The sequence below is a fragment of the Anabrus simplex genome, chromosome 5, assembly GCF_040414725.1.
Source record: "Anabrus simplex isolate iqAnaSimp1 chromosome 5, ASM4041472v1, whole genome shotgun sequence".
Classification (NCBI taxonomy): Eukaryota; Metazoa; Arthropoda; class Insecta; order Orthoptera; family Tettigoniidae; genus Anabrus; species Anabrus simplex.
Window position 1 is genome coordinate 396,337,682 of NC_090269.1, and position 72,089 is coordinate 396,409,770.

General features: G+C 40.9%; 1 protein-coding gene across 1 annotated transcript; it reads left to right on the forward strand.

The window, feature by feature from the left end:
* The first annotated feature begins 21,083 nt into the window (after nucleotides 1-21,083).
* On the forward strand, nucleotides 21,084-55,451 carry LOC137501014 (odorant receptor coreceptor-like). The gene is made up of 5 exons (XM_068227854.1): nucleotides 21,084-21,277; nucleotides 39,008-39,107; nucleotides 48,044-48,148; nucleotides 54,737-54,892; nucleotides 55,353-55,451. The coding sequence occupies exons 1-5, from the start codon at nucleotides 21,084-21,086 to the stop codon at nucleotides 55,449-55,451; spliced, it is 654 nt and encodes a 217-aa protein (XP_068083955.1).
* The last annotated feature ends 16,638 nt before the right edge of the window (nucleotides 55,452-72,089 follow it).

Below are 72,089 nucleotides of genomic sequence, written 5' to 3' on the forward strand. Positions count from 1 at the left end.
GAAGTGAATTCTAAAGTTGTGAGCCAGTCACAATAAAGGATATATTGTACATTGAAGAGTAATTGACGGGAACAGCTGGGAAGTACGAGATTTATGGAACATTTCCCTTGATAAATTATTCCAATCCATCATTTCTCTTCCTATTAAAAGTTATTCGCCCCTATTTGTTCTCTTGAATTCAAATTGTATTTTCATATTTGTAGATTTCGTACCGTTAGAAACTCCACTAAAGCTTATTCGTCTACTAATGCCATTCCACACTATCTCTTCGTCGACCACTCGGAACATTCCGCTTAGTCGAGCAGCTCGTCTGCTTACTCCCAAGTCTTTCCAGCCCAACGTTGGCAACATTTTCGAAAACTGCTTTTCTGTCTTATATCACCCAGAACAAATTTCTTTTGAATCCTTTCCAGTTCTCGTGTAAAGTTACATTGTAACAATGCACAAATATATATAAGCCTACTTGCGCCGTTCCCGCGTCCAGGCATGGACACAAGAGATCCTGACTAGCTCTAAATTCAATTGGTTCAACGACTAAGTTTTATGGGTATGGGTTCCGTAAGAGAAAAACGTTCAGATCGGTTAATGGTATATTCTAACTAACGTTGAAAGACGTCTCTTACCCGTTACTAGTTAGATACCATACTCTTATTAGCTCATAGAGAAGTTGTCGTCAACTGAAGATACCACTATCTTATAACTAATACTTATTCTAGGAACACATAGAAAGAATGCTGAGGTTATACTATCTCACATTTATTTAAATATTAAGTTAGACATATAAGAAAAATCATCTTAAATTCGACCGATGAAAATTTCTTGAAGTGAGTAATTCGTTGTTATTCCTACAGTCTGTATTCTTCACCAACATCTCAGAAAAATCATATCCTCCGAACTCATCGTAAATAAACGCATTCTAGGATTCTACCATTTCATTTCATGAGTCCATTGATCTCTCAAAATTATAGAATATTAGAAGAAATATTACATAACATTTGGGAATTATAAAGAAACATATGGTTTCATTCGTAGGCAATTCACTTACGAAGTTGGGCGATAATGAACTAAACTAATATGAATGAAATTAATTATATTTACATGTGCCGTACTGGCAAGAAAATAAACATTAAAATCAAGAACATTAAGAGTGTTGGATGCATCCTTTAAGAAGAAAAAGAAAAAAATTGTACCAATTACTATTTACAATATCTCTGATTAAACTTTCTTGAGAAATAAAGAACGCTTATGGAATCATCGAGTTGGTGTTCAGATAAGAATTGGAGTTCAAATTGTCTGAATATCAGTTATTCTTCGGATAAATATGAAATTCAGTTCGTTACTACCTATTCCTTACTCACAGGACTGACACATATTTCACTTTACACTAACTGTCTGTCTCGATGCAGGTGTAAAATTCTCAATAAAACTATCTCAAAACTTCTCCTGATTTTGAATTGACAGTTACACTCACGTATGTTTCACAGTTTAAATATTCACATCCGCATGCTCAATTGCCTCTTAATTACTCATATTTCCCTGTGTCACTCACCATAAGCTAAGCTATGTCCAGTGTAAGTCGTAATCACCCTCCAAGTAACGTTATCATAAGATTTAACTTATAAACTTAAGGTAATGTGACCTTAATTTAAGTGATAAGTATTAGTCTACGTGCGTATTTGGTTGTAAGAAACGTCATCATACATACCCTATGAAATTATCATCACACCTACTACTAACGGAAAATCTACTTGGTCAGAAGACACTATCTTCGACTAAAAATAATCCTTTTTGAATAGCTATGTCACCAGTGATTAGTCTAGTAGGTTGAATATTGTTCAGAATAATGTTATTCACAGTGAGAGTTTCAAAATCATCCGAAATAATTCAGTGAAGGCTTAAGTATTATCATGACTACATGTATGACTCTCTAGACAATCCTCTATTGCTTTATCAATCTCGAGATCGTATCCTAAGCTATGTAAAAATGCATAGGATTACGAATTATCATATGGAATAGGCAAGAATTCACTGACGCTCTCAGAAACATCACTTGAAAATCACATCGTCTCAACTTAGAACAACTATGACTATCTCTCTCGAAGAAATAATAAATATGACCTTCATAAATCACTATCATCCTTATACCATATCTATAACGCGTCAATTATTACTCACATTTCACGTATAATAAATCTCTCTCTTCATCATATGCAAATCACTTCATTAAACTGCACGTCAACGTGCCGTGACATTCTTAAAATGCCCTCTTTACTTCCTATCGTCATAGTGTCAAATTTAACATCATAACTTTGAGTAATAGACTGCCCTATTCCTCCATAAACACTTCCTATATACGATCTCGCACCGAGTGACTTTGATTAAAATAGTATACACTGGTGTTAATGTCAACTTCACACTTTACTCTTCACTGATAATAATAATAATAACACTAACTATTTACTCTCACATATCACTGGAAATATTACGATCGGAATATCACTTGGTGACCACGCCTACTAATGAAATTGACATTTCATATAGATGAATACCTACTTCCAATCATCTCATCTAGACGTTTATCTACGCACTGTCTTCGCACAAATACACATATCAACATATAATTATAAAACGTAATATTCTCTTACTTACGAAAACGACTCAGATAATGGACTTAGCTTTGCTCAAGGTGGTCCAGATGTCTTCTCATCTCCGGTCATCTGAGATCAGGATCTCGTCATCTGGTTCCTCCACGAGTGATCGGGTTCATCGTAGCTCTCCACCATTGATTACTGCTCATCTGGGATGATCAATATCGTACCGCCTCATCAGGATCCAAATAGCGTTGCCTTGCTTCTTTACAGGCTAGTAGTATAATATAAGGATTCGGGCGCCACCGCCACCGCAGACTCGCAGAGGCCACCTCCACCGCCACCACAGCCAGAGGCCTTCCAGATGCCTCCTCCACCACCACCACAGCCAGAGGCCTCCCAGAGGCCTCCTCCACCACCACCACAGCCAGAGGCCTCCCAGAGGTCTCCTCCACCACCCGCGGGAAATTTGAATTTGTAAACAAAGCCACGTGCTATTTGACAGCTATCATCGACAACAACGCATCGCTAACCTCAGTACTGCCATCTTGACGGGCCTAAACCTCAGTAGTACCAACTTAACCTAACTAGCGCGAGGTAAACAAATCCACGTGTTTTTGACAGCCACGTGCTTTTTGACAGACAACAACGCATCGCTAACATCAGTACTGCCATCTAGACAGGCCTAAACCTCAGTAGTACCAACTTAACCTAACTAGCGCGTGGTAAACAAAGCCACGTGTTTTTGACAGCTGTCATCCGCCATCTTTAAACTACAGAGCACCGTGCTGCCCTCTTTATCGCAGTAGCTGCAAATTCGTCACCTGTCATCCGCAGTGCTGCCATCTTGGCGGGCCTAAACCTTAGTGCTACCAACTTAACCTCACTAGCGTGAGATAAACAAATCCACGTGCAGCTGTCATCCGCCATCTTTAATCCATAGAGCACAGTGCTGCCCTCTTTAGCTACTTACCTTTGAAATGTGGTACGTCACAGCTGTCATCCGCCATCTTGCATCCGAAACCTCAGTGCTGCACTCTTTAGCTAGATACCTTTGAAATGTAGTGGTAGCGATTTGAAAAATTCTTTATGCTCTTGTTTGGAAACAAAGCCACGTGCTTTTTTGACAGCTGTCATCCGCCATCTTCAATCCAGAGAGCACAGTGCTGCCCTCTTTAGCTACTTACCTTTGAAATGTGGTACGTCACAGCTGTCATCCGCCATCTTGCATCCGAAACCTCAGTGCTGCACTCTTTAGCTAGATACCTTTGAAATGTAGTGGCGGTAATTTGAGAAATTCTTTATGCTCTTGTTTGGAAACAAAGCCACGTGCTTTTTTGACAGCTGTCATCCGCCATCTTTAATCCAGAGAGCACCGTGCTGCCCTCTTTAGCTACTTACCTTTGAAATGTGGTACGTCACAGCTGTCATCCGCCATCTTGCATCGCAAACTTCAGTGCTGCACTCTTTAGCTAGATACCTTTGAAATGTAGTGGCGGCAATTTGAAAAATTCTTTATGCTCCTGTTTGGAAACAAAAATATGCGCTTTTTTGTCAGCTATCATCCGCCATCATTAATCCAGAGAGCACCGTGCTGCCCTCTATGTGGTGGTGGTAAATTGTACACGCTCTTGTTTGGAAACAAACCCATGTGCTTTTCTGACAGCTGTCAACCGCCAGAGAGCACCGTGCTGCCCTCTTTATGCCGGTGGCAAATTCCACGTGCTTTACAAACTCACGTGCTTTTTGACAGCTGTCATCCGCCATCTTGCATCACAAACCTCAGTGCTGCACTCTTTAGCTAGATACCTTTGAAATGTGGTGGCGGCAAATTCCACGTGCTCTTGTTTGGAAACAAAGCCACGTGCTTTTTTGACATCTGTCATCCGCCATCTTTAATCAATAGAGCACTGTGCTGCTATCATGCGGGTAATTTCGTCAGGTGTCATCCGCCATCTTTAATCCACAGAGCGCCGTGCTGCTCTCTGTAGTAGCGGGCAATTTGAAAAGTTCTGTTATTTGTCATCCGTCATCTTTAATCAACAAAGCATCGTACTGCTATCTTTAGTTACATACATTTAACATGTGGTGGCGGATAATTTGAAAAAAAAACTTCCGTTAGCCATCATCCGCCATCTTTATTCAACAGAGCATCGTGCTGCTATCTCTAGCTACATACATTTAACATGTGGTGACGGCAATTTGAAATTCTATCTAGATGCATCTTTAATCAACAGAGCACCGTGCTGCTATCCCTTTGAATTGTGGTGACGGATAATTTGAAATTCCGTTAGCTATCATCATTAAACATTAGTGCATTCGCTAACCTAACCTCTCATCTACTATCTTGAAGGAGACTATACGACACCTCCTCTACCTCCTGCTCTTCCTCCTCCTCCTCCTCCTCCTCCTCCTCCTCTGTCAAGGCATAACTTTATCGAACACGCATCGCGAAGGCAAGAGTGTGCAGCGATATGCATGTTTAGACTTGCGGATTACGAAAGAAACATAACAAGACTTGAATCGAACACTGCACTCGATGTCGTTAACTTCAACATGTGATTAAAACATTGATCGATGTGTTCAGATCACTAAACAAGTAGAACCGAACACTGTACAACATGTCAGGGGATACCTTTGTTCTAAGAAAATTAGATTGAAACATAACAAGACTAGAATCGAACACTACACTCGATGTCGTTAACCTTAGCATGTGATCAGAACATTGATCGATGTGTTCAGATCACTAAACAAGTAGAACCGAACACTGTACAACATGTCAGGGGATACCTTTGTTCTAAGAAAATTAGATTGAAACATAACAAGACTAGAATCGAACACTACACTCGATGTCGTTAACCTTAACATGTGATCAGAACATTGATCGATGTGTTCAGATCACTAAACAAGTAGAACCGAACACTGTACAACATGTCAGGGGATACCTTTGTTCTAAGAAAATTAGATTGAAACATAACAAGACTAGAATTGAACACTGCACTCGATGTCGTTGACCTTAACATGTGATCAGAACATTGATTGATGTGTTCAGATCACTAAACAATTAGAACCGAACACTGTACAACATGTTAGGGGATACCTTTGTTCTAAGAAAATTAGATTGAAACATAACAAGACTAGAATCGAACACTGCACTCGATGTCGTTAACCTTAACATGTGATCCGATACAACATGTTAGGGGATACCTTTGTTCTAAGAAAATTAAATTGAAACATAGCAAGACTAGAATCGAACACTGTACTCGATACAGCATGTGATTAGAACATTGTTTGATGTGTTCAGAGCAAATGTACAACTTCAATGATTTAGGCCTACCTAGTGTAAAAATAAAAAACACACACTGTGCACATATCGCATAGTTATCTCGCCTATCACTTGCCTCGTATGAAAATCAAAAACACACTGTGCACATATCGCATAGCTAACTCGGCAACACTTCAAATGATTTGCTTAGTACGAAAATAAAAAATCTATACCGCGTAGCTAACTCGTTCATCGCACTGCTAAGACGCTTAGTAATTGCAAATACACTGATATATGTCATACGAAAATCAAGAAAGCACACTGCGTAGCCAACTCGCTCGCCCACTCGCTTAGTAATTGCAACACGACTAGAACACTGATACACGTTACTCTTCTTTTTTCGAAACACACACACACACATGGATAAGAATGTTGCGAGATACTACATACTTACATGTTTTTAAAAAAAATAGAGGGATGAAAGATCATAAATTATATGTACACATGTTGTCTCCTCCAAGTTGTAAGACGAAATAGACGCAGTACTGCGAGTTTCCGCTATAGCTGGCGAACGTAAGTAGCATGATATCTCAGCCAAAAAATACGCGTGAGCTTGCATACACGCAAGTCAGGCACAATGATGGATACCGCGATTCAAATCCTGGCAACTTATGCTGTCAGGAAGGGCATCCAGCTAGATCATGTAATTACACGCTATGACGATCGCGCAGGTCCCTCGCCTAGCATTTGCTATTTTTTTACGGCTTCCGACAGTAGGAGTTCGAACCCGCTATCTCCCGAAGTAGCGAGAATGATTGCGGGTACAAGAGTGTTGAGGGTGATTCATTTGTCGGAAGGAGGTGATAAACCTTGTGCAGGCTTCTTCGGTAGGAGTAGGCTATGTGCCGGTACCAGGACATCTAGTTATAAAACCCGCTACAACTGATTTATCGCGTATATTGCGATTAAAAATCCTAGTCCTTTAACGTCAGGAAGGACAACCGACCGTAAAACAATAGTGTATGATGTAAAAGGCTAGATACTAATAGTTTATGCGTCAAGAAGGGCATGTAGCTATTAAACAATAGTTTGTGGTGTGGGACACAATTTAAAATCTTGTTTCTCTCATCAAAAATAACACCAGGCTGTGAAATTAATTCTTGTGATTTAAAATCTTAGTTCTCGCGTTAGGAAGGGTATCTAGCAGTAAAACAGATTATCGTGAGTTAAAATCTTAGTCCTCGCGTCAAGGAGGGTAAATAGCCGTAAAAGTATGGTGTATGATGTAAGAGGCTAGATACTGTAATTTAAAATCTTATTTCTTGCATCTCGGAGGGTAACTAGTTATAAAAGAAATTCTTGCGATTTAAAATCTTAGTTTTGCGACAGGAAGGGCATCCGGCCGTAAAACAATAGTTCGTGATACAGCGATTTAAAATCTTAGTTCCTGCACCAAGAAGAGCATATAGCTGTAAAAACCCGATTCTCGTGTTAGAAAGGGCAACTAGTTGTAAAACAGATCCTTAATCCCAGTTCTTTGACGTCAGGAAGGGCAACCGGTCGAAAACAATAGTGTATGATGTAAGAGGCTAGATACCGCCAGTTTTGCGTCAGGAAGGGCAACCAGTCGTAAAACAGATTCTTGTGATTTAAAATCTCGCGTCAGGAAGGGCAACCGGCCGTACCGTAAAACAATAGTGTATGATGTAAGAGGCTAGATACAGCTTTTTAAAAATCTAAGAAGAGCATGTAGCTGTAAAACCCCGATTATCGTGTTAAAAAGAGCAACTAGTTATAAAACAGATTCTTATTCCCAGTTCTTTGACGTCAGGAAGGGCAACCGACCGTAAAACAATAGTGTATGATGTAGGATGCTAGATACTGCTAGTTTTGTGTCAGGAAGGGCAACCAGTCGTAAAACAGATTCTCTTGATTTAAAATCTCGCGTCAGGAAGGGCAGCCGGCCGTAAGACAACAGTGTATGATGTAAGAGGCTAGATACCGCTTTTTAAAATCCTAGAAGGGCATCCAGTTGTAAATCAGATACTTGTGATTTAAAATCTCGCGTCAGGAAGGGCAATCGGCTGTAAAACAGATTCTTGTGATTTAAACTCTTGCGTCAGGAGGGGGCACTCATCTGTAAAACATATTTTAATCCCAAGAGAATCTAACCCGAGACTGCCGGGTGAGAGGCAAGCACACTAAACCAAACTGTAGGCTATGGGTTACATTTTTTTTGTTCCACAGTCTTTGAAGTTGTATCGGCGCAGTCAGTCAGTCAGAGCGGAGTGCAGAATGCATGTGTCGGCTGAAATTGTACACTCATCTTCCGGCTGTAGTAACCTTGAACGAGGACACTGCGTGCTGATAAGCCACTTGTAACTCAAAGAGCGTTTTCTTAGCTGTGTAGCATTTAGCTCGTGTAAGTTCCTAACATAAAATATTATGATTGTACGGAGAGGTTAAAACCCAGTACCAGCACATAGCCCACCCACATCGAAAGAGCTTGCACGGCGCCGGCATATAGGCTACTCCTGTTGAAGGAGCCTGCACAAGGTTTAACGCCCGTATCAACAGCCCTTATTTAATGCTGGCTTTTTGCACACCCTCGAAACTGCCTAAGAATGTAATATACTACAGTAGGGAGAGGGTAAAACCCGGCGCCGGCACATAGCCCACTCCTACCGAAGAAGCCTGCACAAGGCTTAACGCCTCCATCCGACAGATGAATCACCATCAACATCTTATACTCACAATCATTTTTCGAAGTAGTCTGCGCAAGGTTTAACGCCCTCATCAACAGCCCTTACCTAATGCTGGCTTTTTGCACACCCCGCCTCTTAGATCATACACTATTGTTTTACGGTCGGTTGTCCTTCCTGACCTTAAAGGACTAGGATTTTAAATCGCAGTATACGCGATAAATCAGTTGTAGCGGGTTTTATAACTAGATGTCCTGGTACCGGCACATAGCCTACTCCTACCGAAGAAGCCTGCACAAGGCTTATCACCTCCTTCCGACAAATGAATCACCCTCAACACTCTTGTACCCGCAATCATTCTCGCTACTTCGGGAGATAGCGGGTTCGAACTTCTACTGTCGGAAGCCGTAAAAAATAGCAAATGCTAGGCGAGGGACCTGCGCGATCGTCATAGCGTGTAATTACATGATCTAGCTGGATGCCCTTCCTGACGGCATAAGTTGCCAGGATTTGAATCGCGGTATCCATCATTGTGTCTGACTTGCGTGTATGCAGGCTCACGCGTATTTTTTGGCTGAGATATCATGCTACTTACGTTCGCCAGCTATAGCGGCAACTCGCAGTACTGCGTCTATTTCGTCTTACAACTTGGAGGAGACAACATGTGTACATATAATTTATGATCTTTCATCACCCTATTTTTTTAAAACATGTAAGTATGTAGTATCTCGCAACATTCTTATCCGTGTGTGCGTGTGTGTGTTTCGAAAAAAAGGAGTAACGTGTATCAGTGTTCTAGTCGTGTTGCAATTACTAAGCGAGTGACCGAGCGAGTTGGCTACGCAGTGTGCTTTCTTGATTTTCGTATGACATATATCAGTGTATTTGCAATTACTAAGCGTCTTAGCAGTGCGATGAACGAGTTAGCTACGCGGTATAGATTTTTTATTTTCGTACTAAGCAAATCATTTGAAGTGTTGCTGAGTTAGCTATGCGATATGTGCACAGTGTGTTTTTGATTTTCATACGAGGCAAGTGATAGGCGAGATAACTATGCGATATGTGCACAGTGTGTGTTTTTTATTTTTACACTAGGTAGGCCTAAATCATTGAAGTTGTACATTTGCTCTGAACACATCAAACAATGTTCTAATCACATGCTGTATCGAGTACAGTGTTCGATTCTAGTCTTGCTATGTTTCAATTTAATTTTCTTAGAACAAAGGTATCCCCTAACATGTTGTACAGTGTTCGGTTCTGCTTGTTTAGTGATCTGAACACATCAATCATTGTTCTGATCATATGTTAAGGTTAACGACATCGAGTGCAGTGTTCAATTCTAGTCTTGCTATGTTTCAATTTAATTTTCTTAGAACAAAGGTATCCCCTAACATGTTGTACAGTGTTCGGTTCTGCTTGTTTAGTGATCTGAACACATCAATCATTGTTCTGATCATATGTTAAGGTTAACGACATCGAGTGCAGTGTTCAATTCTAGTCTTGCTATGTTTCAATCTAATTTTCTTAGAACAAAGGTATCCCCTGACATGTTGTACAGTGTTCGGTTCTACTTGTTTAGTGATCTGAACACATCGATCAATGTTCTGATCACATGTTAAGGTTAACGACATCGAGTGTAGTGTTCGATTCTAGTCTTGTTATGTTTCAATCTAATTTTCTTAGAACAAAGGTATCCCCTGACATGTTGTACAGTGTTCGGTTCTACTTGTTTAGTGATCTGAACACATCGATCAATGTTCTGATCACATGTTAAGGTTAACGACATCGAGTGTAGTGTTCGATTCTAGTCTTGTTATGTTTCAATCTAATTTTCTTAGAACAAAGGTATCCCCTGACATGTTGTACAGTGTTCGGTTCTACTTGTTTAGTGATCTGAACACATCGATCAATGTTTTAATCACATGTTGAAGTTAACGACATCGAGTGCAGTGTTCGATTCAAGTCTCGTTATGTTTCTTTCGTAATCCGCAAGTCTAAACATGCATATCGCTGCACACTCTTGCCTTCGCGATGCGTGTTCGATAAAGTTATGCCTTGACAGAGGAGGAGGAGGAGGAGGAGGAGGAGGAGGAGGAAGAGCAGGAGGTAGAGGAGGTGTCGTATAGTCTCCTTCAAGATAGTAGATGAGAGGTTAGGTTAGCGAATGCACTAATGTTTAATGATGATAGCTAACGGAATTTCAAATTATCCGTCACCACAATTCAAAGGGATAGCAGCACGGTGCTCTGTTGATTAAAGATGCATCTAGATAGAATTTCAAATTGCCGTCACCACATGTTAAATGTATGTAGCTAGAGATAGCAGCACGATGCTCTGTTGAATAAAGATGGCGGATGATAGCTAACGGAAGTTTTTTTCAAATTATCCGCCACCACATGTTAAATGTATGTAGCTAAAGATAGCAGTACGATGCTTTGTTGATTAAAGATGACGGATGACAAGTAACAGAACTTTTCAAATTGCCCGCTACTACAGACAGCAGCACGGCGCTCTGTGGATTAAAGATGGCGGATGACACCTGACGAAATTACCCGCATGATAGCAGCACAGTGCTCTATTGATTAAAGATGGCGGATGACAGATGTCAAAAAAGCACGTGGCTTTGTTTCCAAACAAGAGCACGTGGAATTTGCCGCCACCACATTTCAAAGGTATCTAGCTAAAGAGTGCAGCACTGAGGTTTGTGATGCAAGATGGCGGATGACAGCTGTCAAAAAGCACGTGAGTTTGTAAAGCACGTGGAATTTGCCACCGGCATAAAGAGGGCAGCACGGTGCTCTCTGGCGGTTGACAGCTGTCAGAAAAGCACATAGGTTTGTTTCCAAACAGGAGCATAAAGAATTTTTCAAGTTGCCGCCACTACATTTCAAAGGTATCTAGCTAAAGAGTGCAGCACTGAGGTTTGCGATGCAAGATGGCGGATGACAGCTGTGACGTACCACATTTCAAAGGTAAGTAGCTAAAGAGGGCAGCACTGTGCTCTCTGGATTGAAGATGGCGGATGACAGCTGTCAAAAAAGCACGTGGCTTTGTTTCCAAACAAGAGCATAAAGAATTTCTCAAATTACCGCCACTACATTTCAAAGGTATCTAGCTAAAGAGTGCAGCACTGAGGTTTCGGATGCAAGATGGCGGATGACAGCTGTGACGTACCACATTTCAAAGGTAAGTAGCTAAAGAGGGCAGCACTGTGCTCTATGGATTAAAGATGGCGGATGACAGCTGCACGTGGATTTGTTTATCTCACGCTAGTGAGGTTAAGTTGGTAGCACTAAGGTTTAGGCCCGCCAAGATAGCAGCACTGCGGATGACAGGTGACGAATTTGCAGCTACTGCGAGAAAGAGGGCAGCACGGTGCTCTGTAGTTTAAAGATGGCGGATGACAGCTGTCAAAAAACACGTGGCTTTGTTTACCACGCGCTAGTTAGGTTAAGTTGGTACTACTGAGGTTTAAACCTGTCTAGATGGCAGTACTGAGGTTAGCGATGCGTTGTTGTCTGTCAAAGAGCACGTGGCTGTCAAAAACACGTGGATTTGTTTACCTCGCGCTAGTTAGGTTAAGTTGGTACTACTGAGGTTTAGGCACGTCAAGATGGCAGTACTGAGGTTAGCGATGCGTTGTTGTCGATGATAGCTGTCAAAAAGCACGTGGCTTTGTTTACAAATTCAAATTTCCCGCGGGTGGTGGAGGAGACCTCTGGGAGGCCTCTGGCTGTGGTGGTGGTGGAGGAGGCCTCTGGGAGGCCTCTGGCTGTGGTGGTGGTGGAGGAGGCATCTGGGAGGCCTCTGGCTGTGGTGGCGGTGGAGGTGGCCTCTGGGAGCCTGCGGTGGCGGTGGCGCCCGAATCCTTGTATTATACTACTCAGGCTCATAGTGGAATCTCGTACGTATGTAACAGAATAATAACAAAATATGTGATTCATTGCTGTCATTCTTCAACTAATATATCTCTTGTGAAGCTCAAATTTTATGGATTTTGCTATGGTACATTAGTCCAATATGCTAGCTCCAAATCGACTAGGATAATTATTAAGTATTTATTCCAATTTGAAAGTGAACTTCATTCTTCTATATTTTTATTAGTGCGAACGCACTCAACAGCTGATCAATACGTATTTTTTTTACTATTAAAGTGTATCGGGCAAATTTATTTAAGCTCTGCGCCACTTCGTGACGTAGCTCTATTGTAATCTGGTTTATCTCCTTTTATAGTATTTTATCTTTCGCGCAGCGATTAAATCTTGATAACAAGTGTTGGGCGTGTAGCCGCGAATTATATTTCCTTCCAAATTACGGTATTTACTCCAGATGAATAATCTCTTTCAGTCTAGTCCTACGTCTTCTTACTGCTTCAAGGTCTGATTATATAGTGAGTGAAGAGCAATTTTTTTTCTTAAAAAATAGGTTTAAATAATGTCCATTTGTCATTCTTTTCCTGCGCCTTCTATACCTGGTTCTTTCCATAACTGACTGATGAAAATAATTACATTTCGGCCCGTATTGACGTTAAATGCATTTATTTTAACATTTTGATCGCAGAGACTCCATGTTTGTTCCTACCAGCTCGTATAAAGAACTGTGAAACGGCACATACTGTATTTTCAAAATATACTGTACACGTTGCTTTACGCCACAACGACACAGATAGTTCTTATGTGCGACGATGGGATAGGAAAGGGCTAGAAGTGGGAAGGAAGCGGCCGTGACCTTTACTAATGTACAGTCCCAACATTTTGCTGGTGTTATAATGGGAAACTACGAAAAACATCTTCAGGGTCGCTGTGAGTGGGGTTCAAAACCACTATCTCCCGAGTGCAATCTCACAGCTGAGCGCCCCTAACCGCACGCCCAACTCGCTCGGTGCTCTAATAATTGGGGTGTTATCAGAGACGTATACGCCCTCTCACTTTCATTTACATCCTTACTGCAGCCCATAAATATCTCATAATCATATGAAGAGATCCGTAACCTTTATACTACTACTACTATTACTGCACAAGTTTCGTCAGATCCCTGAAGGGGTAGGCGTGCCTCCTAAGAGATAACGCCGTCTCCCAGGCACGGGAGATGTGATACGGTGAAGGCGATGTTCGAAGAACGTGAGGCGGTTGGCATTCACCTTAGAACAGGAGAACAGGAATAAACGGAAAACGTTCTCAGAACAGCCACGATGGGGATCAACCCCTCTCCGTCTCCCGAACGCAGAGCTGTAGGGCCACCAGTACAGCTCAAACTGACTGTGCATCCGTGGATGGTAACCTTTATTTACAAGCTCATTAATGTTAATACGCCAATTAAAAGTTGATTAAGTCTAATTTCTAGATTCCGTAATGCCAGAGTGTTATTATTACATTTCTCCCGTAGAACTTTGTCATTTTTTATGTGTGTCCTTCGCGATCTCAGCTCTGCGCCTGATGGCTCCGCAACACGGCGCAGCCCGGATGTTTCCTGACTCTACGAGGTGACTGCAGTGCGCTTGCTTGTGACGTCAGCCAGCGCTATAAAAGGAGCAGCATTCCGCTACTTCCCAGGACTCCCCAGTGTCCAACGCCAGATTACACTGAAAGTCGAACACCGAGGCTATCCCTCTTAAACATGTGTATCGAACAGGTGGACTGAATTCTGGTTGTGAGGTTTCACCTCTGGCACTGCCTCACCTCCCGCTTCCTGTAGCCACGTCGAGCCCCGATGCCAGTATTCTACTCATCCCTCAGTCCTCACTTATGATCCGACATCAACATTAGTATTCTACTAATTGTGAATATTTATGTCAGTTCCTGACAAGCCTACGGCAATTACTAGCATTCTGTTAGTGCGAACTTTCATTGCAAGTTACACTAATAATTCTACAAGGCAGATAGTTTTCGAATACCTTGAACTATCCTTTATTTGACAGACTATCTCCTCAAGATAGATTCGTGTGTTTATAGAACTCTCATGTGTATAAGTGTATATTTCAACAGACCCTCAGTCTACGGTTAATATCATCATTAATTGCGTGTAAGTTCATCCAGCTTCCAGAGAAGTTTAGTTTTATTTATGTACATATTGTGTAAAAAACTTATTGAAGCAATAAATTTATGTTGTGTTTCTGTATACCGATTCCTTGTATACAACAATTTTAGTTCACTGTACACCGTAGCTCCGATAACATCGTGACCAGGTCACTGTTGAAAAGTTGGATTTTTTAAAAGTCTAAATACAAGCTCGGATGAAAGTGTACCGGCACTAGTTTGGTAAGGCTTTGTGCCCGCATACTTTGCTGTGTTAACAACGGTAGATATTATAGTGGTGCTTTTATGTAATTAGTCATTTAGCTAGTGCTAAAACTCATTATTTTGGAATTCGCTGGTTTTGCAATCATATATCATTGTGCTTGTTACAAATGTTACTAGCTTTGTTTTTCTTAAATGAATCAACATATGACGTGCAGATATTATTACAACGAAGTACAAATAATATCAAGCATTTCAATTCAGGAAATACATTTAAAAATCATAATTTTATTCCCCTTTAATTTACCAAGTCACTATATTCTTCCACCCTAATGCAACCTGCATGTTAGTCCTCCTCATCTACTATCACTACCCATCAATAATGATTTAGCTGCCTCTGTGGATCCGTGGTAGAGTGTCGGCCTCCGAATCCCAAGATAGCGGGTTCAAACCCGGCAGAGGTAGTCGGATTTTTGAAGGGCGGAAAAAAGTCCATTCGACACTCCATGTCGTACAATGTCGGCATGTAAAAGATCTCTGGTGGTACATTTGGTATTTACCCGACAAAATTAATTAAATCTCAGCCATAGACGCCCAAGAGAGATCCGGTTTACTCTGTCTGCCATCTAGCGGACCTAGAGTAAAACGGAACGTCGAAATTGACGAGCAGACAGCCAGATGGCGTCAAATCGAAATGTCTGCACACGGTAGCTGAGGCCATACGATTATTATTATTATTATTATTATTATTATTATTATTATTATTATTATTATTGGTCCGCCTCTGTGGTGTAGTGGTTAGCGTGATTAGCTGCCACCCCCAGAGGTCCGGGTTCGATTCCCGGCTCTGCCACGAAATTTGAAAAGTGGTACGAGGGCTGGAACGGGGTCCACTCAGCCTCGGGAGGTCAACTGACTAGAGGTGGGTTCGATTCCCACCTCAGCCATCCTCGAAGTGGTTTTCCGTGGTTTCCCACTTCTCCTCCAGGCGAATGCCGGGATGGTACCTAACTTAAGGCCACGGCCGCTTCCTTCCCGCTTCCTTGCCTGTCCCATCCGATCTTTCCATCCCTCCACAAGGCCCCTGTTCAGCATAGCAGGTGAGGCCGCCTGGGCGAGGTACTGGTCATTCTCCCCAGTTGTATGCCCCGACCAAGAGTCTGAAGCTCCAGGACTCTGTCCTTGAGGCGGTAGAGGTGGGATACCTCGCTGAGTCCGAGGGAAAAACCGAACCTGGAGGGTAAACAGATAATGATGATGATGATGATTATTATTATTATTATTAATAATGTCCGACTCGTTGGCTGAACGGTCAGCGTACTGGCCTTCGGTTCAGAGGGTCCCGGGTTCGATTTCCGGTCGGGTCGGGGATTTTAACCTTCATGGGTTAATTCCAATGGCTCGGGGGCTGGGTGTTTGTGCTGTCCCCAACATCCCTGCAACTCACACACCACACATAACACTATCCTCCACCACAATAACACGCAGTTACCCACACATGGCAGATGCCGCCCACCCTCATCGGAGGGTCTGCCTTACAAGGGCTGCACCCGGCTAGAAATAGCCACACGAAATTAATTATTAATAATGATTTTACAATACAGCAAAATTTGAAGTTTAACTCGCAAGCAATGATGAGACATCTCCTACTTTCAATAGAGGAAGAATTACGCCAGGTTCAACTCGGTCCGGAGGCAGCATGGTTCCCAAAGATCTTCCTTTCTTGCATACGCTCATCTATTTTCCAAGATTTCGTTTTCTAAAGCATATCTCCCTTAATCTCCTTCTTCTACCGGTTTTCTTACACCTGTGGGTTCTCGGGTATGAACTGTGGAACACATGTGGGTTTGGCCCTGTTTTACGGCCGGATGCCCTTCCTGACGCCAACCCTCTGTGGAAGGACGTAATCACTACTGTGTGTTTCTGAGGTGGTTGATAGTGTGGTGTGTTGTCTGAATATGAAGAGTGTTGGAATTAACACAAACACCCAGTCCCCGAGACAGGAGAAATAATCAGATGCGATTAAAATCACCAATCCTACCGGGAATCGAATCCGGAACCCCCTGAACTGAAGGCCTAAACGATGACCATTAGGTCATGTAGACGGGCCATTTCTTCCTTAATGAGAGCATAAAATGTTTTAGAATTGCATTTAGAGAAAAATATTTTGCAAGTACTGAACTGGAAATGCCGCTGTGCTGTTCGGGAGGTCACAATACCTTTTTAACGGTATCCTTCCAGACAAAACCAGTTCGTCCCAGAGATGCAATATTTCGAAATAAGAAAAAAGTGTGTATTCTTCTGGACATAATATAGCTTTATCATTTCTAATTACAGTTTCAATCATTGTGAATACGCGGTTTGATGCGTGAAAATAATGACCGAGCACAGGGGAGATGTATTCAATGCCTTTTACAGACTGGGGGCTTTGTAAACGAATCAAAAACTAATCATGCCTATTCTGGTGGTATTTTTGTTTTGTCCCTTGCATCCCTCAGATATAAGTCAAAGTATTCTGATGGCATTACGGACGTAGATGTTCATAGACTGCCAAACTAACTCCATTGGATTTATGATATGTTCACTTTCATTCGAGTCATAAATAAAAGAATTATTTTCTGTTTGAGGACTTCGTGAATCACCAACCACTACTATTGCATTATACTCGTATTTGTATAACACGCGAAAATAATACGCACTCTGATCCGATAGTTGAGGAAGAACCTGCTTCTCTTGACAGATGTACTACAGTGAAACCTGTACCCAACGGAATCTCAGGTCACAGGTAAACGTGACGTAAGTATTATCCGCACACTTTATCTTGGTGCATTTACACCCTAGTGCTGAATCGGTCGACCTCGGCGATCTTCGAGATTCGTACCGGCAACCTTTGAAACACAAACTATGAATCGCTTAAGCATCGTTGTGCGACATCTGGCGTACACTTTACGTACTAGCACTGTTGTTGTTTACACAACAAAGCCAAAGTATAGAATTCATGCTAGGTACAAGATTCGCATCGAGAAATGTTTTATAATGTTATATAATGTGTATGTGACATAGTTGTTGGCTTAAGATGATAACGGTTTAGAAATTTCATATCGATCGATCATATTCTCGATTCAATTCAGATTTCATTTTCATTCAGTTGGCAGCACCAGGCAGCACTGTCGATACCGGGACAGCTCCCTCCTTACTCCTCACCCCCGTTCACAAATGCACCAAGATAAAGTGTGAGGATAATACATTGCACTCACGTATTGTGTACTGGTAGCTTGAGGTGTTTTCTAATTACTTTACTGCATTGTAGACCTCTAACGGTAAAGGACAGCCTACTGTATGCTGTAATACCATCTATTTTACACAAAAGAGAAACTACAATAAATTTCGTTTTCACAATATTTCCTTTTCTCAAGGAAGTTAAATTTCTTGTAGCAATTACAACTTGTTAATTATACAACTGATTTCTGGATCCTATAGGATTATCAACATTATTTGTTTCCTTAAAGATTCAAAGACAATTTTCAAATTGACGGGCTGAGTAGCTCAGATGGCAGAGCGCTGGCCTTCTAACTCCAAGTTGGCAGGATCGATCCTGCTGGTATTTGAAGGTGCTCAAATACATCAGCCCCGTGTCTGTGGATATACAGGAACGTAAAAGAACTAAAGAGGGACAACTTTTCGGCACCTCGGCGTGTCCATAAACCTTAAAAACATATGGTTAGTGCGACATATAACCAATAACATTATGAATTCAAGAACGTAAACAATGAATGAAAAATGACAGTGAAAATTATTTATTTTACGCTCTGAACTAAGAAACTGTTTCCGTTTCCGCGTTGGGCAGGTTGTGCTAAGAACAGATACGTTTGTACGTATTATAGCGTTAATCGCATGGGCCCATGGAATATTTCCGCTATGTACAGGTTCCGTTGTAAACTTTTTTTTTTTTTTTTTTTTTTTTTTTTTGCTAGGGGCTTTACGTCGCACCGACACAGATAGGTCTTATGGCGACGATGGGATGGGAAAGGCCTAGGAGTTGGAAGGAAGCGGCCGTGGCCTTAATTAAGGTACAGCCCCAGCATTTGCCTGGTGTGAAAATGGGAAACCACGGAAAACCATCTTCAGGGCTGCCGATAGTGGGATTCGAACCTACTATCTCCCGGATGCAAGCTCACAGCCCCGCGCCTCTACGCGCACGGCTAACTCGCCCGGTCCGTTGTAAACAGATTTCACTGCAATAACGCCTCTCGTTCTTCCCTTAATCTATATAAATAAAATCGTAACGACCATGTAACTGTACATTGACTATTTAGGGAAAAAAATCATTCAATTGTCCGTTTCAGGTATAATAATGACCATCTGCACTTTTTTTTAGATTTGTTGTACGTTTGTCTGTTGGCCTGAGTTATTTTAACTTAAAAACTTCATGTTTGGAATACATCTGTCTTTGGGTAGATTTTAGGGCCAATTTGTTTCGAAATCCCTGAACTGACTGGGGGTATACACGTAACCGAAACCGCGATTTTGCACTCTCACAAAATATACTCAGCCTAACTTAACGGATATCTACCTGCCTTAATGGAAATAATTTTAGAAACCTTTTTCTCATGTGAACCATTTCGATACGAGGATTAACAACGGAGATATCATTAACGAACCGTTTCTCAATCTAAGTTCGAGCGGACGTTTCTTAGCTCTTTTGTCGATTTGTCTGTTCGTCCGTTTGTTGTGTTCTTATAACTGGGAAACTACTCTATATATTTCTACCAAACTTTGTACTTCTTGAGTAGGTATTAGGACTAATATTATTTCTAAAACACGCATTGGTCTGGGAAGTCGAAACAGTGATTTTACCCTCCCACAAAATTTACATGACCAACCTTAATGGTAAACATTTTCTAAAATTGTTTTTTCATGCGCCCTTTTTCGATAGGAGGATAACAAGGGACATATAATTAAAGGACTGTTTTGCATGCTCTCACGTCATTTGAAATTGGGTTAAGTGGTACGAGAACTGGAACGGGGTACAATCAGCATAGGGAGGTCACTGTGTAGAGTTGGGTTCGATTCCCACCTCAGCCATCCTCGAAGTGGTTTTCCATGGCTTCCCACTTCTCCTCCTAGCAAATGCAGGGATGGTACCTAACTCAAGGCCACGGCCGCCTCCTTCCCTCTTCTATGTATATCCTTTCCAATCTCCACACCCCCCTCAAGGCCTCTGTTCAGCATAGCAGGTGTGGACGTTTCGGAGATGTACTGCTCCTCCTCTACAGTTGTATCCCTGACCCATAGTCTTACGCTCCAGGACACTGCCCTTGAGGCAGTAGACGAGGGATCCCTCGCTGAGTCCGAGGGAAGAACCAACCCTGGACGGTAAACGGATTATGAGTGTGTCATCAATGCAATATTCTGGTTCGTACGTTGAATAAATTACAACCTGGTCGTCAGTGCAGTTTTAATAGAACAATTAGCAATTAGGAGTGGAATAGGGAAGCTCCTCATCAATTTTTCATGTCAAGCGATGAGAAAATGCACTTGTCACTGGGCAGTTGTATCATAGTGAGGTTTGAGGTTGAACAGATAACTGGATGCTTAATCTACCACGTATACAAGACATCGCTGAAGACTTGCACAGTGAAACCTTTGTCAGCAAATTAGTTTACTTTATTTTCTGATCTAATATCTTATTTGAGCTAACATGGCTCACAACATTTCTTCAAAGAAGGCATATTCGGATTTCCTTCTGTTGCAAAGTCGGTCATCCATTAGTGAAACTACATATCACAATTATTTCAGCACCATTCTTAAAATTCTCCATTTATTTGGAGTAGAATACTATACCCAATTCAAACGTAAAAATCTAGGTTGCAAGGCATACTTGTATTTCTTCTTATTAATAATAATAGTGATTAATATGTACTACATCGTATTTGCGATGTTGATCGATTTATATGTAAATTATAAGGATGTATTATTGACTGCATACAAAGTCCCACTCGTTCTGGTCCATCTCGAAGTTGCCTCCAAGCAAATATACCTTGTCCTCTACTGGAAGGATTATTCCGAGCTTATAGACAGGATTCATAATTTCCATTGGTTTGACGAAAATTCTAAATACAAAATGTGGGCTTCTCGGTTTGATAAAATATTTCTTACCTACTTAACTATGGTCCAGTTTTACATCTTTATTTGTCTAATTGGATTCCTCGGTCTGCTGGAACACCGTGTGTTAATTTATAGTTCCTGGTACCCTTTTGATCAGTTTTGTGATTCCTACTATTACTATACCATGGCCTCACAGATGTTATGCGTATTTTTTGTGTCCTTCATATTTTTGGGTTACGATGCTCTGTATGTAAAACTGATCGTAATGATGTGCTGGCAGATAGAAATACTGAAATCTGAGTTCAAGGCCATCAAAGGACATGATTCTCGAAATGTAAGATTGATATCAGCAATCCGACACCATCAGACCATCCTCAAGTAAGTACACATTTGTTTTATGTATTCTACTGCACGCAGTAATTGATACTAAAGTCTGTATATTTAAGTTAAATCCGATACAGATGGCACTCCGGTGTAGATGCCGCATACACTGTAGGCAGAATTTCCCATCGTTAGAGCTAGATGGCACAGTGTGTATGATTTTTCAGTTTCTAAGGAAGAACTACTGTCTGCAGGTGTGATGAAAGTTGCTCACATATTACGCCATTTATAGGTAATATCTTGAGGAGAGTACATTTTTCCCGCTGACAAAGATTTTCTTTGCGTTCATTTATTGTATATTAATTTGGTTTCAAATGCTTAAATCAGCTGGTTTTTTTTTTTTTACAGCAGAAGTCAAAAGCATGAGAGTAAGCTGTTTTTTTTTTTTTTTTTTGTCATGTTGGCCTCGAGGTACGATAACAGGAGGGTGCGGCGTCTCTAGCTGATAGTTGGGAGAATTGCCGCACAACAATCTGGTAGAGATGCCTCATTGCTATGAGATTCTAAAAGCGATCTGGAAACATTCAATACTATTCAGAGGGTACCGGTATTTTATACAAAAATTTTATTACATCACAGGCTAACAACCAAACTGGCTCCGTGATAAAGGGAGAGGATTCCAAATCTGTTCTTGTAACTAAAGTCAGGAGAGAAAGGCGAAAATGTAACTGTTCTGGCTTTTTGTTCGGGCCAAACTATGCCTCATGTCTTAATACACTGACTGACAGAGCAAATGCAACGCCAAGAAGGAGTGGTCAGAACTTTATGCCAATTGCAGGGTAGACTGACGTCACTGAGGTATGCTCATGATGTGAAATGCGCCGCTGTGCTACGCACGTAGCGAACGATAAATGGGACACGGCGTTGGCGAATGGCCCACTTCGTACCGTGATTTCTCAGCTGACAGTCATTGTAGAACGTGTTGTCGTGTGCCACGGGACACGTGTATAGCTAAGAATGCCAGGCCGCCGTCAACGGAGGCATTTCCAGCAGACAGACGACTTTACGAGGGGTATGGTGATCGGGCTGAGAAGGGCAGGTTGGTCGCTTCGTCAAATCGCAGCCGATACCCATAGGGATGTGTCCACGGTGCAGCGCCTGTGGCGAAGATGGTTGGCGCAGGGACATGTGGCACGTGCGAGAGGTCCAGGCGCAGCCCGAGTGACGTCAGCAAGCGAGGATCGGCGCATCCGCCGCCAAGCGGTACAGATGCTTCCGTGGCCAGCGTACTCTCCGGATCTCTCACCAATCGAACACGTGTGGGATCTCATTGGACGCCGTTTGCAAACTCTGCCCCAGCCTCGTACGGACGACCAACTGTGGCAAATGGTTGACAGAGAATGCAGAACCATCCCTCAGGACACCATCCGCACTCTTATTGACTCTGTACCTCGACGTGTTTCTGCGTGCATCGCCGCTCGCGGTGGTCCTACATCCTACTGAGTCGATACCGTGCGCATTGTGTAACCTGCATATCGGTTTGAAATAAACATCAATTATTCGTCCGTGCCGTCTCTGTTTTTTCCCCAACTTTCATCCCTTTCGAACCACTCCTTCTTGGTGTTGCATTTGCTCTGTCAGTCAGTGTATTTAAGGGTGTTCTAATGTTCAGTTATATTAAAGTTGAAGAAATTAACTTAGATTTGATTTTGCTCTTGATTATTTTACTCCCCCAAACAATTTCGGCATCTATACCGGGTTTCAGGGAGAGACACCGCAGATGCAACAATTCTTACCTTTCTCCCATTTGTTTTCAATTACCAATGTTCTGCTCATCTCTGGTCTAGTGTAAATATTTTCAAATTATGCTCTATCACTTTGCAACAATTTTTCAAATTAATTCACGGGTACATAACACAAGATTTGAATATCCTGCCCATTGTACATAATGATACGTGCCAACCCTGTGGTAGCCCCTTTCGGTATTTCCTGGAAGCGGGTAGTGAGGCAGACGACCCGAGATTTCCCATTGACCATTTGACCTCTAAGTAAATGGGGGTCAGAACCATGACTGGATCTGCTGAAAGGGAGAACAGCCCTTACTATTATTATTATTATTATTATTATTATTATTATTATTATTATTATTATTATTATTATTATTAGAGGACTCGTGCTGCTCCTCAGGATTCGTTATAAATAGGTCACATAACTCGATTTGGTATGCCTGTCGAAGTCATATTCATTTGCCTGCCCTTTTGAATGGTCTTGTTGACATTTAATAAGAAGCGCGTTATGGTATGCCGCAGTCCGTGGTCAGGAATCATCCATTCTGATGTCATCATACCGTCTGTTCGGTAAAACGCTATCAATATTTTCGCTTTTTTTTTATCCTCCAGTTTTTGATGTAAAGCTTGGTATTGTGTCGTAGAAGGCAATACCATTTTAATCGCAGTTCTGCTGTATAGAACGGTTGTCTTCTGAGCTCATAGGTTAATCTCGAAGGAGCTTCTTTTGCCAGGCAGAGAACTTTTTTAAGATACATGGCCTTCAGTATTTCTAGTGGGCTAGATTATCCGTCAATAGGTGTTCCCAGGTAATATCTAAGGCATATGTCATGATGGGGTCTGTTTGTATGTAGACATTTCTATCTCAGCATCATGTAAGTTATTTGGAAGCTAGGAAAGGTTAAATAATCAAAGAGTATGTAGCAGAGAATAGTATTCTTCCGTGATCAGAGTAAGTGTATACTATATGGCTTGGCAGGTAGTAATCAAACATGGCTGCTTGCAAATAACAATACTAAGGATGAAAATCACAGATATCAGAATATTAATGAAAGAGTTAGTCGTTTAGCAACCTGCTAAGTAGAGACTGTATTGCGGGATAGCGCAAGGCTTCATCTGCAATTATTGGAGTGATCATTTAATGATTTGATTTTAAGATTCCTCACAGTTGGATGAGCTTCTTGACCAGGGGTGACCACTAACCTTACTTCTGGGAGCCGCAAATTTAGGAGACAAAAAATTGGGAGCATGTTTAGAAAATGGTTTATAAAATGAAGACACGTTTTCATTTTATAACAAATGAAGGAATATTTATTTTCTACACTACACAGAACATTATTTTTCAGGTACACATCAAGGAATGAGATTTTACTTTTGAGAAGTGCTTTTTTGAGTGTTCATTTTTGCTGTTAGTTTTTTGAAATCTGGCTGATAATTGGTAAGCGCAGTTCGCAAAATTTCATTTAAATATTCATCACTTAGTTCAGATCGATACTTAAATTTAAATTTAATCGTTGAGTACAGTGATTCATACACATAATTAGTCCCAAAGATTGACATTAGGCTTTTCGTACACTGTTTTGTGAGAGTGTATTTTTCTTCTGGAACATTCTTCCAAAATTCTATGGTAGAAATGCCACTTCGTTGGAGTCCTTTTAGTCCTTCGTCCTATTGCAGTTCTTGTAGCTCCAACTCTACAGCTACTGTATCCTGCCATCGCCCACAATATCAACAGAATAGGATTTTCCAGGAATGAAAATAAAGGTTTAAGTGATCTCAAATTATTAAATCTGCCATTGATTTCTTCAGCAAGGCCAGACACTTTACTCATGTAATCTTCAGTTTCCAACTGAACGTTAGGAAGGCTTTCAGTAATTTTCTTCAAACATTTGAAGTGAGAAAATATTTCAGTCTGAAGGTCTTTCCCAAAACGCTTCAGCTTGCTATGAAAGCTAAATACAGCCTGGGCCAATTAAGAAATATCCTTACAAGGAAGATATTGCTTTGAACGGGAGTGTGTGTCAGTGAGCCAGTGTCGTGAGGTGAAGCCAGTCGCGTTCACGTATAGGCAGTAGCGCGTGTCGATACTACCTAAACATGAACGCGACTGACTTCATCTCACTACACCGGCTCACTGACACACTCTCCCGCTCAAAGCACTGTCTTCTTTGTAAAGATATGTTTAGCGTTTTTAAATGCTGGACCACATCTCTAAAAAAGCCAAACCTAATAACCAGTTTAGGGAATGATTTTCCTTCCATAAACTGTTTGACTGGATCAAGTAATTCAAAAAATCTGTTAAGAAAATTGCTTACTGATAGCCATCTTACTAAGCAGTACCAAGATACATCATCAGGAAGCTCATCATTGTTCATATCTTCTATAAAAATTTGAACTGTCGGTGTGTTTTGGAACATGAGTGAATACAGTTCACAATTTTTAGAACTACCTGCATAATATTTTGCTGCTAAATGTTTTCTCTGAATAATACAATGTACAGGTAGGAAATCAGGAAATGATGTGTCAGCATTTAACAGCCCAGTAAGCCCTTGTTTAGTGCCAGTCATAGATGGTGCACCATCTGTAGCAATGCTGACAATATTATCGACAGGCACTGCGTTTTTCAGCAAAACACCACCCAGGGCTTCTTTAATGTCACAACCATGAGTAGTATCCTTCAAAGTAACCAGGTCTAAAAGTTCTCCCACCACCTGCAAGTCCTTTGACACATACCCCACAAATATAGCTAGTTGTGGTTTATCTTTGATATTAGTAGAGTCTTCCGGAGCCAGACTTACTGCTGAGCACTCGCTTAGATATTTTGTAAATTATTTAAAATATCCGCACTAGTAACAGAAACTCGCCTCTCTATTGTGTGTCTAGCAGCGGGCATTTCGTTGATCAGTTTCTGCAGTTTCTTATCTTCGGGTTCTAAAACAGAAATAACTTGTGCCATGTTCTTCTTAATAAACTCCCCCTCCATGTAAGGCTTTTTTGCTTTTGCAATATGAAAACCAAGATGAAGCCAGCTTCGGTTGTCAAATCTGCTTCCTTGGTAAAGATTGACATAACCCTACTCTGACCATGAAGTTTTTCCTTTAGTGATTTCAGTTTGGTTTCCCTTAACTGAGAGCCAACAGGAAAATCTTTGTTGAAACCGCTGTGGTTAGTGTCATGATGGCGTTTTACATTGCTGGCCTTGAACTGTGACAAAGTTATTTGACACAAAAGACACATTGGCTTACCGTTTCTTTCTACAAAAACGAATTATTCCTCCCAGTTGGTATTAAAAGCTCGATTCTCCTCTTCGTATTTGCGCTTCTTAGACAGCATCGCAACTGTTCGAACACCAAGCCACAACTGTACTGAAACAGCACACAAATAAATATCGACACTCGCTACTGCCTATACGTGAACGCGACTGGCTTCACCTCACGACACTGGCTCACTGACACACTCTCCCGCTCAAAGCACTATCAAATAGAAGGCGCCGGAACTATCTTCACCTCCCATGTCTTACCACTGACCTACAGCGCTAATAACGTTAAGCCGCACATCACTGCTACTAACTACCGCCAGCAGCGAGATGTCGTTAGATTCCATTAATTATATAATTTAATTTTACTCTAAGGTTGGTGTCAAGAGCCGCATGCGGCTCGCGAGCCTCGTTGTGGACAGCCCTGTTCTAGACCTGCCAATTTCTCATGATTCACGGACAGGTATTTCCAGAGAAAATAAAACATAAATGAATCAAATCGGTCCAGTAGAACGGACGGACGGATCTGGGAGAGTGGATAGATAACAACCTGTCGGAGAAAGAGGCACTGATATCGAGAATCAACAAAATGAACTTGCCATACAAACTAAGTATGAACACTTATAACAAGAAGAACATCTCAATCAGTTCAAAACTCAGACATTACCAGACAGTGACCCGTCCAGAAGCCTTATATGCAGCTGAATGTTTGAACCTAATAAAGGTAGGATTGGTCAAGAAGTTAGAGCTGGTGGAGCGAAAAATTCTAAGGAAGATACTGGGAGCCCAAAGAACAGAGGATGGATCATACAGAAAGAAAGCAAAGCAAGAACTGTACTGCAAGTTAGAAAAGATCTCAGACACCATCCGGAAGAGGAGAGCCATGTTCTTTGGACACACCTACAGAATGTACCCGGGGAGACTGACCAACCAGATAGTAAGTTTTCTTGAGACAAGGAAAACTGTGGTACGCTGGCATCAAGAAGTGAAGAAAGACCTGACACGAATGGGAATACAAGGATCGGAAATAAGTAACAGGGAAACTTACAAATTGAAAATAAAGAACACAAAGAGTTTCAAAGAAAAAATTAGTCTGCGGACCCAAACACCATGGACGAAAGAGAGAAGAAGGTTGCAGAGTGAAAGAATGAAGGATTACTAGGCGCAGATCAAAGTCCAGAAGCAGCTGAAATTGAATTAACGTGGTCCACAGTTGGCCAAAACGAAGGAAAGAAAGAAAGAAAGAAAGAAAGAAAGAAAGAAAGAAAGAAAGAAAGAAAGAAAGAAAGAAAGAATATAGATTATTATTACTGTACCAGGGACACAACTTCCCCGGCTAGTAAACTCCGCTTCTTTTATAAGGCTATCTATGTAAACAAAATTGAACTTGTGAACTACCAAAAACTTTGGTCTTCTACTGTTAGATGTCTCTACCATCGATGTATTTGCTCCCTCCCGCGGGCTAAACTTTAATTATTTCATAAAGTATTGTTTATTTTTGCAGTTGGCAAACCTTTGTTTCTGTGGATTGGTTCGTTTATGTACCGAAGTTGTCAACACTTCAGATGGCTCCTCCTCGATTGTAATCAACCTATCAAGAGCTTGGAAATATTTTCTCTAACCAATTAAAGTCGGGTGTGTGTATAGGAATCCAGCCTATCAGTAAAGAGTTCTTGAATCTTCCCCTTAGGGTACTATAAAAGCAGGGCACTTTAGGACCGTATTGTCTGAATTGCTCCAGTATGAGGAGGGTGACTTATGGTGAACCAGGGGGCAGAGGCGAGGCCTACGTGAGGAAGGCCCAGCGACACAAGGTAATGGCAGAGTTTTCACAGACATGTAACAGCTCCTGCGGATAGTTTGAGGGAAAGGTTTGAACGTCTTTTAATTAATGTAAAAGTCTAAATCTGGTGGTTTAAAGGTAGAATTTTCGGAAAGTTCTATTCCCAACGGGCCGATGACCTCGATGTTAGGCCCCTTTAAACAACAAGCATCATCATCTATTCCCAGCTGGAAAATAGACAATATAAGGGAACAAAGAATGATGATCCTCGGTCCGTTTCCATTCAACCTTGCATGGGGTGACCAAAGTTTACAAAACATCTAAATTTCGTAAATCTTGTTTGGCATTAATGTTTCTCATTTGGTCACACCGGTGTAGTATAGGATAATCCTCTGCATCTTTGGGCCATAAGCCCACTTAGGGTTTTAACAATTTCTAGGAGTGCTGGTGTATCACCTCCTTGCATTTTGTTTATGGCCGGTTATGTGCAACCTTTTCTTTTGTCATTAAGACCCTTTAGCATGGGCAATTATGCCCCTGTATATTTACTTTTCAGAGTATACATTTCTCCTTATGTTAGTTCCGTTTGGGAACAGTAACTATGATGTAATGGAAAAGCCCACTTTGGGGCAACGGTGCATGAAAACATTAATATGAGGTTTTAATGCGCCATAAGAAACTGATGCATCCGCGAGGCTAAACTATTGTATTGTGGAGCTCAGACTCTTGAGTAGTGTAACTTCTGGGAGAAAATCCTGCTCTTATAAAATGTTGCACCTGTCAAGAGAAATGAGGCTCTTCTCTATGTAAAGTAACTACCTGCTAAATATAACAAGTTTTGTCTCTGATGATCGGACTTCTAAGTCCCTGTTATTGTTAGAGCTGACGAGCTCATTAATAATCTGTTCTATTGCCTTCCCATTCTTTCAGATTCTTTCTCTATCATTTTTTAGAGAAAAGAAAATATAACATTTTGAAATTAATTATCTTAAAAATTGTTCTAAATAGTTCCTCGACCAGCCATTCAACCCACGCGCTTCCTAACCCTTTGTGAGCATGGAAATCCCGTATCAATCATTATTATTACCGAGCTCGATAGCTCCAGGCGCTTAAGTGCGGCCAGTATCCAGTATTTGGGAGATAGTTGGTTCGAACCCCACTGTCGGCAGCCCTGAAAATGGTTTTCTGTGGTTTCCCATTTTCATAAAAGGCAAATGCTCGGGCTGTACCTTAATTAACGCCATGGCCGCTTCCTTCCCACTCCTAGCCCATTTCTGTCCCATCGTCACCATAAGACCTATCTGTGTCTGTGTCGGTGCGACGTAAAGCCAATAGCAATTATTATTATTATTATTATTATTATTATTATTATTATTATTATTATTATTATTATTATCATATTTACATCCTCGAAGGGCTCTCAGCATGTGAGGGAAGAGCGATTATCACAGGACTCCTAGAGAAGTCTGATATTGTTTCCACTTATAATACTTTCTCTAGCTCCTTTTCTTAATCTAAGCTATCAGACCTCCCTTCGACATCTGTTATTCTCTTCCGATCCCGCTGATATCAAGTTTGTGAGACTTAGCGAGTTTCACTTCGTACGGCTTTCATAACACTTCTCTTTATTTCGCTAATACCTTCCTTCTGCAAATGTACGGACTTCATCCATTTTCTTCTACTGTAGTTTTCAGAGGTGAAGTATGTCTTGTTGTATTTCTCCTGTTGCGCCAAGGGGTTTTGATTTTTTTAATATAGAAAACCAATAATGAATTATTGTTTTGGTGAATATTGAACCCTTACAAAATTCGGCACTTTGGGGCAGGAGCCAACGGATCCATTTATAAATCGGGCACTAGATCATTGCATCCATATGCAGAGGTTGACAAATTTTTTTTTCACACAGATAGATCTTATGGCGACGATGGGGTAGGAAAGGGCTAGGAGTGGGAAGGAAGCGGCCGTGGCATTAATTAAGGTACAGCCCCAGCATTTGCCTGGTGTGAAAATGGGAAACCACGGAAAACCATCTTCATGGATTCCGACAGTGAAGGGTGGTTTGTTATTTTTTTTTTTTTGCTTTACATCGCGCCGACACAGATGGGTCTTATGGCGATGATGGGATAGGGAAGGCCTAGGAATGGGAAGGAAGCGGCCGTATCCTTAATTAAGGTACAGTCCCAGCATTTGCCTGGTGTGAAAATGGGAAACAACAGAAAACCATCTTCAGGGCTGCCGACAGTGGGGCTCGAACCCACTATCTCCCGATTACTGGATACTGGCCGCACTTAAGCAACTGCAGCTATCGAGCTCGGTACAGTGGAGTTTGAACCCACTATCTCCCGGATGCAAACTCACAGCTGAGTGCTGCTAACCGCACGGCCAACTCGCCCGGTCTTTTCACTTTCTAAGTTTTATATTTTTCTCAGTTAATAACTTACTGTAACCCCATTTTTTGCGCCTAAAAGCAGCCATATTGTTAATTGAAATATGTTTACAGAAACAAAACTTCACCCAGTACTCCTTACATTGGCGTTTAGCCTGGACAGCATCTCGAATGACCTACGGTATGTATCTCATTCCCTGATGCCACAAACTGTTCAGCCTATCTAACCTAACCCCATGGCACTACAGCCCGTGAAGGGCCTTGGCATACCAAGCGACCGCTGCTCAGCCCGTAGGCCTGCAGATTACGAGGTGTCGCGTGGTCAGCACGACGAATCCTCTCGGCCGTTATTCTTGGCTTTCTAGACCGGGGCCGCTATCTCACCGTCAGATAGCTCCTCAATTCTAATCACGTAGGCTGAGTGAACCTCGAACCAGCCCTCAGGTCCAGGTAAAAATCCCTGACCTGGCCGGGAATCGAACCCGGGGCCTCCGGTAAGAGGCAGGCACGCTACCCCTACACCACGGGGCCGGCCGTTCAGCCTATCTATTAGCTGAAATTTGGTTCTTAACCTGGCTTCATAATTCTGTATATCAGAAGCTTCTATATAGAAAAGTTGAGGTGAGTGGTTTCCACTCCGGCCTAACACTTTCACTTCATATTTCCGCTGACCTTTCATTATACACTTTGCTGTGTAGCATAGGAAGCCAACCCCATAGTAATAATAATTTCATGTGGCTATTTCTAGCCGAGTGCAGCCCTTGTAAGGCAGAACCTCCGACGAGGGTGGGCGGCATCTGCCATGTGTAGGTAACTGGGTGTTATTGTGGTGGAGGATAGTGTTGTGTGTGGTGTGTGAGTTGCAGGGATATTGGGGACAGCACAAACACCCAGCCTCCGAGCCATTGGAATTAACCAATGAAGGTTAAATTCCCCGACCCGGCTGGGAATCGAACCCGGGACCTTCAGAACCGAAGACCAGTATGCTGACCATTCAGCCAACGAGTCGGACACCCCCATAGTCAGGGTATAAGACCCGTATCAAGTACTTAGAAATACAGTTTCTTCCTCACTGATATTTCAACAATGAAGCCGTTCCATTTCTCTTCCTTAAATCATATCCAGTGCCAATATACTTGCATAATTGTTTAGAGTTTCCTTCAGTCATTATTTCAGCAGCTGTTCCATAAACCTACATCAAACAATCCAACATTTACATTTATCAAGGGTGACTAGTTCACCCAACTAGGGGCCGGTTCTACCATCTGCTGGTAAAGTGGCTGGCAGCTGCCCGGGAGGTAAACTACCTGGAGGTGTAAATCGGCTGGTACTTTGGCTTGCGTCCAACCATCTCCGCGCAAGCGCTAGGTAGCTACCCGGAGCTAGACACCGATATACGAGGTTGGCTACACTGATTTTCAGCGATTTCTCGCTTTCGAGTGTGGTGCTATCTATCGTCAGATGCATGAAACCCATTTCGATTGTCTTATTTCCCTGTGCTTGCGTCTGCTGATTATCACCAAAAAGCCTAATAAGGGGAGTCTTAAGAGTTATGGACAACGATTCATGTCAAGCTTTCGTGATTTTAATCTATGATCTTCAATATCAATACCTAATTGGGATTAAAATCTCGAAATTACATTTTCTTACGCCAGTTATAACCTGTCATGCAAGGCAGCGTTTTTGAAAGGTATTCTCGTAGTAGACTGGTCAAGTCGCTCGCTCCGTAATAGAAGGTACGCAGGTTTTCATCGTATTTCTAATTTACATTTTAAAGTGTATTTTCGTTCCCTGCCGTTGTTCTTAACTCTCTTTTACGCACTTCCATATACGTACATACACACATCTTCTTTACGGACTTATTGCCTTTGAGCATTCTATCTGCAGGCTTCTGTGAATTAAGTATCTCCGCGATGCTCCATTTGCAACTAGTTCTGTGACCTCGTTTAGTTCCACATGCTTTCATTTATTGATAAAGCATTTCATTCTAATGTTTAACTTTATGAAGATAAAGTTGGAAGGTACTGTACCGTAAATGTAAAGAACTAATCGGGATGAATATCCATTCATAGGAAGAGGAATTCGGGAATGGAATAGTTTCCAATTCCTTCGAAATAATTTACAAGAAGACTATGTAAACAACTAATAGGGAATCTCAGTCTTGCCTAAGCCACGGACGAGTGAGGTCGCATTGAGTGGAGGGTCCCGAGAGTGGGAGGTGTGGGTGAAAGTGCCGAGAGCAGGAAGGTTGTGGAGAAGTGTGCCGACAATGATTAGTGTAGAGCAGTACAGGGCGACGGTAGGAAGATGGCAGGGAAGAATGAAGAAAGAAGAAATGAAATTAGGAGGATGTAAAATGGATTTGGAGAAGAAAGGTGAATTATTGCTATCAGCGGCGGTGATTATAATTTTGCTATGCATAGGAGGGGTCGAACTGAACCCAGGCCCGACCTCTAGTAGAAATGAAGAAAGGGAAAATATGGACGCATTCAAAAGAGCCGTAAAAGAGGTGGTGGAAGAAGCTGGCCCTTTTGAGCAAATTAAAAATATGATTAAAGAACAAACCAGGGAGTTAGGAAAAATGGAGGTATGGTTAAGAGAAAAAACGGAAGATATAACAACACAAGTGAGATATAACACCGAAGAAGTTGTAACATTAAGGGAAAAAATAGGACGATTAGAAGAGGAGAACTTGAAGCTGAAAGTGGAAGTGGAAGCCAATGTTTTATATAGAAGAAAGAAGTGCTTATTTATATATGGTGTGCCTGAAGAGTTGAGAGAAGACAAAGTACTGACAACTTACAAAGTTGTGGACATATTACAGGGGAAATTGAAACTTAATTTTAGTGAAGTAGATATAGATGATGTGCAGAGGGTGGTGAAAATTAGGGGCAACAGGCCTATCAAACTAGAACTGTTTTCTACGTTGATGGCTGATGCTGTGATAAGAAATGCGAGTAATGTGCAGAGAGAGAAAATATGGATCAAGAGAGACGTGGGATGGGAGACGATTAGGAATGAGAAAATGCTCAGAAAACATAAGATTCGTGCAATAAATCAAGGGTTGAGAGCGACTATTAAAAGGCAAGAACTAGTGGTAACAGGCAGAAATTGGAAGAAAATCAGGACTGTAAATAGACTGATTGACTTAGACAGGAGGATAAAAGAAGAAGAAAACGAGGGTAGCGCAACGAAAGGTGGGGAAGTGAGGAGAGATATCAGTAACAGTGTGCAGTGTGAAGAGGGTCAGGGAGGAGTGCCAAGTGAAAATGTGATCATAAACAGTGAAGGAGCCCAAGTTCAGGAAGAGATGACAAGTGAGAAGGTGACCATAAGAAGTGAAGAAGAAAGGCAGGGGAGTGAAAGCAGTGAAGTAAGGTCAGGGCAGGGTAAAAAGGTGACGACGGAGGCAACCATGGGGTGTCTCAATCTGAGTAGGGAAAGTGGCAGGAGCAGAAATTTTGCGGAGATGATGAGAGCTTGCGTTAATGGCAAAGGCACACAACAGAGTGAAGATAGTGATGAGTGGGCGGCTAAGAGAGATGGTAGAGAAGCAAGAAGGTATAGAAATCTGGCTGACATGTGGAATACAGGGAGAAATGAGAGGGGAGTAGTCACTAGAGGAAAAAAAACAATAGTTTAGTGAGCAGAGAAGATAGAGATTGTTAGACGTAAGAATGTAGTGTTGAGAAAAGGTGTTTTTCGGTAATTATGGTGGAAGTTGAAATGTGGTGTTGGTAATGAGATGGTATATGAGGGTTTAGTATCTTGAGTGTTATATGTATTGAGTGGTAGTTGGTATAAGCAATAATAAAGTGAGTAAGTAAGTAATTGTCGAAGAGGTAAGAGATAGAGGTGGTATTTGTGGAGTTGGAAGTTATGGTGAAGGCTGAAATGTGGTGTTGTAGAAGTAGTATGTGTTATAGAGCTGAAATGTGGTGTGGGAGTAGTGGTGGTATAAGATGGTTGATGGCAGAAGGTGAGTGTAATGGTTGAAGAAGTAGAGGTGGTTTATGAGGTGGAGTTGGTGTTATATTGCTGAAAGGTGATGTTGGAAGTTTTTGAGGGCTAGGTATTTATGATTATGTGTTATTATTAAGTTAGGAGGTGTTATATTGTTGGTAATAGCTTTTGTGTTTGGTAAGATGTTTATTTAATGCTAAAATAAGTGAGTGTTGAGAGGGAGCAGAGTTTTGATGGTGGAGGTTGAAATATGGTGTTGGTATTTAATTATGATTACTGGAGATTAAGATGAAGTGGTATTTTGAAGGATGAGATGGTATATATATTGTGGATGCAATAGTATTTGTGAGTGGTAGGGAATTTTTGGGGTCGGTGAGGTGATTTTAATGCGGGTTGGTAGAGATGGTTTTATTTATTGCTGAAATTTTTGGAGTTGGGAGGTGATATTATTGCCTTTGTGTTTGGTATGCAAGTGCTGAAATGATGATTGATTAGTTGTATAGTGATGTAAGTGTTGAGTGAAATAACGGCAACTGAAGAGTATGGGAGTAAGTATGTGTAAAATGTATGTGAGTTTGTAAGAGTGAATACGGGTTGGCAAATGGTGAGTTATTGATGTATTGTGTAATATATAAATATATTGGTGGCGAAATTGTGGAGACGGAGGGGTGTAGCAGACATGCATTGCTAAAAGACAAAGTTGCAACAGGTGATGTGTGAGGTAAACATAGTTATGGCTGGTGAGACAAGGTTTGCCTGAGCACAGCAATGCAGAGTGGGTCATGTAGAAAAACAATGGCGGTGTGGAATGTGCAGAGTCAACAAGGACACTTGGTAGAAGGTGTCGTCTGGCTCCGGGATCGCGCATGTGATATTCTATGTTTATTTTCTTTTAAGGCAAACGGTTCATAGAGGGAATCAACCGTTGGCCAGCTGATTATTAATAGTATTATTATTATTATTATTATTATTATTATTATTATTATTATTATTATTATTATTATTATTATTATTATTATTATTATTATATTTAGCTATTCATTTGTTTATTTATTCAGCTATTTATTATTTGACGTGATAGTTGCAGGGTGACTTAGGTAGAACTCTATTGTGAACATGTATTGGGGCTAAACGCCTGTGTTGTTCATTAATAAAATACATACGTGGTCAAAGTAATAGGGAATCTGCTACCTGGGCAACAGTCCTATGTGCTATTAATCATAACATCACTTTCTATAAGTAGCATACATATAAAGCAATTTCCTAGTAGACATAATATTGTGACTAAATATTTCACTGAAATATATTATTAACAAAAGAACGTATGAAAAGAGGCATTCAGATTTACACAACGCTAAGAATGGAAATAAAAAATATTCGTCATAATAAAAACTCGAACCTACATACCTCGTATTACGAAGTGAGCGTGCTAGCCGTTACGCTACGAGAACGCTTGACGTGTATGAAAACTGAAAAAGTAGAAAATTAAAGCCCATTTGAAATGATTTCCAAATAGATTTTGATTTGATATCCTTTTAAAGTTTCTTTATGAAAGCTTGACGTATAAAATGTGTTCCCTAAGCTACCGATGCGAGAGGCTGGTGTGACCGTTGCAACTCAAGGGAAGCATTCATGTTCAAGATCCTGCAATACAATGTCGGCCACTGTTACAGTATCATGCTTTTTTCAGTATACTAAGCTAATTAAAGTTGTATGTCACCAGAAATACAGCTAATCATGTTCAGCTCTCAAAACTTCCCCGGCAGGTAAAGTCTTATCGGGCCCTCGAAGTGGCCGATAAATTACGCGCCGGGTAACTACGTTTATGCTGCCGATAGTGCTACCTGTGGGTGGTCGAACGGAAACAGCCTTACGCGGAGGACAAGTTACGCGCTACTTTACCAGTAGGTGGTAGAACCTGCCCTTAGTGCAGGAGAATGGAAAAGTACGGAAAACCATTCTCAGGACAGCGGACGGCGGGGACTAGCCCCTCCCCGTAGGGCCGTGGCCATCCCTCCTCTGTTCGGTTGGCCGATCGGAGTACAGAGCTGTCGGACCACGGACCAGCCGTAGCCACTTGCGGCCCGAGACCCACTCTGCATTCACCGACGTTAGCGCCGTCTATTGTGTTTTTATAAAAAGTAGGTTTAATTAAATTTCCTAATTTGATAGCCAGGCACTGTGTGTAGACAATAGAGTGGTCAACCGATATTGTTCTGCTGCACAGGAAGAACAACTATATTTAATCTTTGCGCCGAGATGAAAGGACTATTCCACAAACATACCGTTTACTGAGTAAAGCCTGAAGAGATAGATCAGCAAAAGAGAGCCATCTATGAGCCAACAATGTAACATTTCAAACAATCTTGCAGAATTTCTGGTGTAGCTCAGGCGGCATCGCGCTGGGCTCTCACCGCTAGGTTCCGTGGTTCAAATCCCGGTCACTCCATGTGAGATTTGTACTGGACAAAGCGGAGGCTGGACAGGTTTTTCTCCGGGTACTCCGGTTTTCCCTGTCATAATTCATGCCAGCAACTCCCTCAAATATCATTTCATTTCATCTGCCATTCATTAATTATTGCCCCAGAAGAGTGCGACAGGCTTTAGCAGCCGGCACAATTCCTATCCTCGACACTAGACGGGGCTTCATTCATTCCATTCCTGATCCGGTCGAATGACTGCAAAACAGGCTGTGGATTTTCATTGTTGTTGGACACTTAATCGGCGCCTTAATTTTGTGTGAAACATATGTGAAATCTGAGGGGTTTCTAATAGTAATCCTCCTAGATGTATCAATATTAGTGATCACAGGGTCACTTTAAATTATTTACAATAACCTTTACAACCCATTTTAACAAACACAGGTCATTATTTATTTATTTTTTTACAATGTTGATATGGAATACTTTGTCATGTTCGGCAACCCACAAAGTTGGAAAAATTAATTACGAAAATAAATAAACAGTCCGCCTCTGTAGCGTAGTGGTTAATATGCTTAACTGCTGCCTCCGGACGCCCGGCCTCGATTTTCGGCTCCGCTACGAAATTTGAAAAGTGGTACGAGGGCTGAACTGGGTCTACTCAGCATCGAGAGGTCAACTGTGTAGAAGGGGTTCGATTGCCACCTCAGCCATCCTCGAAGTGGTTTTCCATGGTTCCCCACTTCACCTCCAGAAAAATGCTGGGATGGTACCTAATTCAAAGCCACGGCCGCTTCCTTCCCTCTTCCTTGCCTGTCCCGTCCAATTTTCCCATACCCCACAACACCCCTGTTCAGCATAGCAGGTGAGGCCGCCTGGGCGAGGTACCGGTCCTTCTCCCCATTTTTAACCCCAACCAAAGTCTCATGCTCCTGGACACTGCCCTTGAGGCGGTAGAGGTGTGGGATCCGTCGCTGAGTCCGAGGTAAAAAACAACCCTGGAGGGTAACAGATTAAGAAAAAATACTAAAATAAACAACAAATAAATAAGAAATAAAGAAAGAAAGAAAGAAAGAAAGAAAGAAAGAAAGAAAGAAAGAAAAGATATAAATAATGCAATGAAGTTAGTAAGTAGTGCAAAGTGATCTCTTGTGATAAAACCTAAATGGACGCTACAAAACATGAATCAGAGGAATGAGACGGAAATGTCGAGGTGAGAAAGGCATACATAAGGAGCGCGCTGTCGGCGAACCAAGTCATTGTCGAAGAATCAGTAAGGTACCGGGAAGTTCCTCGAGGTCAGAAAATGGATCCCCTGTTCCAACCGTGTTCTGTGCGGGTATTTTCCAAGGTATAATCGTAAATTAACGCTAAAAGAACAGTTAAGTACTGTCCTAGCAGCGTAACTTATGCGGTCTCTCTCACAGAGTGCGCTACAAGAGGTCTTTAACATGTCAGGATGTGGTGCCTTATTTGTTCCGGCCGACTACATCGTAAGGTATTTGAGCTCCCTCGACCAGGATCGGAGCCTGTATACTTCAGATCAGGAATTGGACAATAATCAATCGAGGTATTGTGGTCGCTATCTGAGAAGATGACTGGGCGTGCATACGCTCTTCCTACCATCCCTCACTCCTCCACCTAGGAAAACTATCTGAAAAGATGTTTACTCTTTTCTTGTCACGGGGTATTCAAATAGAGTTTGTAGTTTAATTTTATAGTTATTTTACAGGAGTCTTTCTTTCTGTTTGTTTTACTTTACTGATATGTGATTTTGTGCGTATAGTTCAATGCCGTACCCAGGCCGGAGGTTAGAGCGAACTTTATAAATATAAACAGCATATACAGGTTTTGAGTTATATAGGATTGAGATCAGGTAACCTTGAGGGCCAAGCAATAATTCTCATGTCCTTTAAGTGTTCATCGAAACAATCGGGCAACAATCGGGGAGCCATACGCCGGTTTTCTAGAAGCTAGCATTAAACGGGAGAGTTGTTTTAGTCCCAATCTCTCTCTCTCACACACACACCCTCACCGTAATTCTCCCGCACTCTTTCTACCACTTGAGTATCGTTACCTACAACAGATTAGGCGTGCACCTATACCACTTTGCATAATTATTTTTACATGATCATCATTTCATATTTACTACTCGTTTACTAATTTTTCTGATATTTCTATTTTGTTTTCAGGTTGATGAGTGATTTGGAGACAGTGTTCAGTCCTATTATGTTGCTTCAGTTTCTGTTCACCACTCTTACTTTATGTTTCGCCATGTTTATCTGCATTCAGGTGAGTATTTCAATCGTGATTCTATTTTAATCTTCTTTCGATAAAGACAAATATACGGTGTGCTTACTGTGCCACTTGATTCAATAGAATTAGATATATTTTAGGTCTCTCCTCATTCTATAAGAGGCAGTCAAATGAAAACCGAGCATCCGCCATAACGCACATTCCACGCGAAAGTCGCAACAATGTAGTTTCGTATCGATTCTGCTATCGCTGTGGTGGGAGAACTGCATAGTGACAACTCACAGGTGCACGCAGTTGTAGGGAAATGTCTTTGCTGGCACGCGGACTGGTCTGGTGTGTTCGTCCAGCTGTAGAAATGGAGCCAAGCAAAAAAGAGCAGAGAAGTGTGGTTGGTTTTCTGGTGGCTGAGGGTGCTGAAGTACGCGAAACTCATCCTCGCATGTCTGCTGTGTATGGCGAACACTACATGTCCATGACGAGTGTGCACGTGTGACATAGGGGATTCCCAGAAGGGCGCACATGACTGCAAGACGATGCATGCCCACGACAGGCCCATTGAGCCATTACTCCTGATGTGATAGGGCGGATTGATGGCCTTATCCGGGAAAACCTACGAATCACGGAGAAAGACATTCGTGGACGTCCGTTTCATTCGGACGAGGAAGGGCAAGAGTTGGTGCGGTTGTGAGTCCATCAGTGGCGTACCTGTTTCTATAAAACTGAAATTGATCGTCTCGTCTCGCAGTGGGATAAAGTTATTCTTGCTTTTGGTAATTACTTTTGAATACAACCATTCCATGGTCACGTTGTAGTGGTTGTTCGGTTTTCATTTGACAGTCCCTTATAGATGACGATTAAATACCTGCAGACATTAACATTAAAACCCATACACCAATACCGTCACTAACAGAAGGCAACGTGTGCTGACGGAGGTTGTTTTATACGTTCATGTTGTTGCGCGGTTCTAGTACTGCAACCAAGCAATACATACATATTAGACGATTGCAAATAGGAGCATACATAATAAGTGATATTTAATAGTCAATTGATATATGAAAATGTTCTTCTTTCTTTGGTGACGGCGTCGTGTAATTATTGAATGGGTGCGTGGAAAAAGAAACTAGGTCACTTTTTGCACTTCTTCGTATTTTCACGAATTATCCATTTGAACAAAACTCATCGTCCTATGTTGAAAGAAACCATCTGCATCGTATTGTAAGGAGAGAAAACTCATATCAACTTCTTTCATCATCATGAGGAGAAAGGAATTATGTCACGGACATAGTTCTTATCTCCACCGTAAGGTGGCAACGAAGACAGGCAATGGCACTTTTTATTGCAAGAAAAATGTAGTGTCTAGAGAAACAGCACACAGGGATGTACCCTGCAATGAGGAGCAAAGATTCTGCATATCACTGTTAAAACAATACGTGTAGGACTCAACAAAACCTGAAGTAGTAACTGCCTATACTTTTATAAACTGTTACGTTAATCATTCCTTTGACCTGTTAAAAGAACTAAGATACCGTATCGGAATTTCCTAAGACCTTAAAAAGAGTTTACAAAGAAGGAAAAGTGAATACAAACATAAATAAAATCGAATATGTTCGGAATTTGATTAAATACATTGAGTAGTAAGAAGCACACTCTTTTTACGAGGAGATATTGAATTGGCCAACCGCCAGTAGTGATGATTCAGTCGTGTTGTGAACTGATCTGAACATGTTTTAAAACAAGACTTTTCTTTTGAAGAACTATTAGCATCGTAACAATATTTAAATGTTTTCCCATAGTGTAATTTCTTTTTCAATTAGGGTGATAATCATGTAATACAATATTTGATTTAGTTTACTTAATGTTAATTTTCCCTTATTTGATAAATAAATATTATTTTTTGTAAATAACGAGTAAGTTACCTGAAATATGTTTAATTTCGACAGCTACACGAGAGACGAACTACGTTATTCAAAAAATAATTATTTCTCTAATCCCTCATTAAAATATAGGTCCTCTTAAGTGCGTAATAATCGCGATAGACCACATGTCAAGTGTTAAAAAATAACTTGCTCAGAGAAGTATTTTATTTAAAATTCAGATTTTCTTCTGAAAACCTAGAAAAATTAGTAAAATTACTTAGTTCATTTCTCCACTGACCGATTCAATTTATCTTCTTATCAACTCACAATTGAGTATCCTGATTAACCCTCAATCGGGCGCGCTCTTCCGACGAACACTCTCGGGCGCGCGCGGTCTTTTAGACCGCAGTGATTATTTTCATAATTTATTGTACGGCCTTGGAATCTAATAAAAATGTCGAATTTTAATACTGTTGCAAGTACGTTTACTTTTATTTCGATAATATTTAAAACATTTTTACGTACTCAATGATCGCATTAGTAAAATAAAAACTTGTTGAAAATTGAGTTGATTTACAAATACTTTTTGAAGGCTTTGAAAAATAACTTTCCGTTCTAGTTATTTTTTCTGGTTTGTAAAATGGAAGCTGTTTGAACTAGACATGTATTTATCCTCCCCTTCATCCATTGTCACTGTAATATTTCTGGCATGAGTAATAATAAATTAAAACACTGTTTTTTCACAAATATTTGTATTTCAAATCATAAAAACTTCTAATTTTACAGCATAACAACCACCTTTGTGAAAAACATGTATATGAGAGAATTATACATTATTTTACGTATATTTGAGTTCATATTCAAGTTCATTTTTGCACTATTTTCTTTATGTGAACACACTGAAGAATTATTGTCATTGTTTTAAGCAAATATTGGTATAGTCGACAATCTTTTGTAAAATATCGTCTGGAAAAAATAGCTCAAAGGTTTGAATTGGAGTTTTAACATTCCTGGCTAAACCTTTAGGCCCTGTAAGGCGTGTTACAATATTATGACCTGGTCCACGACCAGTCCTTCCGAATGTTGGGTGCGTACGCCATTCTGTCTTACCGTCCTTGTCTGTCAAATTCACTTCAGAAACACCAGCACCGCATCCGTCATCATCAGATAGCTCACTATTTGTATCATGTTCACTAACCTGAAGATTGTTAGTTTCACCTTCATCATCATTTTGTGGCTGCTGTCTGGATGTATCTTCTGCTACCTCATCAACTTCTTCCAATAGGCATCCTACTGCTTTGTCTCTGTCTTTCACAAATCCAGTTATTCTTTCACTTTTTTCCTTTTCAACACTCTCTATCAATAAATGGATCATTTCCTCTTCCACAGGATCCATATTGAGATGTATATGCACACAAAACTAAACGAATCTAGTAAAACACAGCGGGGCGCGTACTGGTCACAATGACCGAGACACAAGTTACACTAACGGGCGCATCGGTGTAAAAGATCGCAGACTGACTCGAACATCTACCTTCCTGTCTACAGGGCGTCTGAGGAGGGCTACCCTATCAGGTGGCTAGATGATCCCTTGGGGGAGATAGTCTGGAGGAGGGGGCGCATAGCTGACCTTCAGACGGATTCCTTGACCAAAACTTTGAGAGGTCGGTCATTTAGACCGCTACGCGCCCGATTAAGGGTTAAATATGAATTACACAGAAATTAAACAATTTTTCCAGCAAGACATTTCTCATATTTTAGTTTCAGATCAAATGGTCTGTACCAATGAACTCGGAATTTCAATAGGGTAGATCACGGGAAACTATTGACGAAAATAAGGGTATCGGACTGGAGAAAAGAGTGAATAAAAGACTACATTTCCATAAAAACTAGAATTAGAATAGGTAAAGATTTTTCTCTTACTTTAATTATTAAACTAACACGGAAGTTCTGCAAGGTGGTATTATTGAACTTCTACTGACGCAGTTCGCCCTCAGAAATTAATCAAATTTCGTGACGAGTGTTTTGTTCTAATTTGTTCCCGGGAGGGCTGACTCGGGGTGGGTTTGAGCCGTCCCGACACCCAGAGTGGTATATTTTAGAGGTGGTAAAATCTTAAAACATGAAATTATATACGTGGTTTACAATGAATGAACCACGAATTGTTCCACATTGGTGGTAAGACCCAGTTACTGAGGGTTATTTCTGCTGTAGAGTGCCTTCCCTTTCCTAGCTTCATGTTTGTCGGATTCGAGCCTTCATCACTGCTGTTTAAAATGTTGTTGATCGTCATGGACAATTCGATGCCCTGTTGGTTGATTAGATGTTCTTTTCACACAGCTAATTGCACCTAAATGGTGTCAATCAATCAATCAATCAATCAATCAATCAATCAATCAATCAATCATCTGCGTTTAGGGCTGTCGCCCAGGTGGCAAATTCCCTATCGATTACATACCTAATCATTCCTTTAAAAAAATTCAAAACTTAGAAGTTCATCCAACTTTTTCTTTTATAAATTATTCCATTCCCTAACTCTTCATCCTATACATGAATATTTGCCCATATTTGTCCTCTTCAGTTCCAACTTTCTCTCCTACTTTTAAAAGATCCAGTCAAACTTATTCGTATATTAATGTCATTCCACACCATCTCTCCATTGACAACTCAGAACATACCACTTAGTAGACTTGTTTCTTTACTCCCAAGTCTTCCCGCCCCAAGTTGGCAACAATTTCGTAACCCTGCTCTTTTGTCGGAAATCACCTAGAACAAATGGTGCTGCTTTCCTTTGGAGCTCTTCCATTTCTCGCATCAATTAATCCTGGTGTGGGTACCATACACTGCAACCATACTCTAATTAGGGTCTTCGTAACTGGGAGAGAAGAGTGTTTATCCATTCACTCTGGCATGAAATTCAAGCCGGGAAGCATTCATTCATCACTTCATAATGCATGAAAGTCTCTCCGCAGTTGGTGGCTATCCGCGACTGGGAGAGAGGACTTGGAATCCAGTCCATTCATTCATCCATTCAGTCATTCATTTAGGCAGTCATGATCTCACTCATAATAGAATGCTCAATGCAGTCGATTACAGTTCAACCATGAAACCATCCATTTACCAATTCATGCAGACATCCACTCAGTCATAAGGCATGTTGTAATGGTAGGATACTCCACAAGACGTGTGACGCAAAAGTAAGTAACAAATAAGCTAAGGAAGGGTAAGATACATGTTGTCCCAGACTATATAGCATTGCTAATATCTAGGACAAAATCAATTATATTTAGTGTATTAATAGTGAAACAAACAATTTTAAGTGGATAATCTAATGCATGTATTGAATTTAACGAACTGCATCAAAAGAGTGCTCTCTCCCCAGTTTAAGGCGATACGGAACTAGGGGATGGGAGTATTCTTTTCTAATTGGGGTCTTATCAGCGATTTATAATTCTTCTCCTTTACATCCTTACTACAAACGGAACTTACATTTTTTTAATGTGATTACCCCAATGAAGATCATTCCTTATATTAACACCTAGGCACTTACAGTGATCATCATGACTTGCTCTCGTCCCATCAACACAGTAATTAACACTGAGAGGAATTTTACCTTTTGGTGAAACTTAAAACGTGACTTCACATCCCGTTTACCATCATACCATTGTCCACTGACAATCTCACAACACTGTCTAAGTCTTTTTGTAATTGTTCAAAATACTGTAACGTATTTACTGTGTTTCATAATGCTGGACTTTAGAACATACAGTACTTTTAGCATTTCTTCTGCCCTTCTTGAGGTCTTCTGCCAACCTTCAACTGGGAATACATGATCATTTTTGCAAGGCAAAATTTTGACTAACGAACAACACGATTTCCCCTCCAAAGTTGGTGCTTGATAATCATAGTTTCGATTCTGATAGTGTCCAGTAGCCAATCTTGCTACTTTATTTTAAAGGTTCTCCTCAGACAGCGCTGATGATATTTATCCATGCACGTTGTGTGGCTTCTACGTGTAGTTCAAGCTTCATACCTATAAAGAAGAGATGGTATTATAATAGCTTTGTACACAGAAAACTTAATAGAGTCGTAGATGGTATAATTATCGAAAACCCTTTATAAGAAAATGACCGAAAACTGCTCTAGCACAAATCAGACTGATACTTCGGCATCGATTTTTCCAGTAATGAGAGGTGACTTCTAAGTTACTCAGTGTTCTTCAAAGCATCGCCATGAGTCCTGATGTTTGGAACAGTAGTGATGGGACTGGCTACAGCGCTGCGGTTCTTAAAAGAACACTCGTACAGGTGCATTCGCTGTCCACAGAAACGCTTTAAGTCCTATCGTATTTTCACAGAAATCACACGAATGTGAGCATTGCTAGTTATAAACACGAGAAACAAACTACATCACTCACAGCAAATTTACCACAAATAATGACTTCGGTCTTCACACTAATCAAATACACCACTGTAATCTGCATACAACTGGACAGCAAGTTCTTATTTAAATTGTCAGTGTTCAGGATTGTAAGTGATTTAATTTGCCCTGTACTGCGCGTCAAGAATGCAAGATTACAAAGTCAAGTACACTGGATTGAAAAAATAACGGGATACATTCGGATATTTACCCAAAAATAGTTTTTATGTTATACATCTTCACATATACTAATAATCACTTACTCACTCACTCACTCGCTCTCCTGCCGCTACAGCCCATGAAGGGCCCTGGCCTCTCAAATAGCACTCACCCATCCCTTTCGATCCAGAGTTCTCCTTCTCCACCCCTGCATCCGTAACAATTCCAGATCTCTCGAGACATTCCCCAGCCATCATGTCCTTGGTTTCTCCCTCTTTGTTGGTCACCAGGTCAAGGATAATCTTTGTAGCTGGATCCTGATCCATCCTTGTGGTGTATCGAAATCTCCTTTTTTTGATATCTGCGACTATCCCGAGGTCACCGTAAAGGACGTAGACTTATTTATTGGTCCTGATGCACCACTCTCCTCGATCGTGGTACGTGCCGAAGATCTTCCTTAAGATCTTTCTCTCCCACACCATTGGAAAGTTCTTGTCACGCTCGTTTAGGCTCCACGTCTTGCACGCATACAGCACCACTGGACAGATAATAACCCGGTACACTGTGACTTTCAATCTCCTGGAGAACGTTGCAGGCTTCAGTAACTTATGCGAAGTAATCCCTACTCCCAGATGCCACCATCGCCTTGCCTTGCCGAACCTGTTGTCCTCAGATATGAGGTACTAAAACTATCTCGCAGATGTCACCTGCATATTCAAGGCCTCTCCCGACATTAAATATTGCTTTGCCTCGGGTTCTCACCATGTACTTGGTTTGTCCTTGTTGATCTTCAAGCGCAGACGTTGTAATTCACCCCTCATGTGGTGCAGATTTTCCGTCAGGTAGTTCCCTCTTCTCCCGAGCAGGACAACATCGACCGCGAAGGCTAAGTACTGGAGGGTTCTGTTGCAAACGGTGCTTCTTGGCTTCAGTAGTACTTGACGCATAACATGCTTGAGACCGAGGTTAAACAGGATGCATCGCATTGCCTCAACCTTCTCTGTATTTCAAACTCCCAGGAGAGCTGCCCCTGGATCTTCACTCCCCAGAGCCATCAGGACAAGGTTGGTTATCTTCGTCGGCACCTGCAGCTCTTCCAACACCTGCCACAACCTTGGCCTGTCCACACTGTCATAAGCCTCTTTGTAGTCAACGTTAAGGTTGTGAATGTTGAATTTTTATTCATGACACTTGTCAAGGAGGAGCCGTAAGCTTAGTATGTGGTCTGTTGTTAATCTGTTGCACGGGAACCCACACTGATAGTCTCCCTGCTGCCATTCTGCAAAGGGTTCAAGTCTTCTAGCCAGCATCTTCGAAAATATCTTGTAGGCCACAATGAGTAGTGAGATTCCTTGGTATTCCTTTTCATTTTTGTGTCCCGGTTTTTTGTAGATGGGACAGATAACGGCCGAGCTGCAGTCCGTTGGCATCTCCTCGATCTCCTATACAGATCATATAAGGATGTGCATGCTATCTACAAGCTCTTCTCCTCCATACTTGAACAGTTTGCTGGTAGGCCGTTCTCTCCTGGCACTATGTTATTCAGTTTGAGTTCTACTCGTCACTTCGGGGACTAGCCCATGCTCGTTGTCAGTAATTAGATGGTCACCTGCCGCCTGATGAGAAATCCTTGCTTCCACCTCTTCAGTGTTCAGGAACTCTTGAAAGTGCTACGCCCTTCGTAACCGGATCACAAAAAGCAATCAAACAAATATTGCTGCAAAAAATGCTTCTAACACTTTATGAGAGGTAACGCAAAATAGCAACATTGCAATTTGAAGTGAACTGATCTGTTAACCTTTAAGTGTATTTTGCTGACCATTTTGCATATTTTAATGTTGCTTAGATACACAGATTTTCATTATAAACTGTTATACATTTCAGCATTTAGAATGCAAGTCTCTGTGAATTATTATGTGCTTGCTTGATCCTCTACATACAACCATATCTGTGACCTCCTTTAGTTCTACGCCTCTTATTCTTGTAATATTAAGAATTTATTCCAACCATCTGCTCCTTTATTTCTCTCTGCTTCTATTATTATCTATGGCAGAGTCGTTACTTCACCCTTAGGTAGTCTATCCTCCTGTTTTCACCTCACAAGACCCCTCCTAAGAAGTCCGTTTATATGTATCAATCGAGTTTATTCCTAACTTAGATTATAGTGAACAAAAATATGCTGTCCAGCACTTAATTCAGAAGCCATAAATCACAGTAAACAGATCAATTAGTGCTGTATCAGAAGCAAACACCCTGTGTACAGTAACTTATCGCACACTAGCTGAGGCCATGGGCGAGCTAGACATGGGCCTGATGCATCCTCAACTCACTCAGACACGGCAGAGTAAAAATCCAAAATCGCCTGAGGCTCGCACTCTATATACTTAGCTGGATTGTAGAATATAATTCTATGAAAATCTCATGGTGGTGAGTGTTGCACTGCAATTATGGAAACGTGCTTTAGTTCATTTCATTTCAAATGACAGAATATATTTTTATAATATAAAAGTAAAAGAAATTATTCTTTCATGCCAACAGTTCAAGGAATTCAATATTCAAGTTTCTCAGGCTCTGCTCATCACCCTCCAGCTGACAGCCCAGATGTTTGTCTTCTGTTGGATAGGCACTGAACTATCCATCCAGGTAAGTGATTTGAAGTATTTTGATTTTCATTAATGTAAGTAAGAGATGCCGTGATTATTACTTCCTTATACAAATTGTTGCCGAGGAGAATCTGCTTTGTGTTTACGACATAGAATAGATTTATTTTATCCGGCAATATTACGGCTATTAGACACTTTCTTCCACCCAAACTTAGGTATCGCTGCAGGTTAGTAGTAGAGTGCTGGCCTCCAGATCCCAAGACAGCGGGTTCATACCCAGTAGACGTAGTCGGATTTTGAAGGGTGGTAAAATGTCCATGCGACACTCTATGTCGTACGATGTCGGTATGTAAAAGACGTCCGGTGACACATGGAGTTTTTGACATCGAGTAGGCCAAGAGTAAGGCGGATCGTCGAAATTGACGAGCAGACAGCCAGATGGCGTCAAATTGAAATGTATACACACGGTAGCTGAGGCCATACAAGTATTTTTTCCACCTAACAAGAAAATTCATCATTTAAACTTCCACAATTGAAGTCAATTCAAAATGAAGCATCTTACGACCTCTAAATCGTACAGTTTTATAATAAAAATACCTAATTAAACTAAAAAGCAAAGGGAATTTATTAGAAGATTTGAAAAATGATACCGAAACCGGGTGTAAGTGGTGGTGGTGATTTTTAATTTAAGAGGGAGTACCACTAGGCAACCATCCTCTATTAACACTAATCAGAGAACAAATAATTGAAGGGGCCCAACAATTCGATAAATGAAGGTGTCGGCCAAAAGAAGACAACTGCCACGAAGAGTGTGAAAATGAAAGACTCCGTAGGCCACTTTACCTGCTACCAGCGGGGTCGGACAAGAATAAGTGTTGAGCAAGGGAGGTCACATAGGATAGGTGAAAGTGAGGAGCCTGGCACAAGTAAATGGAAGCAATGTTGAACTCAGCTAAGGGCCCCGTGGTTGCCCCTTGGGCCCTTTTAGTCACCTCTTACGACAGGCAGGGAATACCGTGGGTGTGATTCTAACGACCCCACCCATAGGGGGATATTTACTTAGTTTAGGACTTGAGTCATCTCAGATTCAGTTACTGAAGTGTTCAATAATAATAATAATAATAATAATAATAATAATAATAATAATAATAATAATATGGGTTGCCTGGCCGAGGCGGCAAAGGTGTGCTCTCTTTACCCGGAAGGGCGTGGATTCGATTCCCATCAGGAAGTCAAAAATTTAAGAAACGATATTTCCACTTCCGGAGATGCATATGATCCTGAGATTCACTCAGCCTACACCAAAAATGAGTACCAGATTAATTCGTGAGGACAAAGGTGGCAGGGCGCAGAGATAAACACTCTACCCCACCAAGTGCCGAGGTTACGGATAGTGGAAGCCTTTACCTTCCACCCCTCCAACGGTTTTCATGGCCTCTACGGAGATGTCTTTGCTATTTTAATAATAATGCAGTAATAATAATAATAATAATAATAATAATAATAATAATAATAATAATAATAATAATAATAAGAGTACGCAAACTGGAAATAGCCTACCAAACATCCCGCACAATCTACAACAAAAAATGCCTTTCCCAAAACACCAAGATACGTCACTATGAAACAGTTCTGAAGCCAGTAGTTCTATATGCAGCCGAAACCCTATCTCTAAATGCCAACAAAGGACTCCTTGAAGAACTGGAGAAAAGAGAACGCAAAACTGTGAGAGGAATCTTGGGATCAAAGTACAGAAATGGAATCCATCAAAAGAGATCCAACAATGAAGTCTACAGCAAAATAGAGAAAATTACCGACACAATCAGAAAAAGGCGGGCACGATTTTACGGTCATCTGAAAAGAATGGACGGAAGAAAGTTAACTAAAGAAATCTTTCACTTTTTTGATTCAAACCCCAAAACCACAATTCCCTGGTTTAGAAATACCAAAGAAGAGCTGCAAATGCTACATATCTCAGCTGAAGACGCCCTTAACAGAGATCTCTTCCGCAAGAAAATATTGACGAACGGGCTAAACCGAGACGAGCAACCGAAGAGAAGACACGGTGCCCCTTGGACAGAGGAGCGTAAGCAGGCCCACTCACAAAGAATGAGGGAAATTTGGGCTCTAAAGAAGGCCAAGTTCAGTGTCAAATGCAACAAGACTTAACGTAGTCCTTGATGGCCCTACCGAATTATATACCGTATATATATATATAATAATGGGGATCACTCTATCTAGGTGTTAATATAAGTAAAGATCTTCATTGGGGTAATCACATAAATGGAGTTGTAAATGAAGGTTACAGATCTCTTCACATGGTTATGAGGGCATTTAGGGATTCTAGCAAGGACGTAACGCAGAGGGAATATATGTCTCTGGTATCACCACAATGAGAGTATGGTTCCAGTGTATAGGACCCTAACAAGGATTGCATGATTCGAGAAATGGATAAACTCCAACAAATGGCAACACAATTTGTTCTAGGTGATTTCCGACAAAAGGGTAGCGTCACGAAAATATTTCAATCTTTGTGATGAAAAGACTTGGTTTAATGTCGTCTGTAAGTACTGAATGTTATATCAATATCATCTGCAGCCCTTTAAGCACATATCAGAGTCATCTGCATCACTCGAGTCATGTGAAGGTGGCCTGATGCAGTTCAAGGTCATCTGCAGCATTTTCAAGGTATATCAACGCCATTTTTAGCACTCAAACTCATTTTGAGTTTATTTGCAGCACATAGATATCATATCAAGGTCATATTAAGGTAATTTACAGCACTTGAAGGTCATACAAACGTAATCTGCACGTATCAAGGTCATTTCAAAGTTCAGTGCAATTGCAAAGTAATCTGCAGTACCTGGAGGTCATGTCAAGGTACATTGCAGCAGCACAATGTCATCTGCAGCGCATCAAACCGTGTGGTAAACCATCGATCATAATTTTGACCGTGCCGTTGTCGTCTCGTACAGTGAATGAGAAGCCGCTTGGGATTCCCTGAATTAGTTTATAATACAGCCCATCTCTCCGATGTATGTCCTGCTGCATTTAGATCTGTGAAAGCCAGTCGTGGCGTTTGGTTCATTTTATACCCTGCGCCTCTATGAGTTGATAGGGTCATGACCTTATCGGTACTGTGCAAAACAATGCTTTTCCCATACTTTAACTTGATTGATTGATTGATTGATTGATTGATTGATTGATTGATTGATTGATTGATTGATTGATTGATTGATTGATTGATTGATTGATTGATTGATTGATTGATTGATTGATTGATTGATTGATTGATTGATTGATTGATTGATTGATTGATTGATTGATTGATTGATTGATTGATTGATTGATTGATTGATTGATTGTTTAAAGGGGCCTAACATCAAGGTCATCGGCCCATAATGGTACGAAATGAGACGAAATGAAATGACAACTTAAAATTTCAAAATCCTCCGCTGACCAGAATTCAAAGCATGAGGACGAAGAATGAATGGATGGACGGAAATGAATTTAAAACGATCAGTGTATCCGACCCACAGTGCCTCACATGCACAGAAGCTGGCACAAAACAATCGTATTAACGACAAAGGGACGGCTTCTATAGTACGATGTTGAATCGATTATGTGTACAGTTGAAACGGGTCCAAAATCCAGGTCATCAGCCCCTCATAATGGTATTTATCGCCAGGAAAGTAGAATAATGCTATGTGTAATGTTGCGGTACTAATCAAAAGTAGCGGAGACTGGCGGTATTCCACATATTATGGTACTATTCACAGGTAGTGTAATGCGCACATGTAACACAGACCTATGGTGTTTCGCACATTGCGGCGCTATTTGCAGGCAACGCAAATCTATAAAGGCAACGCAAACCTATGGCGTTCCTCACATAAGTGGACTAACCACAGGAACCCGTACTATCCCGTGGAATTCCTCACATAGTGGGAACTGAGCATGGGTAAGGCAGAACCATGGTGTCGCTAATCCCATGGTGTCGCTCATACAGGGGTACGAATCACAGGTACTGTAGGACCCACATCCTGATTCACACACAGTCGCTACTAATCACAAACCTATTGCGTACCTAACATAGTGGTACTACGTGCAAGTAAATGCAACCCATGGTGTTCCCTGCGTGATGGTATTAATTACAAGTAGTTTCATGGTTCTAATTGGATCATCCCTTGGTCGCCCCTTTTAGTCGCCTCTTACGATAGGCGGGGATACCGCGGGTGTATTCTACATGTGCGTCCCCCACCCGCAGGGGGTAGTGTGTTTGGTCCGCGAGAGGTATTGTATTTCCCTCAGGTCCGCCGGCAAGCCGGTTAGGACCGCCCCTATCCGCCACCTTTGACGCGCCACGTGGGAGTATCACCCCTCCCGCCTGTTACGCCAGCGTAGTAGATTCGTGGACTGTAACTTGGTGCTGATTCTCTAATACAATAAAATTTCAAGGAACTTGAAAACAGTGTTGAGCAGTGAGATTGGTCGGTAGCTTTTCGTTTGATTATTTGGCTTCCCAGATTTCAGAAATACAATATATTTGCTTTCTTCATCTGTTTTGGTATCATGCTCTTTTCCATTATGTCAGGAATGAAGTCTATCTGCGCCATTTTTTAATTTTTCTCTTATGTTCCACAGAGGAGAAATGTTTAATGTTTACCGTCTGGTCCATGTGCCTTCCCAGCTTTTATATATTCAGATGTATTTGAAATTTCAGAAGCATTAAGGGGTGCGGTACAGAGGATACTTAGAGAGCTTATGCCTGATTTGTCCTGTATGGGCTCAATCCTTGAGGGCTCAGGACATGGATACTATGTTTGCAGCGACCTGATTTGCTGATATATGAGTTCCATTCTTGCTCCTTTGTTGCTTTCTCTTAGTTGCTGCAACTGGCTTTGATTTTCACCGCAAACCATGGGTAAACCTCAATAGAGTCCACACTAATCAAGGGAGACGTGGATCAATGATGTTTAACTGGGGTATGACACGTTCCTCAGCTCATGACTGTGGTGCTGTTAGGTAGACTATCAACCATATTGTCACCGAATGTGTTGGCAGGGCAATCGTTAGATCAACACAGGATTCCGTGATAAAGCCATTCGAAGGCTAGAAAATTTAGATCTAAATCTTTGCTCACCCCTTTGCTTGCATGATTGTTTCAGCTGTTATAATGTGTGTATTTCGTACTTTTGATGTATATATGTATATTAGTACTTACTGCTTATGTATGTTGATTTTCTTGTACTGTACCATTCGCTAATAATAATAGTTGCTGCAACTATGACCAGACTACTACGCTAGATCTTTTGAAAGCAGGCAACTCAACAGTTTCCTTCCATTCTTCTAAAAAAAAAATTAAGGCTGTGCAGCAAGTCACCTGCAACTTCATGGTCTCTCCATTTTAGGAATTATTCGTACTGACGCGTGCAAATTTTCTCCCAGTCTGGAATGTATAGTCATAGTATTCTCAAGGAATAGCCCTCTTTGCTGCTTTTATAAATGGACCTATGGTTACAATTTAGGATTAGAAATGCAAGTCATATAGTCGATACTATCATTGTTTTTGTCATGGAATGTGAATTTTTTCATCCTTGTCAGGTATTCACTCCTCTACTACTCGTATATTAGATATTAAACATTCACGCACAACGGGTTTTATAAGCTGAGGAATCACTACAACAGTGATAAAATGTAAATATACACATTGTTCTCTCTTTCTTTCTTCCTTTCTTTCTTTCTTTTTTAATCGGTTTACCCTCCAGGGTTGATTTTTCCCTCGGACTCAGAGAGGGATCCCACCTCTAACGCCTCTAGGGTAGTGTCCTGGAGCGTAAGACAGTGAGTCGGGGGATACAGTTGGGGAGAATGACCAGTACCTCGCCCAGGCGGCTCACCTGCTCTGCTGAAGAGGGGCCTTGTGAGGGGATGGGAAGATTGGAAGGGAGAGACAAGGAAGAGGGAAGGAAGCGGCCGTGGTCTTAAGTTAGGTACCATCCCGGCATTTGCCTGGATGAGAAGTGGAAAACCATGGAAAACCACTTCCAGTATGGCTGAGGTGGGAATAGAACCCACCTCTACACACTTGACCTCATGATGCTGAGTGGACCCCGTTCCAGCCCTTGTATCACTTTTCAAATTTCGCGGCAGAGCCGGGAATCGAACCCGGGCTTCCCGGGGTGGCAGGTAATCACACTAATCACTACACCACAGAGGCGGACATATGCATTGTTACACTTTTGAATAATCAAGTATACCAGCTTCAGCCAATGAAATTCCGACGTACGGTAGTTGAAGGAAAGGTTCTGTATCTTACCAAGGAAGGGAAATTTGTGCCCATTTAAACATAATGCCTCATTAAAAATTAAGGAAAATTAAATCATTCATGCACTATAACTGTTCATATTTGAAATAACAATAACCATTTCCTCACACTGTACTTTAAATAATTTTCACATATTAGACGTACTCGCTTCGGCGGAAGCATAATCGGTATGACCCTCCTAAGGTTAAGCTAATATAAAATAACTATACATATAATTATTATATTTAATAAAATAATAATTCAGTAAAGCTTTCACATAACTGCGGAATGGAAAGACTAAGTGTAAGTTTTCTTCTATTTCAGGCCAAAAGTGTTCGTGATGCAGCCTATGAGTGTCAATGGCATTTCTCAGCACTAGGATTTATGACTTGCATTCTCATCATAATTACTCGTTGCAATAAAGTCTTCACATTCACCGCAGGGAAATTCGTAAACATCGATCTCAAAACAATGGTTAATGTAAGTTGAATTGATGGAGTATCTATTTTGATAAAATTGTCCTTCTTTCCGTACTTTTTAATGTTAACCTTACACTTGGATTTTATACCAGAGAAGACGGGTGCAGTTTAATTTTTGTCTCTTTTCCTGTTTACAGTATCATGGGATAACAGATGGAGGGAATTTCGTTAAACTTCGTATTTAAGTGTAGGAAAAGCTCTAGTGGAATTTTACCTATAACTGTTTTCAAGAAGTTCATCACGGGGGGCTGGTAACAGGGTCTACAATGACTGTTTGATACAGTTTTGTAAAATTTCACCTTCCGGTCATTCTCACATATTGATATCCTCCCATGCACAGATCCTTCCCTCTATGGCTATATACACGATCAAGAGAAAGATTAGACAGTTAGTCAGCGATAAAAGTTTTAGAGTATCTGATTGAATCACCAAACTAAAGGTATTAATTGAATCTGTTTCAGATATTCCAGGAGACTTTCTCGTATATGATGGTGATGATTAACCTAGTAGAGGTGGAAAAATATCCTGCTTCAAATGTTACTCTCTCCACTCATATGTGATAGACAGTAATTCAAGCAACTAGATCACGGTATGGCATAAAGCTGCACAGGTATAAATTATACCACTCTCTACTTCGAAAAGTATATTTCAATGATGATATCTGAAGATGTACATATTTCTGAGAAATAAGGCATTGTCAAAAAGTTGTAATGTGAACAAAAATAAATATATACAACCAACACAGAACTTAATGTACTGTCCTCGTCCCATTATATAATGAATTGTGGGTTTAAGAGCCTTATTTAATGACTGAAAGCTTTAAATGTAAAATATTTATAATCAGAATAACCAGATGTATCCAGGAGATGAGTACACAATTCATAAATCAAACATATTTTACTTTACAAAGAGCATTTTTACCTTAGCATAAATGCTATAATATTCAGCATACGTATCTTCCATAAATACTGTTAGTTATTTTAAATATAAGAGTACACATCGGAAAAGAGAAATACAAAGAACATGTAGGCATTTATAGTTACTAAGCATTTTAGGTAAGCCACACTATTTAAAGTGTCAATTTTTTCCCATACACAGGATTTTAGTGTTCCTGGACAAGCATAGATTGCATCATGTAGTGTGTTCATAGGAAAATTAGCTACAACGGTCCTGAAAGCTTGTTTTAGCGTAAATATATGATTTAAAAAAGGAAAAACATTGTAAACATATCAAAATTTGCTGGTTACATCTAGGTCGCTTAAAGTGCTTCTGTATTTTTTCAAGATAAATTTGTACATACATAAATTTATTATAATAGGCTTCTCAGAGTTTACATCGTGCGGCTGTTTTTAGACTAATTCTAGACGCACTGTCGGGCCCAATATTACAGAACGATCCCTCCGTTTATTGATGGCTACATGGGCGCCCGCAGGATCTTTTCCAGAGGGGGGCACATTAACAATTTTCTTGAATATAAAAACCAATATAACGTCAGCAACATTAATTTGTTTACAGAAACTTCCAGTTATAACATATGCTAGATGACTGTCAGTAATTTCAGTTTATGAAATAATCTGGTATGATATTAAACAATTGAACAACAACATCTTTAGAATTCCAGGAGGGGCAAGTGCCCCCCTTGCCCCCCCCCTTGCGGGCGCCCATGGATGGCTACAATATCTACACTTCTCGTACTTCCATTTTCAGCTAAGCTGTTCACTTCTTCATATACTTCCCACCTGTTATTGAGAAAGTCTTTTTAATGAGGCCGTGAATTGCATGATGGCGAGTATTCCTAAGCAATGAGCCGAATGGACAGTAGCCAAGGACATGTCCCAAAGTTTCAGTCTCACCGGAGGCACACCTGCATTGGTTGTTCTCCTGGTTTCTACCACACAAGCTTCTTACTGGAGCCACGTTTGCCATCATTTCGATGCTTTCTGTCCACTGTGGTGTTGAAAGGCCTACCTTTCCTCCGAACCACTTATTTTGAATAAATGATTCCTACTGCGCCATAACTAACGCTAAACCTTTGTATTTTGTAGGTAAATAAATCACGACTTCCGGAACATCAGTGGGAAGTGCGGTCTTTAACCCGCCATCGGTATCGTTGTCCGCTCTTACGCGAGAGGTAGCGTGTATAGGGGCTACCTAACATCGGCTTCGTATATGATTTTAGTTCTTATACGAGCTCTTCTCGGCAGTTTGAATAAATTATACTAGTATTTGGTTATTTAGTATATATAATTACATATTTGTATATATCCACAATTGTTTATTACCTAAATACTTGCTACTAAAATTTCGACTCGTACACTGTTTTCGTTCTTTTAGAAGGTAATTATAATTTTGTTTTAACAGGCTGGTTTTATGTTAACTATTTATATAAATTTACATAACTATTACTAAATATTATGAAAAGTAACAAAAATCCTTGGCATCACAAATAGATATTACAGTACAAAACAAATGTTAACATGATTTGTAAACCTCATTATTTTGTATCATTGTCCTGTTCACTCATTTCTTTCAACTTCTTGCGAAAAACATTCACTGCATACCACTTTTGTTAGTCCCGTGTGCTCTTTGCACATTGAGCGTTTGCACGCATCACAGGGAGCTGACGTAAATCGTTTTTTCGAACTGGGAGTAGGCACATCTTGGTTTCCGCCCAGGAACGTCTGAAAATATATACAGTAAACACCATAGCTTTTTTTGGTAATGATTATAAACAAGTTTTACAAAGTGTTCAATAGATACTTGTAATAATGTAGAAGTGAGAACTGTTAGCAATACTTACCAGGGGCTACTAGTGTCGCATTTCTGACGGGAATTTCTTGTTCTAAGATATTTTTGATGGAATTTCTGAGACCAATTGACAAAACATCGACTAAAGCACGTCTCAACAGATGTGGCTTTACGATTTCCATGGCAAGATTCTTCAATCCAGCTCAAAATAAGAGATTCACTAGGCCTATTAGCCAAAGGTATCGAGGCTAGAATGCTCCTAACACTGCCTGCGACGCGACCGGTATCGTAGCGAGGCGCGGATTAACACTCCAGACAGAACGCACTTCCCCCACTCCTCCACGTGATACGTGTGCGTGAATCATCGCGTAACGAAGGAAAACGTGTGAATCATAAACTCATTTGAGAATACTTGGAGTCTGAAAAGTTTGAGTCTTAAACCAAAAAACTTTTCTTAATAAGGAATGATTTTGTTAGGGGCTACCTAACAACGATACCGATGGCGGGTTAACAACTGGTCTACGTCCTTAAGGAAACCTCTTGGCAATTGTTCGAGTGGGGCATTCTGTAGACAAATAACAAATAGCAAATAACAATTAACAACACAGCCGTACATTAGTTTAATCAGCATAGTCTGAGGCTACCTCACAGTTTCGCCACCTTAGCGCTAGTAGTCACTTGCACGTGCAACATTCAGAATGTGATAGAGAATCATAGACCTATTCATGTTCTCAAGTCTATATTTTGTAGAATAATAAAACTTTAACATGCACCATCATCATAACGTAGTAGCAGTTCATAAGAAAGCCACAAGGCAATTCCCTACAAAAAATAAAACATGTGGGTTTATTTCAATTCAAAATTTCCCTAACATTATTGGCGCTATAGTCTGTAGCCATATGGAAATTCAAAGTCTTAGTAGACACTCAAGTAAGCTCTACCGAAGCATAACAGTACTTATTTCTTTAATAATGCCCATTAATGTACGGCAGTTCTGAAGATCATCGATGTTGTTGAACGCTGGCCCGGCTCAGTTCATGACAGTACGGTATTTGATGACTGTTGCACGCTAAATTTGAAAATAATTGAATGTCCTAACTGATTTCTATTATGAGATAGTGGTTATACTTGTAGGTCGTATCTTTCGGTCTCAGTAGATCATCCTACGATACAGGCTGAAGAAAGTTATCAGAGATCGCAAGTAACTACAAGCAACATAGCAGAGAGGTTATTCGGAGTATGGAAAAGGAGATTTCCCGTTCTGGCAATAGGAATAGCAACAAAAACAAGCACAATGTTTGCTGTGCAATGCCCCCAATAGTGTCCACGAGAAGCGCCTTTCCTCTTCCAGAATATTTTTTGCAAGTCGTTACTTAATGTACCAAATCCCGGTCACTACCTGTGTGATTTGTGCTGGACAAAGCGGAAGCAGAACAGAATTTTCTATGAGTATTCCGGTTTTCCCTGTCATGTTTCATTCCAGCAACACTATCCAATACAATTGCATTTTATCTGTCAGTCATTAATCTTTGGCCCGGAGGAGTGCGACAGGCTTCGGCAGCCGGCAAAATTCCTATCCTCGTCGCTTCATTTATTCCATTTATTCCATTCCTGACCCGGTCGAATGACTGGAAACAGGTTGTTTGTTAACTAACGGACCGTTAGAGTATATTTAAAGGCAGGTTGATGAAACTGGCCCTAGAATACTCCTCTTAACAGTTAACAAAGTCTTACTTATTCCTTCAGTATATGACACTTGTAAAAATAATAAAACAACTGGTCAACTAAACTGAAACATGCTGAAACCTAGATGAGAGATTAGCCGGTTACAGACTGACTTCAATCACAAAACACGACCATCAGTATTATCACATGAGTCGTCAACCGGACTTGAGGCTGTCAGCAGGTATAGCGAAGACGTCATCAAAGGCGGGAGCAATCCGGATGCGCGCGGAGGGAGATAATCATCATCATCATCATAGGAAAGTTTCCATTCACCTGCCTGAAGGAGAGGAGTGGGCTTCCTAGAAGGTTACTTCTCTCTTGCCATGGAGACAACCTGTTCTATACTAGTCTTGAGGCAGGGCTTCAGAATCCTTTCCCATTGTCGACGAAATTTGCCTCATTAAAAAACAGCTTATGGTTCATTGTATGGCATGCCTTAATAAACCTGAGAACAGCACCAAGAACTATTCTGACATATTAAAATGTGTTATTTGCATGAAATTAACTAACTATTCCTAAATAGATAATAAGGGCCGATGACCTTAGATGTTAGGTCCCTTTAAACAACAAGCATCATCATCATCATCATCATCATCATCAATAGATAGCAACAATGTCAATTTCCTGTGCAAATTTGATACCGGTATGACGTACATATTTATGCCAATATTTTGAGTTTACAATTGCAGTACATAAAATTCCTGATTCTAATAATAACACATGGACAAAGCCAACCCTTGCACAACAGTTCGTTGACCCATGAATCACAAAGTTCCCTAAACTGACCCGTTTGGGGAATGTTAGAAAACGACATTACACTGAGTATAATGAATATGTGAATCCTGCTTTCTTCTTCGTACGTTGAATAAATTACAACCTGGTCTCCATGTTTGCGTCGTAACAGAATAATGAGCAGTGGAACAGGGAAGCTTCTCATCAACGTAACATGACATACCATGGGAAAAGACACATGCCATATTCTTTTTGGGGCTGTCTAGGACAGGTGGAGTAAGATTTTGGACTCTATGGTAATTTAATCTTCCGGCTGAATAATCTTCTCACACACGATATCGCTGAAGACTTGTGTGGAGAAATATTTTTCTGAAAGGCTACTTTACTTTCACCTACAGCACTTCATTTAAGCAAACATGACTCAGAACAGTTCGTCAGCGAAGGTAAATTTAGATTCATCTTTATTCAAAAGACGGTTATCCATTGATGAATCTAGAAGTCACAATTATTTCAGCACCGCTCTTAAAGTTCTTCGTTTAACTGGAGTGGAATATTATGTCCTATTTAATCGTAAAAATCTAGGTTATAAATCGTTCTTCTATATCTTCTTATTAATAGTTACATTGATAAATATGTACTATATCATCTTTGCAATGTTGATCGATTTATATGTAAATTATAAAGATATATTACAGACTGCATACAAAGTCCCTCTCGTTCTGACCCATATCGAAATTGCCTCTCTGCACATATGCCTTGTCCTCTACTGGAAGGATTACATCGAACTTATAGACAGAATTCATAATTTCTGTTGGGTTGAAGAAAATACTAAATACAAGGTATGGGCTTCTCGGGTAGATAAAATATTTCCTAGTTACTTAGCAATGATGCAGTTTTACATAATTCTTTGTGTAGTTGGATTCCTCAGTCTGGTGGAACACCGAGTGTTGGTTTATAGTTCGTGGTATCCATTTGATCAGTTTTGTGATTCCTACTATTATTATACCATGGCCTCTCAGATGTTATGTGCCTTCTTCGTGTGCTTTATATTTCTGGGTTTCGATGCTCTGTATGTAAAACTGATTGTAATGACGTGCTGGCAGATAGACATGCTTAAGACTGAGTTCAGTTGCATCAAAGGACATGGTTCCCGTGATCTGAAATTGACATCAGCAATCCGACACCACCAGACCATCCTCAAGTAAGTACTCATTCACTTCATGTATTCTACTGCACTCAATTACTGACGTTAACTTCTCTATATTTACACGAGATTTGTATATCCTGAACATAGTACACTGCATTTGTACTGCTGTAGCCCTTGAGAGATGTGTAAGAAAGTGCGTATTAATGTGGTGGAAGTGCGTGATATACGAGTTACAGTAATGTTGAAAACAGCACAAGTACCCAGTCCTCGAATCAAAAGAATTAACCCTTCGCCCGACCGGCAATTGCAAACGAGACCCGAGATGCTAACATCTCATTGCTGTTGAGTACAGCCCATAAACAACATCAGACCTTTATCGTTTGCTGCTGATTATTTATTTATTTATTTATTTATTTATTTATTTATTTATTTATTTATTTATTTATTTATTTATTTATTTATTTATTTATTTATTTATTTATTCATCTTACATTTTATGGCCTACATTGGACCACTCTAGTCAAATACAACGAATTTTTTATTTCCTGTCAGCCCAAAATATCTTCATTCTGAGAGATGCTACCTTCCTTTCTTCAACTGACAACACCCTCCCATTAGACCTTTCACTGATCTTGGTGTGTAGCCCGTTTGTGTGTATGTTGAAGTACCTTAATTTTGTCTGTTTTGTTTTTAAGATCGTCTATTGTTATTTGTAGTTCTTTAATATTATCCTCTATTTCCCTAATTTATTTAATCTTGGTCTTGCTATTCCATAATTTTTCATTTATTCTTCTGCTAATTCTGATGTCAGGTGTTCTGATTACCTGTATTATTATTATTATTATTATTATTATTATTAGTAGTAGTAGTAGTAGTAGTAGTAGTAGTAGTAGTATAGACTTTACGTCCTATTAAATACTTTTACGATTTTTGGAGACTCGAGTAATCCTAAATTTTGTCCCGCTGGAGTTCTTTTACACGCTAGTATATATACTAAGGTACGAATCTGAGTACTTTCAAATACCACCGAAATGAGCCCAGACAGCTAGCGCTCTGCTGTCAGAATTATTATTATTATTATTATTATTATTATTATTATTATTATTATTATTATTATTATTATTATATCTAACAAGAGCTTTCATCAGGGTAGTGTGGAGAGAGAACACAGGCCTTCTAGAGGAGTCTGACATACTTACGTATAACTATAAAAATAATAGGCCTGTATAAATTGTATAAATTGTAATTATAATTTGTAGGGCCGGTCGTGCTGCTATAGCATTTCCAGGGCCAGTGAGGAAAGCGATGGCAAGCTACGTCACTCCTCAATTTGCCTAGTACGCCTCATTTTGGTGCCGCCATCACTTTGCAGTGTCCTTATAATCGCAAAACCTTTGGTGGTGCTATTATTTTATGGATCCATCCAGCCTCCGGGCTGATAACCTAACAGACAGGCAAATATAGTTTTCATCGCGAATTAGGTATGTACAAATCGAAAATAGGTTAATTTCAATATCTGTCTGTCTGTCTGTCTGTCTGTCTGTCTGTCTGTCTGTCTGTCTGTCTGTCTGTCTGTCTGTCTGTCTGTCTGTCTGTCTGTCTGTCTGTCTGTCTGTCTGTCTGTCTGAACATCAAGGGAAAACAGCTTTCAGAATTTCTTGAAACTCGGAATTTAAGTTCAGGAATATCCGGACAGTGTTCTAGGCCAGTGTTATTCAAATTTTTATGTTGGCGTGCCCCCAAATTCGAATTGTTTTACCTTCGTAACATCCGCAGTACGAGTATGTACCGATTATACCAGAAATAAAAACGATTGTTGGTGGATGCCACATCATATCGACTATAATCATACATCTTTTTCTTCTTCTTCTTCCGCAGCTTATCCCGCTAGCTCAGGGTCCTTGCACGCACTGAGGCATGACACTGTTGTGGCCGGGGTTTTACGGTCGCATGCCCTTCCTGACACCACGGGATTTTCAGCTAAATATACCATCTCAGCAAAGGAAACCTTGTAACTCTTCGGAGTAAACTTTAAAGAAGAAGTCCAAAAGTGAGCGATAAACAATGGCCGGAGAACTGTTCCTGGCATTTTCATTCGTTAATTATAGCCCAATTATTCTCCAATTGGATTCTTCTGCCCCCTTCTCAGGCAACGCGGCAAGCCTTCACAAGACAGATGGAGAAACGTGGTTTTCACGTCAATGCAATTACTGTACCAGTTTTTCTTTGCCGAACAACGATATATAGCCTATATCGATGGCTTAGTGCACAAACGTTGTACGTCCATTTATGGCCAGTTTGGAGATAATACCATATCTGGATGCCTCTCAAACATATCTAGCTAATTCATAATTATAGTATGTCCAAATAATAGGGAAATTGCTGACTTCCAAGCTGCATATATTGCATGTCCTAGTTAAATCGACAACTCTACTTCACGAATATTGTATGTCCCGCATAATAACTTTAGCCTAGGTATGTCCATTTGGTTTTCATTTCACTTGAAGACGCAGATATTGTATGATCGGACATACTACTTTGCTGTTGAAAATTTCTAGTTCTTACTGCCTGGACACTGGTTTGAAAGATTTGAGACATAATTATAACTGAATATTGATTATTCAACTGTATTTAATTACTTATTATTCATACCTTGTGATTTTATTAACAAAAGAAAATAATTTAATAATAAATGATAAGAAGAATGTTGAAATCAACTCCTTCCATTAAATCATAGTGAATAATTCCTTTACTAATGCACAAAAATGTGGTCCAGTTGTCGAAATACAATTACAAATAAATAATCTACAGATCAGTAACACTGGCTACAGCTATATTATTTGTCGTAAGAAAATGCAACTTCATACAATTTCAATTTTATTTTTCTCAGAATCATGATTTTTGACATATTATGTTTGTGCATTAAGCCATCGATAGACGAGTATAATATTAAAACAACAATTACTATTGTACTCTATACTCTGTTACTGAAGAATGTTGAACTGAATAAGTGGATTTCGAAACAATTTTTTTTGCTAGTTGTTTTACGTGGCACTGACACAGATAGGTCTTATGTTGAGGATGGGACAGGAAAGGACTAGGAGTGGGAACGAAGCGGCCGTGGCCTTAATTAAGGTACAGCCCCAGCATTTGCCGGGTGTAAAAATGGGAAACCACGGAAAAGCAAAAAAATTAAAAAGAGCAATGCATAATAAGTAAGCATCTGTAAATACCTAGTCAATGGGAGCTACAAAGTGACACATATCTCAGACTGAATAGTTCGTAATAGGGACTCTGTAGTGGTAGACAGAAACACTACATCAAAACAACATTATATTGAAAATGAGCAGGCTCAACTCTTCTTTTTAACTCCTCACTGAAAACAATTAGAAGCCACCATAAATTTGCGTACCCATCGAGACGACCACGCCAACCGCTAATGCTACACGTTCCACACTTTGAATACCACTGCTCTAGGCTATAGATTACTTTATTAGTGTGCAGTGGCAAAGTAAAATTAAGGGGTCCTACACAAGAAATGTCAAATTCTTCCAGTACTTTCGTATGGGTTTTAGTGCCAGGAGTGTCGGAAGACTTACCCGTCTCAACCGGGCGAGTTGGCCGTGCGGTTAAGAGCGCGCAGCTGTGAGCTCGCATCCGGAAGATAGTAGGTTCGAACCCCACTGTCGGCACCCCTGAAGATGGTTTCCCGTGGTTTCCCATTTTCACGCCAGACAAATGCTTGGGCTGTACCTTAATTAAGGCCACGGCCGCTTCCTTCCCATTCCTAGGCCTTTCCTGTCCTATCGTCGCCATAATACCTATCTGTGTCGGTGCGACGTAAAGCAACTAGCAACAAAAATAAAACATTTCCGTCTCACCTGGCGCAGGATTTTCTATTTGATCTCCTTGAGCAACGTGCACGTCTGAGTCCGAGATGAAGATGATAAGACGAGGTTGAGAGAGGGTAAAACCATGTATAGGCACATGCATTACCCTGTCGAATATCACCGACGAACCAGTTCAAAGTTTAAGATCTTCATCTGACGGACGAACACTAGCATCATATGCCCTCACTCCTTTTGAACTCTGCGGAGAGGTTGGGAATTGAATACAGGAATTTTTCAAGCAATATATTGATTTGAAATTGTTTACCACCGCCTCTCCTACTGTGCTGTGCAACATTCTGATGGTGATTTTGACATGAATCAGTCTTATGGCTATGGGTCATCTGAAATTAGAGATAATACAAAACGTTGCCTAGCAACCGTGCAGGCTGTGATGTGAAGAACTGATGGATGGCAATGATGGAAAGATATATGGAAGGCTCTGTTCTCGAAGAGACCGCCGGGCTGAGTGGCTCAGACGGTTGAGGCGCAGGCCTTCTGACCCGAACTTGGCAGTTTCGATCCTGACTCAGTCCGGTGGTATTTGAAGGTGCTCAAATACGTCAGCCTCGTGTCGGTAGATTTACTGACACTTAGAAAAAATCCTGCGGGACAAAATTCTGGCACCTCGGCGTCTCCGAAATCCGTAAGAGTAGTTAGTGGGACGTAAATCAAATAACATGATTATCAAAGAGACCTCGTCTCATTATACTCTAGAGAAATGATTACTTCATTCGTGGAAAAGTTTCTTAGGCCTTGAGTCAGTTTCCCCCTTTCAATGCACTGAGAGCTACACTTGTCGACTCCAAATTCCATACAGTGTCTCTTGAAAACGATTCGTTAGATGTAAATAAGTTAATCGTTATCAGATTAGAGTTTCATTTATTAAAAGACACATTTATGATATTTGATTTTACAAAAGGGAAATTTGACACCATTTTCCACCAACCGGACTCGAACCAAATAACCACGGTTTCAGACAAGATAGACTTGATGCCTTAACGTTCATTGCCAGTAGGCGGACTATCTGTCCGTTATAATAATAATTAGTAATAGAGTGTGGCGTGGGAAGAGGCCTGTGCAAGTCTTTTGAGGTGACGCCGCATAGGCGACCTGCGCGTCTCTGAGGACGGGCCCTACCTATGATGAACTCTAATGCTGAAGACGGCACACACTTCCAGCCCCCGAGCCGCTAGAATTAACCAATGATGATTAAAATCCCCCACCCGGCCGGTAATCGAGCCCGAGGACCCCTGGACCAAAAGCCAGCATTCTAACTATTTAGCTATGGAGCCTGGGATTTCTCCGTTAATATTTGCATTGTCGAAAAACTGTAAATTAGAAGAGTTGCGTAAAATACAGTTCCTATCTCCAATGATTTATGAACATTTACCTTAAGAAGAACAGAGAATTTCGCGATTATTTCATTTTTCACGAACAGCCAAATATTTCGGAAAATATTAATTCTGTGTAAAACATGTACAGAACAACAAACGTAGAAAATATTTTACGTCTGATATTTTAGTTGAAATATTCATGAATTTATATTTCTAAACCTATCATCGGTGAGCATCGCTGAGGTGGAAACACTTTCATACGTCATAAAAACGAGCTAGCCGGTGATGGTGGAGGTTTCTACATTCATGCTCAGAAATTAAGGATAATGCTTATACATGCTGAAACAACGCTATGGTGGGCGGTTTTGCGGTTTTAAATTACCTCAGGGTATAATCATGTTGTGCATTTGACCTGCTGTCGTCGCACGGTGGCGCTGGCAGCAGTCCAAATACGCAGAGGTGTGTTGGTGCATGTCAGAGTACGGTGCAGCGAGTAAGTGTGCAGATGTTTTCAGACGTGCTAATGGTAACTGTGTGGTGAAAATGGCCCAACGAACACATATTGATGACGTTATGAGGGTTAAGAATAATAGGGCAACTGGAGGCTGGTCAAACACATCCGGTCGTAGCACGGTCCCTCCGTGTTCCACAAAGTGTGATCTCAAGATTATGGCAACGATTCCAGCAGACAGGAAACGTGTCCAGACGCTACAGTACGGGACGTCCGCAGTGTACAACACACAAGAAGACCGATATCTCACCATCAGTGCCCGCAGACGGCCACGGAGTACTGCAGGTAGCCTTGCTCGGGACCTTGCCACAGCCACTGGAACACTTGTCTCCAGACACACAGTCTACAGACGACTGAACAGACAGGGTTTATTAGCCCGGAGACCTGCAAGGTGCATTCCACTGATCCCTGTTCACAGGAGAGCCCGTAAAGCCTGATGTCAAGAACACAGTACATGGTCATTGGAACAGTGGTCCCAGGTTATGTTCACGGACGAGTCCAGGTATAGTCTGAACAGTGATTCTCGCCGGGTTCTCATCTGGCGTGAACTAGGAACCAGATACCAACCCCGTAATGTCCTTGTGAGGGTCCTGTATGGAGGTAGTGGTTTAATGGTGTGGGGTGGGATTATGATTGGTGCACGTACACCCCTGAATGTCTTTGACAGGGGAACTATAACAGGTCAGGTGTATCGGGACGTCATTTTGCACCAGTATGTCCGCCTTTTCAGGGGTGCAGTGGGTCCTACCTTCCTCCTGATGGATGATAATGCACGGCCCCACCAAGCTGCCATCGTGGAGGAGTACCGTGAAACAGAAGATATCCGGCGAATGGAGTGGCCTGCCTGTTCTCCAGACCTAAACCCCATCGAGCACGTCTGGGATGCTCTCGGTCGACGTATCGCTGCACGTCTTCAAACCTCTAGGACACTTCAGGAACTCCGACAGGCACTGGTGCAAGAATGGGTGGCTGTACCCCAGCAGCTGCTCGACCACCTGATCCAGAGTACGCCAACCAGTTGTGCGGCCTGTGTACGTGTGCATGGTGATCATATCCCATATTGATGTCGGGGTACATGAGCAGGAAACAGTGGCGTTTTGTAGCACATGTGTTTTGGGACGGTTTTCTCAACTTATCGCCAATACCGTGGACTTACAGATATGTTTCGTTTGTGTTCACTATGTGCCTATGCTATTAGCGCCAGTTTTGTGTAGTGCCACGTTGTGTGGCACCACAATATGTAATTATCCTTAATTTATGAGCATGAGTGTATAAGCTGGAAAACTGCGCAGATATTGTTCCTTAATTGACGAGGAGGATAATTAAGAATATCGAATTGGGAATAAAGTTTGAATGAACAATCAAACAGTGACGGGGAGGAGAAAGAATTGCAAAAGAGGAAGGGATAGAAGCCTAACCAAAGAATGCTTTAATATCGCACAGATGTAAGAAAAGATAACGTAATGGCTTACAACATCCTAAGACCCTAATAATTACCAGCAAAATGTTTATGTAAATTTCTTCGCTACAACAGAAAACATACGATCATGGATACATTCGAGCTCACAAGAGGAGGGAACGAGGGCAAGTTATTTGGTTGTTCCCTTCTTGGTACCCTCTGATGACATACAGTGGGTATAGACAACGCATCCTTCCACACCACCCGCATGGGAGACAAAGAGTTCCGATAAATCGACAGAAATATGCAATATCATGATCTATGTCCAGTAACATGGCAGCTGATCCAGCACACAATATTCCCATGCCATGTCACAAGATAGCCCCACCTATCAAGAGCCACTTTCAAAAGAATGGTCGCTGACAGCACACACATTTTATGGCCATAAATATTGGCAAAGTACATATTATGAGAAAAATTCTGCTGCATTCGATGACGTTACCGTGTGTAAGGGGCTTTGCTGTGACCTAGATGAAATGCCAGGTAAAGACAGTAAACATGGCGCCGTTTGTACATATTATATATAGAATTAGGATTTCTGGCGCACAATAATAACGTGAGGACGAGATGATGAACACTGGTTACCACGCTACCACGTAATAATGTGGTACGGAATCTGGCTAGAACAACCTGGGTAGCACAGCCAGACAGAGTGAGAACCTCAGCACTAGCATCATGTTACAAGGCAGCAGTATGAAACAGATCTTGCCATACCAAGCAAGTAGATGTGGCAATTAATGAAACGGGTCGCATCTTCACAGGCTGTATAAGATCAAACCGCAAGAAACATTATGCTATCCTGCTGGCATCGCACATCCTGATATCCAAGGTGAGGTAGTAGCCCGCAAGAAGAAGACCACATTATTAAAATCCCAAGCTCATTCACTGTATGGACACTAACCACTAACGGTGAAGTTCACGCAAAAGTTTCTTGAAGACCACACAGAAACTTGAAGGAACACAACAGCAAGCAAGACTCACGTTGTGGCGAGCTAGGGTTGAGCATCTTGGACAGCAGAAAAAACCGTGTGAAGAATTACCGGCCGGATATATGGAGTACTGGACGACTTGCAGATCTCTAAATAGGCTGCACTCGGGTGTTAAAACACAATGCGGACCGGTCACGAGTTATCTTGTGTTAGCAGCAGACCCAGTAGACTGAACTTTAATGCTATCTTTTGAGATATATGGGAACTATTTGGTGGTCAAGGGTGATAGAACTCTGTTATGTATGGTTCTACACAATCGATAGTCGCATTTCTTTTCCAGTATCTTCATATCATAGATTTTCTTTGCATTTCTTGACAACATGTTTACAAAGTTCGAAGAGCCATGCAAGATGACAGCGCTCAGGGATCGCACGTGTTTGGACAAAGATGAAATTATTCGCGAATTATGTGCTGATACAGGCTCCGAATATGTAGGGTGATGCTGAATATTTAGTTCGATGATGAAATATCTTCTAACAGAAATATTTCAAATGATGACTGAGGATATAGTCTTATCTTCAAGGTGTGGAACTCACATAGCGCAGAACGAGTCTGATAATTGTGTTACGGGTGTAAATATTCAACTTATTGTAAATAATGTAGTGTTTTCTGACAACTGGGTTATGAACAACAGTGAACCTAGGCTAGAGGATTTTGAAGGTGCTCCTGGTAAAAAGGTATGGCCTAATGAATCTGGAAACATAGGACAAGTAGTAGGACTTATGCTTGGTGAGGAATTTTTTCGGTATGTAACTGAACAGACAAACTTATACTATGAGCAGAATTCACATTCTCATAACGTATCCCCTAAAACACTAAAGTGGAGTAATGTCACTAGCAGGGAAATTAAAAAGAATATTGCTCTGCGTATATTGATAGGACAGGTGAAGAAATCATGTCTGAAAGAATACTGGCCAAGCGATCCCTTAATAAAATACCCATATTTCCGAAAACTATGAGCCGAAATAGATTTCAAGAAATACCCTGCACTTCAACAACTAATCAGGAAGGCCACTAGAAAAATACACAGTAGTCCTTCAAAAGCTGGTGAAGTTCTGACAGTTTATTTGAACGCATGCACTCAAGCTTAGAGGTAGTTAGAAAGTGGCCGGGAACAGGGTTGTGCATAGGGTGAAGGGCACCCGGTCCGCAATGTGTTTTAACAGGTGCAGGACCAATCTGCACAAGTGGGGATATTCTGTGCATTCTGTTTTGTGGACTGTGGTGAAGTGCAGACTACAGCCAATCTGCTAGAATGTCACCTTTGTCCTGCCACATGTACTGAGAAAAAGCTGCTTGAGGCGACAAGGAACACATTCGACGTTGCTAATATCTGGTGTACCCAGATATGAACCGTTGGTTCGCAGTTTATTCTTATTTCGTTTCATCTTTTCTATAGTCATTTTTGTACAACTTATATACTGTATTGTACCCGTCCAAAATGGTCATTGTTTGAAGAAAGGAGAGATGTCCTTTTCTTCGATATAATTTATTCATTTCCAATAGTTATTTTTGCCGAGCGAACAGCTGTGACATTACTTGACGATAAGAGCCATTCCTACCGGCGAGTCTCAAGGTTACAAGAGGGAGGCATACTCGTATACTATTTTCTACTGCAAGTAACAGGCAAGACGTGACGAGCCTACGCGCTATGCACGGCTACAATTTAGGGGAAAGATTATAATAGAAAAATTCCCAACGCGTGTTAATAACCAATAAACATTGAGATGCATTTTTACAGCCAATAGGAATAAATAGACTATAACCCTTACCACTATGGAGGAAAACTAGATAATATAAGCTGATGTCTGTTCACTGCTCACTCTACTACAAACAAACTCTTACAAACAAATTTTCATACGAAAATGACTCGCCTATAAAACAGATTCTCTCACTTACGAATTTGTACAAACTGACAATTTTACACTCTTCTATTCTACGATATTTGGAATTATGGTATTTCAACTAATTGCCTACATCAAGCAGCCAAGGAGTCAGGCGGCAAGCGATCTTGAAGCCAGGTGCCATCTGCTTTGAAGGACGCCTACTGGGGGGAGTAGTTTTAGAGAATCAACTCGACAACAGATTTATGCTAAATTGTTCATCAGTTGACTATAATAAGTTACCTTCTCATCAGTGTCGTACATTAATTTGATTTTTATGCTGCAAGATGAGTATTCAGTTGTGAGCAAGATAATTTGTGTGTGATGTTTAATGTACTTACTCTAAGTTTAACCACAGTTTCAGCTCGTAATCCATGGAAACAACGTGGTCATCAGTCGACTTATTTTGAGTGCAGCGAGCGATGAAGAAAATACCATGAAGACATCTCTACCTAACACTAAGAGCGGCTCATTCGTCAACATGGCGCGCTAAATCATCGAGACACAGCCATGGTGTTGAACCTCTACCACCGTCTATGCAACCCAGGACTCCAGCCTAATTCGGACCTACGTAGAAGAAAAATTCAATATCATCACTGCCATATGAGTAACATTTTTGGACCTGATCTTATATTTCCGTAGACTGGATTATTATCTCTCTTTTGAACTAATTATTTGTCTCTAATTAGCAGTAGAAATAGATTTTTTCTTCCATCTACTTAAGGTGTTGGTTAGATAGTGTGGAATGTGTGTTGTAGTCTATCTTAGTACAAGAATGAT

Excerpts from the sequence above, each read along its gene's own strand:
- LOC137501014 (XM_068227854.1), top strand. The coding sequence starts at position 21,084 with ATGGCCTCACAGATGTTATGCGTATTTTTTGTGTCCTTCATATTTTTG. Across the intron at positions 21,278-39,007 it reads CACCATCAGACCATCCTCAA|GTTGATGAGTGATTTGGAGA; the intron begins GTAAGTACACAT and ends TTTTGTTTTCAG. Across the intron at positions 39,108-48,043 it reads CCATGTTTATCTGCATTCAG|TTCAAGGAATTCAATATTCA; the intron begins GTGAGTATTTCA and ends TCATGCCAACAG.